This window comes from Danio aesculapii, chromosome 6, assembly GCF_903798145.1.
Source record: "Danio aesculapii chromosome 6, fDanAes4.1, whole genome shotgun sequence".
NCBI classification, from domain to species: Eukaryota; Metazoa; Chordata; class Actinopteri; order Cypriniformes; family Danionidae; genus Danio; species Danio aesculapii.
This window is the reverse complement of record NC_079440.1, coordinates 41,644,447-41,708,845: the sequence shown is the minus strand read 5'-3', so window position 1 is coordinate 41,708,845 and position 64,399 is coordinate 41,644,447. Positions and strand designations below refer to the sequence as shown.

At 36.1% G+C, this 64,399-nt stretch overlaps 4 protein-coding genes across 4 annotated transcripts; 2 read left to right on the top strand and 2 right to left on the bottom strand.

Annotated features, from left to right (window-relative positions):
• Nucleotides 1–3,739: 3,739 nt before the first annotated feature.
• zgc:158846 (uncharacterized protein LOC100009654 homolog) lies at nt 3,740–10,620 on the top strand. Its single transcript, XM_056460201.1, has 9 exons — nt 3,740–4,093; nt 6,157–6,365; nt 6,460–6,520; nt 6,630–6,725; nt 6,906–7,070; nt 7,171–7,296; nt 7,509–7,729; nt 9,871–9,914; nt 10,122–10,620. Exons 1-9 carry the CDS (start codon nt 3,815–3,817, stop codon nt 10,379–10,381), a joined length of 1,461 nt encoding a protein of 486 aa, XP_056316176.1. The 5' UTR covers nt 3,740–3,814; the 3' UTR covers nt 10,382–10,620.
• Nucleotides 10,621–35,987: 25,367 nt separating this feature from the next.
• krt4 (keratin 4) lies at nt 35,988–40,562 on the top strand. The gene is made up of 9 exons (XM_056460200.1): nt 35,988–36,522; nt 37,989–38,197; nt 38,281–38,341; nt 38,434–38,529; nt 38,610–38,774; nt 38,858–38,983; nt 39,067–39,287; nt 39,381–39,445; nt 39,544–40,562. The coding sequence occupies exons 1-9, from the start codon at nt 36,109–36,111 to the stop codon at nt 39,681–39,683; spliced, it is 1,497 nt and encodes a 498-aa protein (XP_056316175.1). The 5' UTR covers nt 35,988–36,108; the 3' UTR covers nt 39,684–40,562.
• Nucleotides 40,563–41,720: 1,158 nt separating this feature from the next.
• On the bottom strand, nt 41,721–52,217 carry si:dkey-195m11.11 (uncharacterized). The gene is made up of 8 exons (XM_056460199.1): nt 52,148–52,217; nt 51,642–51,692; nt 50,230–50,547; nt 48,108–48,416; nt 45,807–46,142; nt 44,615–44,742; nt 44,360–44,537; nt 41,721–42,624 (listed from the first exon to the last, which is right to left on the bottom strand). Exons 1-8 carry the CDS (start codon nt 52,167–52,169, stop codon nt 42,431–42,433), a joined length of 1,536 nt encoding a protein of 511 aa, XP_056316174.1. The 5' UTR covers nt 52,170–52,217; the 3' UTR covers nt 41,721–42,430.
• A 5,150-nt stretch (nt 52,218–57,367) lies between these two features.
• Nucleotides 57,368–63,248, bottom strand: ankrd33ab (ankyrin repeat domain 33Ab). Its single transcript, XM_056459113.1, has 4 exons — nt 62,976–63,248; nt 60,532–60,661; nt 60,165–60,305; nt 57,368–58,212 (listed from the first exon to the last, which is right to left on the bottom strand). Exons 1-4 carry the CDS (start codon nt 63,246–63,248, stop codon nt 57,368–57,370), a joined length of 1,389 nt encoding a protein of 462 aa, XP_056315088.1.
• Between the last annotated feature and the right edge of the window lie 1,151 nt (nt 63,249–64,399).

Sequence of the window (64,399 nt, the reverse complement as noted above, 5' to 3'; positions counted from 1 at the left end):
AGAACAAACCATTGTAAATTGACTAATACAATGACTTGCCTAAATACCCTAACTTGCCTAATTAACCATATTAACTTAGTAAAGCCTTTAAATGTCACCTTTAGCTGAATAATAGTACTGTATCTTAAAAATATCTAGTATAATATTATGTACATTTCTGACTGCAACTGTATCTGTATGTTGCAGGCCAGTTTTATTATATATATATATATATATATATATATATATATATATATATATATATATATATATATATATATATATATATATATATATATATATATATATATATATATATATATAATGTATGTATAATATAAAGAGACCATGGTTTGTCCTGTAAAATCGAATATTTATTAACGAATTTTTCATTTGTATTTTATATGTCTAGACTGTCACATCTTATCTTGTACAGAATGTATGCAGGATGTTTGTTGAGTTCAGCTTGAGTTCCTCTTAACAGTCTGTCTGACCAGAAGAGAGAACCTTCATGCTATGTTTAGAAAAATAACTGAAGAAATGGTCATGTCAGTGGTTATATCTTACAAATAATCATCATCAGTGGTGTAGTCCTTGCTATACGCAAGTATACTCAGTATGCCTACTTTTTTACCATGAGCTGTTTGGGTATTACGACTTCTGAGGATCATACTCTCGGTATACTCACTTGTTTTGGTGATTAAACTTGCCTAATTTTTGTGTATTGAGTATTTGAATTTTTCGAAGATCACAACAAATCAGCTGAATGAAGTCTCGCTGAAACGTTCAAGTAAAATTGTAAAACAGCATGGGCGTCGCTTTAGCCCTCCTATATTTCCATTCAGCCCCCCCTAACACTTTTGCGATTACCTGTACACTACTAAATGACCGCCTCAGTCCCCTTTAAATTTGAAAAACAGCGGCAGAATCCCGCTCCTGAACTCGTTTTTTAGTTATTCAGCAAACCACAACTGTGTAGTGTGTGTGTGTATATATATATATATATATAAATCAAATGAATCAAAGATAAATTGACTTTCTTGTTTCTTTGCCTACTTTTAAAATTTGGATTGGGTGGCTAATAGTACACCACCTATTTTTCTAGGACTACACCACTGATCATCATGTCGGCAACTGTTTGTCTACATCGCAAGTGTTCGTTTTTAACAGCTTTCTCGTGTCACAACAAACCACCCATATTGACTGTATTATTATTTCCACAGCAAGAAGTAAAACACAGGAGGATTAAAAAAAGAACATTTATTTTGGATAACCTGCATTAGCACAGGAGAACTGAAATGTGTCCTCTCAGAGCAGTGACTGAAAAAGAGGAACAAAAGATGCCAGTTTGTTTTTATGATAGAGGTAAGCCTATAAATTACACAATGCAATAAAACGAACACCGACATGTTGACCAAATGTTGTCTAAAGGGATAGTTTAGTCAAAAATGAAAATTACCTCATAATTTATTCTCCTCATGTGGTTTCTTCTGTTGAATACAGACAAAATATATATTTTGAAGAATGCTGGTTGCTGCACCCATTGACTTCCATATTAGTAAAAAAATTACCATGGAAGTCAATAGGTCACAGCTATTAGCATTTTTCAAAATATCTCATTTGTGATCAACCGAAGAAAGAAACTTAAACAGGTTTTGAACAAGTGACGGGTGAGCAAATGATGACAGAATTATTATTTTTGGTTGAATATCCCTTTTAATATGTTTGAAATAACTTTGTATAGCAACACGGTGGCTCAGTGGTTAGCACTGTTGCCTCACAGCAAGAAAATTGCTGGTTCGAGACACGGCTGGGCCAGTTGGCATTTCTGCGTGGAGTTTGCATGTTCTCCTCGTGTTTGTGTGGGTTTCCTCCGAGAGCTCCGGTTTCCTCCACAGTCCAAAAACATGCGGTACAGGTGAATTAAATCAACTAAATTGGCGTGTGTGCATGTGACAGTGTATGGGTATTTCCCAGTACTAGTTTCAATAATGTTGGTGAACATTCCTGTGATCTTTGAGTTTCTGTATATTTTTCCAAACAGTGGAAGTAAATAGGAACCAAAATACTTTGGCAACCAAAATGTTCTCTTCAAATAAATAGACTGAACATTATGAAATTTTGAAATTAATACAATTATTATAAAATAAAATAAAAATGTCTTATGAACAGCATAGTCAAGAACTGATGACTGACAAAGAACTAATGATAATTTTGCAATGGCTTCCTAATTTTGTTCCAGAGCTGTATAAAATTGGTTCCCAAGATTTGGTTATGGCATTGCATTCAATAGTCACTATTATTGAAATATAATGTCTATCAACATTATGAAGCATATATGTATTTCCTGCTGATTCACAGTTTAAAGGTCATCTTGTAAAAAAACACCTTGTGAATATGTTAGGTTTAGGGTTTAGAGTTTTAGAAATGGAGTATGCTGTTCAATTTGGCATTGATGATGAATTTGTATGGGACAACAAGGTTTTTAAATAATGTTAGTTCAACTACTTTTCAAGAGTTCATACTTGGCTGATAATTGGTTATAAACCTTGCTTGGCATGCTGTCCCGGGAGAGAGCCCTGAGCTCATAAGATCCTCGAGTCCGGGGATCCCTCCCATTTGCAGGGCAAGAGAAGAGTTTGAGCTCAGGTAGTCTTGAGAAGTCCTCTGCTATTTATGGCTAATGACAAATTAGAGATTGCTACGGAGATATATAATACTGATTAAGAAATTGTCTATGGTGCTAATTTGATTTGGTCAATGTCGCAAAATTTTGTTGCACAGTTGTTTGGACAGTGGGAGGAAATCGGAGAACCCGAGGGAAACCCATGTGAACACGGGGAGAACATGTATACTCCACAGAGAAATATCGACTGACCTGTTAGAGACTTGAACCAGTGACATTCTTGCTGTGAGGCAACAGTGGTTAGCAGGACTAGTTGTGGTCAATCATAAGCACGCACTCCTCTTGAACATAGTTTATGAATAAACTGAGCTAAATGAACATGGCATATTTGGAAATGTGATATATTGTGTAGTACATTATGGCACAGAAGTCGTATTGAAGGGCTGGATTGTAGAAGGACTGAAACGCACCCAGCTGTAGAAATTCTTCAACTGTTATCTTTACAACAACGTAAAAGTTGAACAGATCAGCCCATGATGCATTTTGTCTCCGGAAATAAAGTACAACCTACAGCCAGCCAATGGAAGATTTGTACAAGATGGAGGAGGCTACGAGGGGAAATCAGGCTTCGTTTAATGAGTTTAAAGGGTAATTGGTTTTAGATAGTGGGACAAGTTCTAGTCAGCAATAAAACTTGGGTGTAGCACTGAAGTAAAACAACATGTATATTGGTTAAGCACCCTCATGAAATGTTATACAGTATTTATTTTGTGCAATTACACATTCTTGATTATTAATAATTTGCGTCATAATGGACTTGGATATTTGTTTTCTCTGGCTGATTCCGGATCTACTGTTTCAGTGCTGTCATTTCATTTAAGGATCCAATGCTTTTCTTCATGATGTCTGAACATATTCATATTTGACCATTTCATCAGCTAATTATCTAAGTTTCAGAGTATTCTAAGCATTTCCCCTTTGCACAGGGATCGAAGGGAATCGGTTAATGTATAACAGTATGATAGTCCTCTCGCCGTTCAACCCCATTACACTTTATACATATCTTGAAAATTGTTTCTTGACCAATAAGCTGGCCTTGAGCCACTCCCTGCACTCGATATAAGAGTTTGAAGGAACGTCTGTCGTCCCACCACTTTTGAGTTTCCATCCCCTCAACTCTTGGTCCTCTGGCAGCTGTGTTGTCCAGAGATGATGAGCTCGAAAAAAACTGTGAAGACTTTCAGCAGTCACTCCTCTGTTGGAGTGAGCAGCAACAGACGGACACCCCTGTCCCGTTCAGGGATGGTTTCGAGAGAAGGTTGGGGCTCCAGTCCAGTCCTTTACCCTTCGATTACAGCTGTAAAGGTCAATGAAAGTCTTCTGGCACCTCTAAATCTGGACATCGACCCGAGCATCCAGGCCATCAAGACTCAGGAGAAAGAACAGATCAAGACACTCAACAACCGATTTGCTTCATTCATTGACAAAGTAAGTTACCTCATGTTTGTATGACACTTTTGTGTGGTACCTTTATTTGAATGCTTGTGTGTGGTTTTATGAGGAAGTGATGGAATTGTGATGACGCTAATAATAGTAGGCCCAATCCTATCAGTGCCATATTTTATCAGGAGACCATTTGTCTCATGTACATGATGGAGCAATGTCCACACTGTCATAAACACACCTTTGTCATTTTTTGGGGCAATATCAGTTTACTATCAGACCGCTCCTTTGTACATGCCTTTATAGAAACACACACCTATCAGAACACACACAACTATCTTCGAACTTACATAATCTGTTTAATAAAGATTTGTCCATGCTAAGCTGTTTTTAAAAATCCACTGCTGGACAACTGAAGTGAACAAAGAAAAAAGAAATTCTGACTAACTACACATGACCTTCAAAATAAAATCATGAAATGTTCAGATTAAGAACTGTTCAGATTTATCATTTATGCAACCTTTTAATTTCACAAAAGCTTATTTAGGTTCTTTTGTGGAATATAAAGTTATATGGATATTAAGGGTTTTATATAGAGCCATTGATGCCAGTAAATATAACTTATAATAAGGCATCTGTGGCATTGCTGTGAAATCTTTTGGAAACTTTATTTTCTGAAATTGATCTTTGTATTAATAAACGTTCTTTGAAGAATCCTTCATTGCAAGGTTTTCGTGGAACCCAAAATACTCATTCTCTGTTAAATATCAGTTATGTTAGGTATTTACCTTATTCTTCAATGTGGAAGTGCGCTCGTTTATGTGATTGTTTTAGAACTTCCGGTTCAGTTGCCTATGGGAGAAATGACTAGGAATAATTAACATCAGAAAACGATCAAACTACTTGCTCTACAAGCAGGTGTTTGCATAATATAATAAGAAAATATAAGTTTGCAGCATCAAGCTGCATAATGAGCTGTTTTAACGTCTAAAAATGAATGGAAGAGAATGGGACCGGAAGCCTTGAGCCAAAACTATTTAAATGGCTGCGCCCACTTGTACGCAAAGGATAAGTTGAATAAAGTACAGTTAAGAATACAAGAGGGTTTTTGCAGTGATTTCAAAGAAAACATTTTGGGTACCCCAAAGAATCATTTAGTCAATGTTTGATCCATTTAAATGCACCATTTATTTATTTTTTGCCAAATATATTTATTACAATTTTGTGCCGATACAATATCATATACATACAAAAATACTGTTCTGCTTTTTCACACAACGAAAAACCAATGACCATTAAAAAATATAGTTATTAAATAACACAGTAAATGTAAAAAAAAAAAATAATAATAATAATAAATATAAAAATAACAAAAAAACTAACAAGAAAAGTAATAAATAAATAATATTAATAAAAAAAAAGCCTTATTCCTCTTCTGTTTCAAGATAAATAGTATCAGTATAATTCAACAATGGTTTCCATATTTTGTAAGAACATTTTAAAGACCCTCTTCACGAAAACCTAATTTTTTTCCAACTGGACCATATATTTTTGAGGGTGAAAAGCATTTTGTTGTGATATAAGGAACTCTTTCTACTTTAAAAGAACTTTTGTGTATGGAAAGGTCCATGGAAGCTAAAGGAAATATATGAAACCAATGAAAGATTATTTGAGGACCCAAAATTGTTGTTCAATGGCAGGGATGTCAAACTCAATTCCTGGAGGGCCGCAGCTCTGCACAGTTTTGCTCCAAGCTTATTCTAACACAGCTGATCCAAATAATCAAGGTGTCCCAGAGTAGTCTTGAACACCTTGATTAGTTTGATCAGTTGTGTTAGAATAGGGTTAAAGCTAAACTGTGCAGAGCTGCGGCCCTTCAGGAATTGAGTTTGACACCTGTGTTCTATGTGATCACCCTAAAAACCCCCATTTGGTCCCTTTATTTCTATGAGTACCCTATATTATATGTTATAATTGACTTTGATACCTACTGTATGTTCTATGGCATCACTCTCAAAACTCCCATTTGGTCTTTTTATTTCTAGGAGTACCCTCTGTTTTATTTAAGAAAAAGTCTTGTTTTTCACTATTTTCTTGACCTTTCATAGGTACGCTATCTAGAACAACAGAACAAGATGCTGGAAACTAAGTGGAGTGTCCTGCAGGAACAGACCAGCCGACAGTCCAACATTGATATGATGTTTGAGGGCTACATTTCTGGTCTGCGCAGACAGCTGGACAGTTTAGGTAATGAGAAGCAGCGTCTGGAGTCTGGCCTGCGGGACATGAACACACTGGTTGAAGACTTTAAGAGCAAGTGAGGGCATTACACACGTCTGCACACTGTCTTATTTCTGACAAGTTTGAATAATACAGTATTTTCTGAAAAAAATCTGTACATTCCTTCTCAGGTATGAAGATGAAATTAACAAACGAAGCGATTCTGACAACGAATTTGTGCTTCTTAAAAAGGTCTGCACACCCTCTAAATGTGCACATACATTGTAAAACAAGTACTTTTGAAAAAGGAATTATAATTATATTATTATGACCATTTTTGTACTGTGTTTGTCTCTGTTAGAATGCTGATGATTCATATCTGAGTAAAGTGGAGCTGGATTGTAAATTGGATGCCCTTTCAGAAGAGATCAACTTCCTTTGGCAGATTTATGAAGCGGTACCATTCACTCCTTTCACATTTCAAATAAATCTGTTCCCACAGTCATATACTCTAATTTACTGAGCTGATAGTAAAGCAGAACAGCTTACAGCTTACTTACTGTGTGCAAGCAAAGTAAATGTTCGAAAACAGTAGCACATGAAAGTGTGTGTTCAGTAATTCTTGTTTCACGTGCAGGAACTTCATGAGCTCCAGACTCAGATCAAGGACACTTCAGTTGTTGTAGAAATGGACAACAGCAGGAATCTGGACATGGAATCTATTGTGGCTGAAGTTCGTGCTCAGTATGAAGACATCGCCAGCCGCAGCCGTGCCGAAGCAGAGAGCTGGTACCAACAAAAGGTGAATCTCTGTGAAATATTCCTGCTAACGTAAATGAATTAGCCTGTGTTTTTGCATTTGTATTTGTACTTGAATGTTTATGTTTGCTACACAATGATAGTATGAAGAAATGCAGCTGACCGCAACCAAACATGGAGATGACCTGAAAAACTCCAAGGCAGAAATCTCAGAGTACAACAGAAGAATTGCACGTATTCATTCTGAGATGGAGCTCATTAAGGGACAGGTAGGAACTCTATTCAGAGTCAAATGATGAAAAACAATGCAAGATATAATAACAGCTTGATTCATATTGGTGACATTTGACAATAACAAAGCCAGGATTATTTTGGTAAATCCATGTAATTATATTTGAGATGATCTCAATTAATCCCAGTTAATTTCAATTATAGGTCAGAGTGTGGGAAGGATGTAATCTTTTGTATCCTCTCATTTTAGTTCTCAAACCATGAAGGGCAGATCAAAGAGGCAGAAGAGCGTGGTGAACTGGCTGTGAAAGATGCCAGGCTGCGTCTGCAGGAGCTGGAAGCTGCTCTTCTGAGGGCCAAACAGGACATGGCCCGACAGGTGCGCGAGTACCAGTCCCTGATGAACATCAAACTGGCTCTGGACATTGAGATCGCCACCTATAGGAAACTCCTGGAAGGGGAAGAGAGCAGGTGAGGGCTTGTTAACAACTGACAAACCTACTTTATAGGGGTCCCGTTATTTTTTTTTTTTTTTTTAACATTTCAGCATTCTTTAGTGCATAATGTTTCTATTTAAGCTTGAAAAAAGCACAAAGAAATATTTAATATCAGTAAACACTGTCTCTGAATCCCTCAGTTCTTTTGCAAAACACATGAAAACAATCACATTCATATTTGAAACCCAATTAGGCTTAACATACCATCGATTATTGTGGTCATGTAAGCATATTAAAGGTATAGTTTCTTAAAAAAAAAAGAAAATTTACACTGCCGCCAATAGCCTAATGGTTAAGTGTGCTGACATATAGCACCATGGTGCTCATAGTGAGCTGAGTTCGATTCCCAACTTGAGGTCCTTTGCTGACCCGTCCCCTCTCTCTGCTGCCAATACTTTCCTGTCTGTAACCTTCACTGTCCTAACCGAATTAAAGGTGAAAATCCCGTAAAAAATAATTATTAAAAAAGTGAAAATTTACTTCTACTCAAGTGATTCTAAACCACTTCCTTCTGTTGAACACTAAAGATGATATTTAGAAGAAAGCTGAAAACCTGTAACCCCTGACATGCATAGTAGGAAAAACAAATACCATGGACCACATCCATTCTGCAGATTTAAAAAGAAAGTTCACCCCCAAATTAAAATTTGCTCACCTTTTTCTCAGACTCAACTGGTTCTAAGACCCAATCCCAATTATATTTTAGACTACTTCGCCTCCCCCTACGCCTTCCCCTTGGCCCATAAAACAGTATGTAAGAGTATTGGAAATATTCCCATAAGATATGAAACACCGCTACTACTACACACATCATCATATGTCGTTACTAGCTTATAGGTCACACAAGATGTCAGTTGTAGTAGTCATTCAAGAAACACGTTTAACAGATTACTCGCTCACAAGTTGTTTTATGCTGTATTTGGAGGAATTTTATTTGTTATTTATCGTCCCTTCGTCTTATAAAGGACTATTGTTTGTGGAATTAAGCCATATTTTAAACATTTCTTTGAAGATCAGATCGTAACAAATTGACGCTGTTGTGAATGTAATAAATCAGATGCTGGTTTATGCTTGCTCACTTTTGCAGCCATGTTGCTGCTACTGCTGGTATATTCATGGATACACTCTACCTCTACGCCTTCAAGCTAAATAGAATTAAGACAATTAAGTGGAAGGGCTAAAGGTGTAGAATTAGGGTTGGGCCCAACTTGTATGATTATGTTATTTTTCTGTTGAACACAAAACAAGATATTCTGAGGGATGCACCAGTTCTTTGGAAATTCGTGCTTCAGCCTATATTTTTGTGAAACCACAAAAAGTACTTAAACATAAGTTTGACTGCAAAAGTGATTACAGTTCTAAGATTACAGTTCAAAGGAAAATGAATGAATGAATGAATAAATGAATGAAAACTATTGGTTGGGTTTAGAGAAGGGTTTACGTCAGTGATTTACTAGGTTATCTCTATATGACAAGCACTGGCTTCTCATGGATGGGCAGAAGAAAATATTTGTATCTGAAATGTACAACAAAAACTACCCTAAGTAATATTTTTCAGACTTGCGAAAATGTAGACAACGCCCTCTAGTGGATTTGTCATCAGAAACATGAAACAAAATCTATTTTACATTGGATGATGCACATAAAGCAGCCATTGACATCCATAGTAGGAACAAAATATAATCTGTAAGTTAATGGTGGCTTTTCCCAACATTAATCAGTATATCTTCCTTTGTGTTCAACAAAAAAAATTCACTCAAATAGGTTTGGAACAAGTAAAGGCTAAGTAAATAATGGCAGAATTTTGAATAATGGCAGTACATCCAGACAAAACAAGTGCAGTAAAGGAGAAAAAATTATTATACTGTAATCTCTGGTGCTTTTTATGACCCAAAGAATTATAAAAACATGTTCTAAACTTGTGTAGCAGATGCAATTGATGCAATTAAAAATGATGCTAATATAGGAGCTGATTTCTTTAACATTAAAGTCAACGTAATGAATTAAAAGCTTGAAGTAAGTGCTAAATTTTTAGCGATTTTTGCATGTATTTTCTTTTAAGAACACACAATCACAATGCATTCCTGTGAAATTCTTGTACGCTTTCCTCCACAGACTGTATACGTCATACCAGACACACTACATCACTAAACCAGGCTGTGAGTTTCTTTATGCACATCCTTTAACATATTCACATATTTAAAAGTGTTTGAGATCATCGCTCTCAAAAATAAAGGTACAAAAGTTATCACTGTGGTGGTGCCTTTTCAAAAGCATCTAAATTTGGTTTTAAAGGGTCCATATGGACATGTTAACATGCTTTACTTGAACAGCATTTGTGACAGTTTAATATTACTTTTTTTTAGCACTCAACTATGATCTTGAAAGCAGCCTTATAGGAGTATCATCCCAAAATGCCACGAAGGATATTCATAACACAGGCCTGGTTAAGCAGGAAGTGGTGGTTAATAAGGGTGGCAGTTCTAGCAGCCTCACCACCGTCACCAAAAGCACAAAGACCACCGTCGTCACCAGTGAGATGGGGAAGAAGCTTGTGTCTACAGGGGGAAGTGTGCAGGTGATGGATAAATCTGCACTTAAACAACTGGAGGATGTTTTTGACTGATGGAAGGAAAGATAAGAGTGTATTGCACAGGATCCAATTTTTATAGGTTGTCCACCTCCTCCCACTCAACAGTGAGCATGTCCAGTTTAGTATCTGTTGTTAAGGCATGGAAGATAAAACTGTATAACAAGATTGACTAAAGATGTAGTATATTTTTCAAGAATCTCTAACGTTTGCTTGTTCCCTATGATTAATGATAACTAAACATCTGTTAATGTGAACAGTCAAAGAGTAAGACACCCTTTTCTGACTATTGAGGACCGTATTCAAATAAACTGAGTGCTGCAAATTGGGTTTTGATGTTTATTGTTTTATATTCTCTAAAAGGCATCATGTAATTAGCAGTAAAATGAGGATGTAATATGTGACTATAATGAAGAGGTTAAAAATTTTGAAGTTGGCTGTTTGAATGTGAACCTTCACTATGATATCATATTTAAAATTTTAGTTGATGTGTAATGTTGCTGTGTAACATAAACAACATCTCTGAATATAATACACTCAAAGTTCAAGGCAAAGGGAAACATTGGCTTTTACAGAGTTAGCTTAGCAAAGCTCACAGCAAAAGAAGTTTGGGGACTACAAAAAAGTACACCCGGGTTAATGAGGTCATAAACCCTTCAGGTTACACACATTCACCACACGCAGCAAAGGGGTGTGGCCAGAGGTGCTGTAATTTTATAGTAGAAAAGGCTAAAATGGCGTCCAAACGCTGCTATTTCCACAGAGCTTCTTCTGTTTTTCTATTTGGGCTTCCAAAGGACACGGCACAAAGAGAGAAGTGCTTACAATTTAATTTTAATTATGTCCCAGAGAATTATAAAAAAGATAGCACTAGCATTTGACAAAGGACACCTTCCAGAATCTCCCCCAGTTCAGTGGATTCGGCTAAAAACTCCTCAAAGAAGGAGCAGCTCCTACCTTAATAGAGGAAGTTAACTTAAAAGTATTTTTATTTGTTAAAATTGATGTATTACATGCATAGTGTATGTTGTATGTTGCAGCAAGGACGTAAACAAGGATGTAAACAACAGGAAATTTACAATTTAGCTACAAATTCATATTTGATGTGAAATTTGAGTTTGTACAAATGAAGCATGAACACACATTGCTTTGCACCTTATAAACACAACCAAGCCTTAAAAATACACTCTGGACCACCCCTTTAAGCAGAAAATCATAATAAAATCATAATTCAGGGATAGCTTTAAAGAGATTTACTCACCCTCATGTCATCAAGAATACGTGACTTTTTTCATTAATATTAATGCTGAAAATGTGTGCCTTAATGAATCATTAAATTCAAGTAAGTGACATTTTGAGCAGCAGTTTGCGAAAAGAATGAAACAAACTAAAATTTACTTCCTAGCCTTTGACTTTGTCAGATTCTTGCACAGACAGTTTGGCTTCAAAAAATTCACTTTATTTTGCCTGAATTTTTTTCAACTTTAATAGTGCTGGGTTGTTGTTGTTTTTTGCACCTATTATTAATACCAACTGTCTCAACATATGCAACTCTAAGACCATTTTCATATATGAATAAACAAAATTAAAACAAAAAAAATAATAAAACAAATAAACCAATACATGTCGCATAATATTAAGGTATAATCTTTGCAAATGAAGGCCAGTGATATATATCTGCATTTATGACAGCGTCACCTCCCCCTGCAACAAACACTGCCCTATAAGGACTGCAGTAGTAAGGGAATTTAGACTCCACACCTTAGAACTGGTGTAAAACTGCTCGGACCGGATTAGGTAAACTAATCCTTCGCAATCACTAGAACGCTATGTAAATGTTTTAGAAATAAGACTGCCACAAATCTCCATTCATTCTATGCATATATTCACCTATTTATAATAATCCTTGTTCTGATAGATTATTAGGATGTAATTTAATAAATTGGTGCACTGGAATTTCACAAGTCTTGCCACAACCTGCACAGATTCATTATTCTTGTTGACTCTCATTGACTCCAGCTGTGTAGCTGTGTATCACTGCGGCGAGATGAAAAGTAGTTACGGCAGTTATTGTCTTCTGTGGTTTCTACAACAGGTAGTATGAGCTGAAAGGTGAGGTAAGAAAAAAAAAGTAGTAAAGCTTTGTAAAGAATACCACACATAGCAAGCTTTAGTGGATGCGTGATTTTGGTGACAAATGTTGACACATGTTGGCCCCAGGTGTTTAACCCTGTTCTCCAGTACTACCACACCCTATACACACCCAGTTAACCAGTCCCCTAAGATTCATATCTTCTCTCCCCTCTTGCAACACGTACATCTTTATTCATTCTGCGATCTGCAACTGCAATCTGTTCTAGTTTCTCCTCGTTTGACCTTCCACCCCTCCCTGTAATTGATTTATTGTAGTCATTTTTGTATAATCTCCTGTCAGGGAGTTTTAAAAAGCCTCTCTCTTTCATTCACTCTCTCCGTGTCAGATTGTCTTTCTGCACAGGCCTCAACAGGTCCTCAGTTTATTGTGGATACTAACAGAAACTCAAGGGATTACAGGCTGGTCAAGCCTTTCCATAAGCTTTCTACCTCTCCATTCATTCTCAAAAAAAATCTTGCTTTTGAGTTTGTTTTGTATGGAGAATTTAATGAACATATTACAAGATTTTAAGGTGTTGAGTTACATTATACAAGCATTGACTGTCTATTGAGTAAATATGCTTTGCAAATGATATGTGTATATACATATGAAGATTAAACTATTTATTTGCAATAGCTGCAGCATACTTACCATACTATAAATGTGCCTGTATATCCATTTTAGCATAACAAAGCTTAAATCAAGGGTTTTGCACATTTAATAATGGCAAATAAGTCCTTTTTAAGTAAAGGAGATTAAAGGGAAACTTATATAAAACAGAGGTAATTTTTAGGGTAACTTTCAGATCTGTAAAAAGGTTTTTACATCATATTTAGTGGTGATTTTGTGTTGTTTGCCAGTTCAAATGTCCAAAGGTTCTCAAAACGAGAATTATGAGATAAGAAGTCTTTTTTCTGTGAAACTGATCAAAATTTGTTGCGTTAATGATTAAAACAAGAACAATGGGCTGTGAATAATCAAGAATAAGTTACCGAGAAAACCAGAATCAAACATATTTTCACAACTTTTCACTTATTTTTCATTTTGCATCTCAAATTTGATATTAGTTCTGCAATACAAAAATAATGAAGAAATATACAGTACAAAATATTTTTATTTTATGCCACTTCAATGAATTAAAGACTTATTTTAAGGTCTTAAATTGTTAAAGCATGTATGATCATTTTTTAAGACAGTAATATTACACAATAGTAATTTATGCATTCAAAGCACATTGAGTTCTATGCTAATATTTTCATCACATTACCAAATAAGCCTTTTCAGACATAGCAAAAGTTAGTTCATCTTTTTGTATGGCACTAAAGTTGCAACAGAGCACTCTGGAAGACTACAGTTCTCAAGAGAAATGAGTCACAATTACTTGTAGACTCGTAAATGCAAACTAAATGGCATGACTGCTTCAGCAAGTGATTTTTCTCCTCAAAATTGCTTTTGTTCATTCTATAAGTTTAGTGGTACCTTATTTATAACGGTTACTTCTGAACTGCCACAACACAACTGTTGCTAGATTACTGTTTATTTCAACATTGTTTAATACAATTCAGCAAACATATCACATTGAAAGTGCTGCAAGATGTGCAAGAAGCAACTTAATCAGTATTTCTTTGGTATTTGCATGTTCATGTATCTAAGCCAATCACACTGCAGAATATTTCTGGCTGCATATTTCCTCATTCCTTTGACAACCCTTGAGGTCTCCTTCCCTCTCCACAACTAATAGCCAGAATTACACTATAAATTAAAGGTAAAGATTACCTTTAATTTATAGTGTAATTCTGGCTACTATTTTCCATCCTTTCAAAACACTTTTTTTATAGAATTAGTTCTATAATTAATTAATCCTAGATTTACATCTAATATTTCAAAAAGTACATGTGCAATTACTCTACCTGCAGTTCAATGTCTCTGTGTGCACACTATACAACATCTGACTTTATAATTGAAGACTTGAATACATGATGCACATCATTTGTGTCTATGAAAGAATGTACACAATGCCAAGACCAACTACAGAATGACTGACATGTATGTTTTACAAAGCAAGGCAATTATTGTATGATCCTGTTGCCTAAATTTGCAATGTTGGGACCTTTTTTCTTTTCCCTGCAAAGAGCAATCCAAACCTGCATTCTTACTCATAATCTATCCCTTTGGTGCATCTGTGAAACATACAACCACAAACTATAGGGCAAGTGTGGAACAAAATAAACCGGGGAAAGCCCACTTATAGCCTTCTTTTGAAAATGATTATTTATCTTTTCTGTTGTTACATAATGCTATTCACTCTGTACTGTAAGTGCTTAACAGTGTAAACACGTGGGTGAACTATGCTATGTTTCCAGAGCGTTCTGTAGAAAGTAGTGTGTGTGTGTGTGCGTGCGTGCGTGCGTGCGTGCGTGCGTGTGTGTGTGTGTGTGTGTGTGTGTGTTTGTGTGTGTTTGAGTTTGAGACAGATCAAGGAGGAGTGTTTAACACCAGGGGCCCTCGTCAGCTTTGACAGAACCTGTTGTTCACAAACATCTGCCCCTTGTTGAAAGACGAAACATGCTTTTTCTTTACATAATGTATTTGCACAATGCTTACTGACTAATTCAGGAATTTCCTTTACCCTTGCAAATTATAAAGATTAAACAGAATTCCATAAAACATTTTTCTTAGTAAAATGCTGTCACTTTAGTTTAAGTATTCTTACTATCAACTACTGGATTATTACCCGCCCATTACTAGTATGTTAATTAAGTGGCTGTTTATTATATGATCTTAGGGCGACAAGGTGGCTCAGTGGTTAGCACTGTCACCTCACAGCAAGAAGGTCGCTGGTTTTAGCTCCTGTTTCCTCCAAAGTCCAAAGACATGCAGTATAGGTGAATTAAACTAAATTGGCTGTAGTGTATGTGCGTGAATGAGTGTGTATGGATGTTTCCCAGTACTGGGTTGCAGCTGGAAGGGCATCCACTGTGTAAGATATATGCTGGATAAGTTGGTGGTTCATTCCGCTATGGTGACCCCTGATGAATAAAAGGACTTAGCCGAAGGAGAATGAATGAATGGATGATCTTATTCTACAACCCTTATCCCAATAGTAAATTAGTACTTCATAGAGCTATAAAGTTTGTTATTTAGTGAGAATTGTAGCTTAATATAAAGTGTAACTAGTAAATATTGTATATACTGGACTGTACGCATTTATAGAGACAAGTCATTTTTAAAATATGTTTCAATGCCTTTTTAAAAGGCACTGTGCCTAAAGTCTTAAGTCCCAAATTCCTGTATCGAGAAATAGGCAATGCTTAAAAATTCCCAAGTATTCACAAAATCTGCTGAGGTGTATCTGCAAAACAGCTTTTAAATACACACACATATTTGGGTTTTTAAAAAATGCCATTGTAAAATGTATTCTTTTGTTTATAATCTCCCAGCAGAGAAACTTAATATATATGAATCAATAGGATTCTGCACACAGTCTTTGTCATGTTAAAGGGTCGTGAATAACAGGTTTGCTGTGCATGCATTCTTGCAGGGACACATCAAGCACACCTCTATACTCTCTGTCTCTTTATTTGCATAGCTGTTGGATATTTCTGACAGGTGTGTCTCATTCTTAAACTGTGAAAGTAGCTATTTCAGCTATTCTGCTTCACTTCTCACAATCAATTGCTCTTTAGGTGTAAATGTATTCTCGATACTGGGATGAAACTCGAGAAACCAGCAAACCCAGAGCTTAAAGGTCTGGTTCTAAGATTTGGATGTAAAACAATTACATTTCAATTTAAATTTCAATTGTATTACGTTCTACTTTTGCCTAATTATTTGCATCGAAGAGGTGTGTTGAGCATGAGGGGTCCTTGTCAAATTTTTGACAGAACTTGTTGTTCAATGTTCACATAACTCTGCCCGACACCTTCTTGGAAGGCAAAACATACATTTTCTTTACGTAATGAACTTGCATAATGCTCACTGACAGCCTGGGGTTTTATTCACTTGTCCATACAAGTACAGGTGACCGATTGATAAAATGCAAATGCATTTATTGCTTAAAATATTTTCATGATTTTAAGACAGTTTCAATTGTATTTTGTCCACTGAATGTTCATATCCATTTCTGTAATAATGCACTGCATTTATTATTTGTACTGCAAGTCATAATGCATAAACATCTTGTCTCTACAACATCCATGTAAATCTTAAAACAAGAGTACAGCTTTTTTTTATCCCTTTCACTGCCTGCTCTACCAAATGTTTGACCATATTTTAACTGTTTTAAATAATGCTTAACATACACAGCATTGTTGGTTTACAAAACAATCAAACAAATATAATCCTGTTGCACTATTACACTTGTTTGTTTGTTTGTTTGTTTGTTTGTTTGTTTGTTTTTACAATAAAATCAAAATCAAGAAAACCTGTTAAATGAGAATCTGAAATATTTTATGGCATACTTAAAAATAAAGATGATTTAGTATTCAGAAATGTTTTATTTTGAATATATTTTTAAATAAATTGGTCTTACACTTCATATTTTCAGATTTCTCATAATATATGTATTCATTCAGGTACTTTTACCATAAACCAACATATCAACCATTTGGTGTAGAGGTTGATGTTTTAGAAAATACATTGAGTGTGTTAACGAGCAAAATTAGGAGTTAAGAAATGCAATGCATTTTTTTTACTTGGTGTGGTAGTTAAAGGCTTATCTTCATTTAAACAAAGCTGTACTCACTAATAAAATTAAGTGCAGTTAACTTATTATGTATAAGTTTGTTCACCTTACAATATTTAAACAAGTAATCCCAACTTTTTAGCACATTAAGTTATTTAACTAAATATATTCAAGTAATCTTGACTTACAATAATATATATTTACAACTTTTGAGTGGTCGTGTGTGAAAACCATGTTACTGACAGAGAATGGTGATGAGGGAACTGAGGAAACAGGTGGAACAATTAAAACTTAGGCATAATCAGACATAAGCACAATAAATCTGACAACTTTTTCAATTCTTTGATGTTCAAAATTTATAAATATATCAAGAGTTCACACTTAGATATTGTTTGACAACTGTTAGCAGGTGTGAGCATGTGAGCGGAGTACAAGATCAGGTTGTTCTCGAGAGCTTCCCGAGGAGAAGGGGGGGTGGGGGGTTTCTTCAGAAAAACGTTCGCCTCACAGCAAGAAGGTTGCTGGTTCGAGCCTCGGCTGGGTCAGTTGGCATTTCTGTGTGCATGTTCTCCCCGTGTTGGCGTGGGTTTCCTCCGGGTGCTCCGGTTTCCCCCACAAGTCCAAAGACAAGTGGTCCAGGTGAATTGAGTAAGCTAAAATTGTTCGTAGTGTATGTGTGTGTATGAGTGTGTATGGATGTTTCACAGAGATTGGTTGCGGCTGGAAGGGCATCCGCTGCGTAAAGCATATGCTGGATAAGTTGGCGGTTCATTCCGTTGTGGCAACCCCAGATTAATAAAGGGACTGTCGAAAAGAAAATGAATGAATGAAATGAATATTATTATTATATATATTATTATTGTTATTATTATATATATTATTATATATATAGTGTATTTATTGGTTTTTAGGGTGACACGGTGGTGCAGTGGGTAGTGCTGTTGCCTCACAGCAAGAAGGTCGCTGGTTTGAGCCCCGGCTGGGTCAGTTGGCATTTCTGTGTGGAGTTTGCATGTTCTCCCGGTGTTGGTGTGGGTTTCCTCCAGGGGCTCCGGTTTCCCCCACAGTCCAAAGACATGCGCAATAGGTGAATTGTATGTCCTGGTCCTCCAGGTAGGGGGTTGAGTATTGGGCTAACAACCCTCCTCGTACAAATTAGATGTTACAAAACACCAACATGGTGTGACTAAATATCAACTTCCATATAAACAGCCCTGGAAGTGAGAAAGTAAGTAAGGTATTGGGTTTGTCTGTACTTAAATGTTTTAGTCCAGCTTACATGATAATTTTAATGCAACCGGTTTCCTAATATTTTTCTAGTAATATGAGCACTAATAAGAAGTTAACACGACTAATTACTTTGAGTCAATTGGACTGAAGTATACTTTATTAAGAAGTTGTAAATGCAAACTGTTTTAAGTTATGCTCACTTAAAATTAATACACTACTTTACTTAGAAATCTTAAGGCAATCGTTTTCCTCAATTTTTCTAGGTAAAGTAAACTTATTACATTTTACAGTAAAAACTGAAGCCATGATGATACAAATCTGTGCTGATCTGCATTGTTTCTGGGCTACTAATCAAATATAGGCAAATTAACGACACGACCATGTCAGGTCGATTGTTCTTTTTTTTTTTAAATACCTATGAGCTTTTCCATTCTTCTGTCACATAGGAAATTGCACGTTTTATAAGCTATCAATTTTAAATGAAAATGCATTATATAAAGTAAGCATGGAGGCACACTAATGCCAAAGTGATGTGAAAACATGAAAATGAGCTCAAATTACCCACTAATTCACCCAAACATATAATACTAGTAAGTAATGGACATTCTGGTTAACGTGAATATCCAGCATCATATTTGTTAAACATGAATATGACTGGAGGTTGTAAGATAAACCAAACATTCCTTTGAACCTACATATGTTTATGAGGTCAGTGTGTTTTCAACAAAAGACTGCTGAAAGCCTGCCAGAGCTGTGTGTGTGTTTGTGTATGTGTAGGTGTACATAGAGGTGTGTGTTGGCACCTGTGCAGTCTGAGTGTTCGGTAGATCAAGGTGCACAGACACTCCCAACATAATCAATATTACTGTCATATGACTTTATTGCGTTTTTGTTCCCATGGGAGAGTGTGAAGGATCTTGTAAGGGATTGGGATTTGACTTGTTGTTTTGCTGTATTTCTAGAAGACATTTACTATTTTAAATTTACAGCCTCTATGACCTGAGATGACAATATCTTTTCCTCTTCTTCTCCTCTTCAGTTTTAAAATAACACTGTCACACTTTAAGAGATTCACAATCTCAGTATTTGCAGTGGCGCATGTACAAGTGTACTTAAATTCACTGTTTTGTCAAAGCTAAACTGTGAAGGAGCTTATGTAGTTACATTTCCCTCTGTCAAATGCGGTAAATCCTACTCAAACTTGTCTATCTTTGACACAGTGGGTCTTTGTTCTTGGCCTGTCATCTAGTCAAACTTGTGAGTTTAAAAAGGCAAGTGTAACCTGTATGGGCGTAGATGTGTGAGGAGGGAGTGTCCACTTGTCCAAACACATACCCTATTCTTAGGAGTGATGGTCTCCTTTTTTGGGAGTTAAATCTTTGATTATGTTACAGCAGTGGCACATATTTCAGTTATTGTTGTATTGATATATTATTAAAGGAGCACTGCACTTTTTTTGGAAATAGGTCTTTGAATGTTTCCAAAACAGTTAAACAGTTGAGTTTTACCATTTTTTATCCATTCAGTCACTATCTGGGAGCACTTTTAGCTTAGCTTAGTTAAGCATAGATCATTGAATTGGATTAGAGCATTAGCATAAAATAATATGTTAATTCGGTCAAAAAATATTTTTGCTTCTTGTTCAAACTACTTATTTAAAATGAGCTGAAACTACGCTGTTCTTGCGATTTTGTCGGGACAACTTAATTGTTTTATGTTCAATCCATTAAAATTTGTAAAAACTATTAAGTTAACTTAATTTGTTTGTTGTCCCAACACAAAACGATTGTGTGGAACCCAGCCAGTGTTCTTCTGTTGAGCACAAAAGAAGACATTTTGAAGAATGCTGCTTGCTGCCACTCATCGACTTCCATAGTAGGAAAAAGATTACAGCAAATTACAGCATTCTTCAAAATATCTTCTTTGTGTTCAACAGAATAACAAAACTAAGAATTATGTAAATGATGGCAGAATTTTCATTTGGGGTGATCTATCCCTTTAATGTTATGCAAAAAAGAAAAAAAAACAGGCATTAGAAATAAAGTGATACATTGAAAAAAATTGGACCCTGTCTACGTTTTATGCTTTGGATGACTAGACTCATAAAGCGATAAGCTTGAGAAACGCCTAAGTTGATTTACACCCAAGGCCTTGGATTGAACATTCACTAACCTGTCTTTCTAGGTAAAAACTCTATGTCAATGTGTCATGCAGATTGGGAAAGCTGAATAAACACATGTAGCGATAACCCACTCAAACACTACAAATATGATTCAGTGGACCTAAATATATGAATCTCAAGAGATCAATGACTGGAAATGTGAACAACCTGAGATTTATATTCAAATACAAATTTTGGATGACCTACTTGTGTGGATAAGAAAACAATTATTTGATATGGATATGGACTATGGATTAGCTGATTATTTCAAGTACTGTTTCTTTGCCAATCAACTGTTCTACAGCATTCTTAGAATGCCACATTAAAGAGATGTTAGTTTACGGTATGTATAATCTAGTTTAATATACTGTTTTTTTCATTGTGAATATTAATTATACAACGTTTCTCATATATAATATATGCTTATATTACATATATAACTATATTTGCATAAAATATAGGGCTTTAAGAACCTTTTGGTTTTACTGGCAAAAAATGTCCTCCTCATATAAATTAGTACAGTTATATATATATATATATATATATATATATATATATATATATATATATATATATATATATATATATATATACACTACCTGAGAAAAGTCTTGTCATCAATCCTAGTTATAAGAGGAACAAATAATAACTTGACTTCTAGTTTCATTTGGAAAGTGAAAAAAAGAAGATTTTCCTGATGAATCATCTGTTGAACTGCATCCCAATCATCACAAATACTGCAGAAGACCTATTGGAGCCCGCATGGATCCAAGATTCTCACAGAAATCAGTCAAGTTTGGTGAAGGAACAATCATGGTTTGAGGTTACATTCAGTATGGGGACATGCAAGAGACATGCAGAGTGGATAGCAACATCAACAGACTGAGGTATCAAGACATTTGTGCTGCCCATTACATTACAAACAACAGGAGAGGGCATGTTCTTCAGTAGCATAGCGCTCCTTCTCATACTTCAGCCTCCACATCAAAGTTATTGAAAGCAAAGAAGGTCAAGGTGCTCCAGGATTGGCCAGCCCAATCACCAGACATAAACATTATTGTCATGAACCATGTCTGGGGTAAGATGGAAGAGGCATTGAAGATGAATCCAAAAAATCTTGAACACTGGGAGTCCTGCAAGAACACATTCTTTGCCATTTACACAATATTAATTATTTTTCCACTGCACCATGACTTTATATTCTATACTGTACATTATTTCTGTTAAGTGACAAGACTTTTATCTAAGCAAAGACAGACCTTATTGCCCTTAATAAATAATTAAGAATCAAGACATGATCATATTTTATTTTGGTAAAATAAGCATAATTTAGAGGTCTTTGCCTTTCATATAAGCCACTTCTGATACCAAATCATCAACTAGAAGTCAAGTTATTATTTCTTCACCTTGGAATTATAAGGTTCTATCTGCGTTCTGAATGATTTTGAGATATTGAGCTTCAGAGTTTTTGCATTCCATAGCAGACAGTTTTGACAAAAATGTCAGATAGAACCTTATAATTCTAAGGTGACGATATATTGTTCCTAAAACTTGCATAGGCGACGAGACTTTTGTCAGGTAGTGTATATTATAAAATCCCTTCAGTTGAATCAAAATCAGAAATAGATTTATTGCCAGATATGTTTACACATATGAGGAATTTGTTTTTGTGACAGAAGTGAGATGAATTATGTTTCAGGTACCAATTCCCACAATTAACTACTGACTTATTACCTACCTATTAGGACATTGACAGTTTATTAAGAAGTGCGGTCTTTTCTACATCCTTAATCCTATCTAAACACAACTCCTCCCTACTATTAATAAGCAGCAAATTAGTAGTTTATTGAGCTATCATCTTAGTTAATGTTTGCACCTTAATAAAGTGTGACCATAATATGCCATCTTTAATAGGTTTTTTTTTGCACCCGTTATTCATTCGTCTTCATTAGTCCAGAGTAATGAGTAAAGAGGATTTAAAAAATTCACAGTTTCTCACATTTGACAAAGCATTGTGGACAATAATATTTAGGATTCCGCTGTTGATTTTGACTGACAGATCCATTATGCACCAGATTAAAGCCTTCAACACATCAGTTATGAATAAACTGTGTTACTAAAGACTAAAATAATGAATGAAGGACATTGGGTACTAAAAGGAAAATGTGAATGCACAAATACAACTGCAACAGATAACAAACTGCAGATGGTTCAGGGGGACTAGCCAAGAAAAGCTAGCGTTTGTGTGTTCTGCTGTGAGATTGCTATGGTTACAGCTGGCATGTGTACCAGGGCAGAGTGTATGTGAATTGTGACTGAATGTTGCCATAGAAATGAGAGATGACTGTATTCAGTTATTTGACATAATCCCACATAAATCCTCCACACATTATGCACTAACTTTTGTGTCTCCAGAATGTGTCTGTAAAGTTTCAGCTCCCATCAGATTATTTATTGTATGTTTGGAATTTGCTGCTCTGAACACAATGTAGCTGTTTTTGTTGCCTGTGCCTTTAATGCTAGTTCTCCCTGCCCACTGTTCCCACGTGCCTGCCAGTGTGCCTCAATCTCTCCCTCGGCTACATCAGATAAACAGCACAGTGACAGACATGAAGGAAGCAGATCCCATGTAACGTTTGTGAGAAATACTACAGTAAGAACTTTATCAATGGTTATTTGATGTATTTGTTGTGGAGTTAATTCAAGCCTTTCTGCAATGATGAGTCACACACAATGTCGTTACAAAGTTCACACACAGACATATACACAGTGGACACAGACACACACAGCACATGTTTAACTTTGCACTGTTTTTGCATGGCAAATGTGACAGGATTCACGTTAATATCCACTGCTGTATGGATATCCGTTATGTTAATCTATAACATAAACCTGACTTAACGTCCAAAAACTGGGATTGAAGCTGACATGCAGCTGTGGTGATAAAGACGGTAAATCGCTGTAATTCATTACACACACGCACTGTTTTAAAAACATTTTAAACTTGTAAAACTCATTCTTGATCACATTTGATGATGACTGATGATCACAGAGAGCTGAACAGATCTTTAAATCTGCTTTGCGCACGTCCAGTCTTGTTGATATGATTATACGTGTTACTACAGAGACATGTTAATATGCGGCTGTCAATCAATTCGGTGGGTAGGGAAAACCACACTCCTACGTCACATTGCAGTCAGCCTCAAAATGGGAGGGATTTGGATCCTATTTTAAAAATTCTCTTTAAAAAAGAAACTTGTTGCGTTTCTTTTACTCCGTTCTGTCCAAACAGCTTACAAAAGATGATTTTCATCATAGGTGCCCTTTAAAGTTTATTGTAGACTTCTGTGCACTTAAAAAAATAAAGGCATCAATCAATCATTTCAGCAATCCTTTAATGGCATCAATGATTCTGTCTCAATGGTTAATTTAATGAATTTTAACATTCATTTAAAGCTTTTCATTACATGAAAGCTTCTTTAAACTGAAAAAAAAGGGTTATTTGGATTATTAAAATGATTGTCACACTGAAGGAAAAAAAAAGAAAAATGTAAAGACACTGCAGGTGAACAGCGTAAAAAAAGCAATAGTTTTCACTATATTTAGCGGTTATTTCATTAGATTAATATTTTTAAGTTTCTCTTATATTTTATCTTTAAATATGGAAATGCTTGATTATATCTTTAGTTATGCACAAATTTACATACATTTCTAGCAAAAAAAAACTTAATGTTGCATGAAGTCAGGTTCAAAAAACTTTTTTTTAAAGTAGGCTATTTACAGTACGGATTCATGAGAATCTCTTTTATTACTCCATTATCCCGACAATTCTGCAAACAGACATAAACAGACAAAAATTAAATGTCACACGTTTTTTAGAATACAATGTTGTTTATGAAAGTTTTATACATTTTGCCAATTACGGATAAACTTATCTAGCTGTAAATTTGTAGCCTATACCGTGTGTATAAGAGCTGCTGATTTATGTTTCAGTGCAGGAGAAATAACTCATTAAGAAAAAGCTTGTATGTAATATGTATTCATACATCTACAAATGTAATATACTATATCTGTCACTGTTGCTAGATTAAATGGGCATAAGTCTACCCTAGGCTGGGAAAATATGACTATGCTGATCATCATACAGTTAGTTGTCCACCACACAATCAAACATTATGTATTATAATAAAAATCTACAAAAACAATTTGATTAAGTGTTACAAAAGAAACATGTTAAAAGTGTATCTGGATGTTTTCTTCAGTCTAAACTGAATCCTAAAACTCTCAAACAACAGTGTTTTTGCCTGTAATCACTTTTAAAACTCCCTTCTAGAGCATTTATTTCTAAGAAGCGTAACAGGAATCCCACCTCCTTAACAGAAAAAGGTGGTGCTATAGAAAAACCCACAGGCTGGAGTTACATAACAATACTGCTCCAGTACTGCTACCTAATTGTCTCCATATGCCTAAAACAGTGACTCAAACAGGCTACATTCAAGATATTGCTCTGTACATCGAAACAAGAGTTATAGTAATGTCTCTAAAGTACAGCAGTAGATTCGCTGCAGTTTTCAGTGTTATGACTGAAGTGTGTATGACGTGAATCTAAGCTCAGTGTGTACTGTGGACGGGAAGTGCTCGTCATAAATGCGGTGGTTGCTAAGCACTGAAAACAACAACAGCAACAATAGTAAATGCTACAGGAATATCCTTTTGGACTGCTGAGACATGTCTGACTGAAGATATTTGATCCTTTGTAAACAAATGGGCTCTTACAGCTTAATGTTAACAACTGAAAATACGTATCCAAAACTTATTTTAGAATTGAGTTTTTCCATGGGAAGAACATTCTGTGGTTGTGTCACTGTTAGCTGCTAGATTATATGGGCATTACCATAGACTGGGAAAATGTGACTGTGCTGATCATCATACAGTTAGTTGTACTACACAATCAAGTCCTCGGATTAAATTTAAAGATATATTTTTCTGGATAGTTTAAGTTAATTGGTAAACAGATTAGTTGTTTTATTGTCATATATTACACACATCTATGTCATAGATTTTCTTTGAAGTTAAAATTTAATAAAGGTTTAATAAAAGAACTATTATAGTGAATACATTCGCTAAATGTAACTGTGGTTTCAAAAAACATGTTTACACATAAAATAACACAAACACAATGCATATTTCAAAATCTTCATTATATGTACATATTTGCAGCATATTAACAACAAGTACATCCAATTTCAAAAATATGAAATAGTTTGAACCCTTAGCCCACTGTTGGGGATGTTTTCATCCACTCTGGGTGATTTTGCGTCTTAATTTGGCCATGACTTTTTCTGTGTTTCAGCTATTAGAATAATTTTTGGTGACAAATCTTATTTTGACACATATTTTGAGAAAATGCTTTGAATTATTAAAAAAAAACCTCAAGAATACACTCTGGACAAGTTTACAATCCTTTTGTTATGTTCGGGATGAAAACATTACCGCTGTAAAAATGCATCAGATAAATATTTTTCATTTTTTTCCATAAAATTGTTAATCAACCTCAGTCATGATCAAAACTACTAAATTCTTTAGGAAATTACAGGATTTTAACTCTTTTATTGCCAAATTCATAAATGATGTCACTGATTTGGTGAAAAAAAAAACACACAAAATGACGTTTATTCAAAATAAAAAGTAATTGTTGACTGGATTTTTAAAAATCTTTTTTTCAAAGTCTTGAACATGTGAAACAACACTGCCTTTGATGCATTGCTTTTGATTTTTTCTCTCTCCCCAATTTACTGTTGGTGGCTGATTTTGTCATATTGACTTACATTATAACCACATTGTTTATTGCAAAAACATGACACCATATAATCATGAATTTTTGATGGTTTCAAGGTTTTTTTTCTTCACTTCCGCCTTTAGTGAAGTTTTTTTTCCCTCTCCGCTGTCGCCACTGGCTTGCATGGTTCGGGATCTGTAGAGCTGCGCATCGTTGGATTTGCTCTTCAGTATTTGGACTCTCAGTAGTGATTATTAAACCACACTGAACTGAACTAAACTGCACTGAACTCAACACTATAAACTGAACTACACTGTTCCTATTTACTGTGACCTTTTATGTGAAGCTGCTTTGACACAATCTACATTGTATAAGCGCTATACAAATAAAGGTGAATTGAATTGAATTGAATTGATTGTTAAATGTGTTATAAAATGAAGTGGAAGTGGTAAAATTTGTATTTTTTACCGTTGATCATCAGTTTTCACCATTAACCCATTAGATAAACCTGTCCAAAAAGGTTTAGATTCTGGATTTTATATGGCGTATAACAGCAAATTAAAGTGTGTGTATGTGTGTCTGCAAGTGTGTGAGAGTGTGAAAGTGACCTTTACGCATTTACCTTGATGTGTCTGAGAAAATCAAAATATGCACCTCACCTCTCAGAACTACATAGAGTAAACATGACACATCAAATGTGGTTATGATGGAAGTCAGTGGGTAAAAACAGCCACCAACAGTAAATTAGAGAGAAAAAAAAGAAAATCTAGCAATGCATCAAAGTCAATTGTTCACTAATCATTCACATGTCCACGACACACTTACTTTTTATTTTGAAAATACGTCATTTTGTGTGTTTTTTTCACCAAATCAGTAACATCATTTGTGAACCTGGCAATTGAAGAGTTAAAATCCTGTAATTTTTTAAAAACATTTAGTATTTTTGATCAGGACTGAGGTTGATTAACAGATTTATGCAAAAAAAAAAAAAATCTGATGCATATTTACAGCAGTTTAATTCAGTGGATGTTTTCATCCCCAACATAACAAATGGTCAATAATTAGAAAGTGGTGTGAATATGTGTAAAAAAAAACATTAAATATTATAGTAGGACATTTACAATATTTTATACCATTTTATAGGCTACAAAAATATACATATTTTACATTATTTGCAAAAAAAAAAATGCTTTTTTTGTTGTTTGTTTAAAATCTCAAAAAATTATGGGGCATAAAGAAAGTATTAGTCAACTTTGGCCATCTAAAGTGAGCTGTTTATCTCTGCTTCACAGCAGTCAACCACGCCTGCTGTCAAATTTGCTTTAAGTGTTTTTAAGTGTTTGTATTATTATGTTATATTACTTAATTCAAATTGTGCCTGTGTATGCTAACATTTGTCTTGTCTACCCATCATAATACGAACAAATCAGAACTTGTTTTATTGAGAGAAAAAAGACCTGACTTTATGAATGAGTAATTGCTCAACATAATGTTGAACAAGTAGATAATTGCTGTCTGTAGTAATGATATCCAAGAGTGTAGTAAATGGCCATGAGCTACTGGCAATGAACTGCTGTCTCTGCCGCATTAAAGTAAATCCTTTCATTCATAAAGTCATAATGTCCTGCCTGGAGCTGCGCTATATTCAAACACCCATAAATCTACATCCCGCTCTTCTTGCTCCCGTTCTTTCGAGTGTCTATCTTGTGCATATTTATAGGGTGAATCACATATTAGGAAAAAGTGGATCTTGTAACGTCTTTTAGTCACATTTCATTGCCTAACCGTTCCAGATGTTTTAAATTTAGTGTCTTTTGAAATAGTGTATAAATGTCAGAAATGTTCAGAAAAGATGGGGGAAAGTCTGAAATTTTAAAGGGTAGTTTCTGTTGGTTTTTAGGCACCTAAAATCAAAAGACACAAAAAATTTCCTATTTATTCACAGTAACTAAGACAAAATATACAATTGATGCACAAAATTGCATAAAATACATGTATTTAATATGTTTTAGGGGTTAATAATTTCAAATTACAATTTTAATAAAAATAAATTATAGTGAATCAGTTGATTAAAGTAGCATAAACAAACAAACAGAATGAATGAATGAATGAATGAATGAATGAATGAATGAATGAATGAATGAATGAATGAATGAATGAATGAACGAAGGCTTAGTTAGTTAAATGTCATATTTAGGGTATCTGTATCTATCTCCAACCTGTTTGCTATATTTAATCTCTATTAAGTTTGATAGTAAGACTTTTAAGATTACGCATGTGCTTGAAACACACAATGCATCTTTCTTAACTAGCAGACATTAAAGTGTTATGATTATGGCTGTTTATATGAGCACTAGTGTTGTTTGCAGGTATTCTCTGTTGGTTCGTAACATTTCTAGAAGTGAGTTACTCTCTAACAGTGAGTAATCAGACACCCCAGATTAAGTTCTCCAAGCCAACACCCGTTCACTCTAGGAAGGCATGCTCAAGTGATGAGGGAGGAGAAATGAGGCAAGTAGAGACAGAACCGCTTATCCACTTCTTCCACTCCTCGGCCTTTGAAACAAAAACACTAATCTAGGAAGGAAAAAGTAAATACTGAGTAAATGCAAAAGTGTTTCGCTCAGTACTGAACATATAATCATAATGAATTAAGTCATTATTGTAGTTAATTTAATGACATGATTTGATAAAATGGTTTGGCAGACCCCTCATATAGACCCACCTATTTTTAATAATTATCCTAAAACTACTAGAATCATGTTATATATTTTGCTGTACTTACATTATACCAAATGTTCTGAAGAGGAGTGTTGGGTGTAACAAATTACAAGTAATGCGTAATAATATTGCTTTTCTAAGGAACAAGTACAGTAACGCATTACTTTTAAAGAAATAAGCATTAATATTTGAGTTACTTTTTTGCAAATGTAACATGAGCTACTTTTTAGCTTATTTAATTACCTTTTAAGAATTAAATTGCTGAATTAAAATTAAAGTAGTTACAATAAGTCACGGTCAATAAGACAATGTTCATTATTTTAAATGCATCAAAGAAAAGGGAAAGGGGATTATAGTCTCAATGGACTGTGATTTTACATAAGACAAGTAGTACAAAAGTAACAAACACATTGCTTTAAACTTTCAATAATCTGTATATACGGCATGTAGCACTGGGGTCAGAAAGTTCTCAGATAACATTATCATAAATTTTTTTGATGTGTTTTTTAAAGCTAAAGTTAAATGTAGGTGTAAGTTATACTGTGTGTTGTTAATTGCAGAGCTCCTCTGTTAAAAATAAAGAAAAGAAAAAAACAAGTTCTGAAAGAGACAAAGACTCAGCCAGGTAATAAAACGTAATGCATAACTTACCATAAAAAGTAGCCAGGTAACATAACTAGTTACTTCTTTGGTGAGTTACTCAGTTTTGTAATGCATTCTTTCAAAAGTAACATTCGCCAACACTGTTGAGAGAAGAAAGTGATAGAAGAAAGCATTTTTAATTAGTGACATGGACCTTGATAATGTTTTGAATATTTTGGCTCATCTATGAACATGATTTCTGCACGAGTCCTATAGGATGTAATAAATCTGATTACTCCCATGATTGCACACTCAGCATCATCAAAGCTGCAGCTTTGTTTGTTGTGAATACACTCCCTCTAGTGGCAAAAAGTGACATAAAAGCTGGCATATAAGTGCATATGCACTATAGGTGTCCCAAGTTCGAGTCCCAAACAAGAATTTCCACATTTACTCTCTACAACTAAGACAATGCATATACAGCTGATGTTAAAATGCTATAAATACATGTATTTTATATGTTTTATAGGCTAACAATTCTCCACAACTTTGCTTCCTGTCTGTATACTGTCCATTCACAATGAAAGCAAAAATGAACAAAAACACATTTTTGTAAAAAGAAGATGCCTTGGCTATATGTAGAATTCAGATATGGGGGCGTCACGGTGGTGCATGATTGCCTCACAGCAAGAAGGTTGCTGGTTTGAGCCCTGGCTGGGTCAGGTGGCATTTCTGTGTGGAGTTTGCATGTTCTCCCCGTGTTCGCGTTTTCACCGGGTGCTCCGGTTTACCCCACAGTCCAAAGACATGCGGGTATAGGTGAATTGGGTAAGCTAAACTGGCCATAGTGTGCGGATGTGAGAATGTATGGGTGTTTCCCAGTGTTGGGTTGCATCCGCTGTGTAAAACATATGCTGGATAAGTTGGCGGTTCATTCCGCTGTGGCAACCCCAGATTAATAAAGGGACTAAGCTGAAAAGAAAACGAATGATTGAATGAACTGTTATTAGTGACACTGGTGGCCATTAAGGGAACTGCAGTCAGCAACTTATTTCTCATGCCTCACTTCTGTGCAGGTAACATCCAAGAGACAGAATGTGATTTAGTGCCCCAGTATACTTACTTCTGTCATCTTTGATTAGAAGTAAAATGTTACATTTGCGCATATATATATGAATACTGACAATGAACATCAGATGCCCACAACATTGCTAAATTAATAAAATAATACATACAAACCAAAACAGTAGGTAAGACAACACTAAGTTCTTGAGAAAAAAAATAGTATACAGGCTATACAGACAACTTATGCTGTAAAAAAAAATACTGGGTTGCACCCAATCGATTTGTGTTGGGACAACATAAAGGAAATAAGATAACTTATTAGTTTTCACAAATTTAAGTAGGTTGAACATAAAACAATTAAGTTTTCTAAAAAACTCAGGAATTGTTGTTTCAGCTCATTTTAAATTAGTTTAAACAAGCAGCAATTCTTTTGAATGTAGGAAGTATTGAAAGTCTATTTATTTTTTTATTTTTTTATTTTTTTCAGTTCAAGCTGTGCACACTTTGGTTTAAATCGATGACAATTCTTACATACAGCACATTTTAATTCAAGCAACCTCAATCAGAAAATGTCCATCTAATTTTTATGTTGCATGAGCACTTTAAGGGTGTTTCTGGATCCACCTATTAGACTGATGGTTGTGATGAGTGTTGAAAATAAAAGGCTTGCCTGTGCACATACATTTATGGTGCACATTTGTAGAGGTTTTTTTAGGTCTCATTTTCTTTAACGTTATAGTTCGTGCATTAAATATTTGGTACAGTACATCATTGTAACCTTCAAAAGAAAAGGTATGACAATAGCAGCTTTGGGTGGAAGGAATGTCTGTAGGGTTTTTTTATTCATTGCTTGCTAAGAAGGCCAATCGTGCTGAACTGGGACGGGTGCAGTAGCTCATCACAGAAGTGGGATTCAGTCCATCTTGCGTAATCTGTAAATCCAGACCTGACTAGTTTCATTCATCTGAAATCTTAGAATAGAAACCAAGACATACCCTCTAAAAGATTTGAATAATGGCTTAACAATATAAACCTGCTGATTCTGGCCCGGTAGCTTTTAAGGTGGCTTTAAAGCACACACATACCACAGCAAAGTCCCTCAGGCGAGTCTCTAAAAAACACGTAAATCCTAGTGTGCAACATTTAGCAGTAGATTGTCTCAATGTGATCAGTTTCAAAGATTTAAAAAACCTTACTGCATTGTTTTAAATTACTTCTTGATGTCGCTGCAACCTAAAAATGCTTGACGTGAAAATTAAAATAATGAGTTCTTTTCAAAGTGTTTTGAAAAGGAAATATTGAGTACATCATCTATGAATACGACAATGGAAAGTAATAACAAACTAACACCCCATCCCCCGCACATTATTAAAAATTAAAGTTAATGAATGTGCTGCTCAGTTGTTTTTGTTTTGCTGACTTTTGTTTTGCATGCTTTTAAAAGCACACAGATGTTTTGTATGTTTATCTTATTAATCGCCTTTAGAGATACTAGTGTGGCTGGAGTTAAATGGGATTTAAAACAAGAATATGGCTGCTCTTTTATCAGATCTAGACCATTGGGAGCCATTAAAAAACATACCAGACGATGTCCTGTTCTTTACTGCCAATGTTTGATCTGCAAATACGATGCTCATCTGAAAATGATTCCACCCTCGTGACTGACAGGTGGCCTGTCCACATACCTCAGTCTGTTTGTGATGAATGTGAATATTTACATCTGAACTGCTCTTGTTGAAATAAAACTGCAGTGTGAGAAAAGTATTTAAGCGTTGATCCAACAGTGGTCCAGGAGGTTTGTAGTATTCCAAATCATAATTTTAAAGGTTTATCTTAATTTAATCATCCTAATAATGGGTGTGCCCACTTCTGTCACCAGTTCTTCAACTAGGAATGTGTCAGATGATCCAGATCTTTATCTCTCGTCATCCAACATGTCACTTAATGCATAGATCAATGCTATTTTATGTGCATATGCATACATGCTTTTCTGTTGTGTTAGTTATTATTTATGGAGCCAGATCGGTCTCAAAAATCATACAGTTACAAAATAACATTCATACATGCACAGCACAATTCACGTTTACAAAACCCAATTTGTAAACTCAAAACACAATCTATAAATACAACAAACAACTTTTGAATTCACAAGTAAATATTAGAAATATTTTAATCAAATTATTGGATTTGTGTGTTTATGAATCGTTTTTTGAGTTTACAAATTGGATTTGTGCATTTACGAATTGTGTTTTGAATTTACAAATTGCATTTGTGTATTTTTTAATCGTGTTTTGTATTTACAAACTGGATTTGTGTATTTTTGAATAATTTTTGGAATTTACGAATTGGATTTATGCATTTACGAATTGTGTTTTGAATTTACAAATTGCATTTGTGTATTTTTTAATCGTGTTTTGAATTTACAAACTGGATTTGTGTATTTTTGAATTGTGTTTTGAATTTACGAATTGCATTTGTGTATTTTTTTAATCTTGTTTGAATTTACTAGTTGCATTTGTGTATTTATGAATTGTGTTTATGGAATTTACAAATTGGATTTTTTTTTTTTTTTTATCGGTTATTAAATTTACGAATTAGATTTGTCTGTTTTTGCATCGTGTTTTCAATTTTCAAATTGGATTTGTGTATTTATGAATCATGTTTTGAATTAACGAATTGGAATTGTGTATTTTTTAATCGATTTTTGAAATAACGAATAGGATTTTTGTATTTGTGAATCATTTTTTGAATTTACTAATTGGATTTGTGCATTTTTGAATCGTGTTTTTAATTTACAAATTAGATTTGTTTATTTTTGAATTGTGTTTTGAACTTACAAATTTTATTTATCTGTTTTCGCATCATGTTTTTTTATTTTTTGAATTGGATTTGTGTATTTTTTAATCGTTTTTTGAATTTACGTATTGGATTTGTGTATTTTTAATCATTTTTTGAATGTACGAATTGAATTTGTGTATTTTTGAATTGTCTTTTCAATGTATGAATTGTGTTGTGGATGTATGAATCATATTTTGTGAATGTATGATTTTTGAGACTGATCTGGCTCCATATAATTTAGTAACATCTGCAGTCATCAACCTAGATATTCACATATTTGTTTCACAACATACAATAGCAATGCAAATGTGGGTGTTTAATGCATTACAAGAATGCCAAGCTGCCAAACCCTGCAATGTTACCTAGAGCAAATAGCACATTAGTGCATACACATTGGAAAATTTGCAAAATATACTTTAACTTCAAATCAGGTAAACTTAAAGTACATAAAACATGCATTTACTGCATGCTAACACATAAATAATGCCCCAGAAGTGTTGTGCACCTTCTTTCTGACTGGCCAAACCCCTGGCCAAGCCCTGTCTGATTAGTGTAATGGTTTGCTACACTAAAGCTCCACAATGTCCCGGAGATCCAGCCCGGACATGCATTTTCTTGCCTTTCCTTCCCTTCTACGTCTGACGTCCTTTTAGAAGCTTGTGCACAAAAGCATAGTTAGCGCTTATTACTCATCTCAAACACCCATACAAAGTGATGATTGCCGTACCATGATCTCACACCTTTCACACCTGGTTTATACTATGATAGTTGTAGACGATTGCGTAATGCTATTAAATGCCCATCAGTGCTAGCTGTGACACCCAACTGCTGCCATTTCATGTTGACTTGCACAAGAAATGAGAAATTGTCTGACTATGCAGGGTGTATTATGCGTGGGAACATTTATCAGGGGTCATTAAATACTATAGTTTACAGTTAGAGCAAAGTGTGCTGTATTTTTGTGTCAGCTTAGCTGCTGTTTTTCCACAGCCCTTCAGTCGTGTAAAGTAACAAATTACAAATACTCAAACTATTGTAAACGATTATTTTTTTCTCAGAAATTGTCATTTACTAAGTAGTTTTAAAAATGTGTATTTTTTTCTTTCCCTTGAGTAAATTTTTTGTGCAATATTGGTACTTTAATTCCACTACTTTCCATCAACCTGCAGTCTTAAACACCCAGCAGGCACAAGACGTGAACATGATTTTGGCTTGTCGTTGTACCCCAACATCTACCCCAATGTTGAGGGGATTTTACACTTTGTTTAGAAATGAAAATTAGGTTGACGTCAGAACTCACTGTCAGGTCGACATCAATGTCCAACATTCAACCTAAAATCAACCAAATATCAACATCTAATGATGTTACAGCTTGATGTTGTGTGGACGTTACCACTATGATGTCTATCAGATGTTTGGTTGCCAGTATTGTCAGTAAATGTCAGTATTTGACATCAATATGATGTTGGTTTAAGATGTTGGTTCAATGTTGGATTTTGATCGCTTTCCAACACAACCTAAAATCAACCAAATATTAATGTCATTTGATGTCGTTATTGGACGTCAAAATAACATTATCCTTAGATGTTGGCTAGACATTGAATTTTGGCCACCTGTAAATTACTTGTAAATGTATCAGCTTTTCACTGCGTAATACTCACTACTCTTGAGTACTTTTAAAAGGGTTTTTTTACTCATATTTTGAGTAATATTTACAACAGATACTTTTACTTTACTTGCACTACATTTTTAGGCAAGTAAGGGTACTTTTACTTAAGTATGATTTTTCAGTACTGTTTCCACCACTGCAGCCCTATCCATACATAATCATATGTACACTCATATGGTGGAGTTTAGAGCCATAAACTACATTAGCTTTGATAGCCGCTAGCACTACTGTGCAGAATTGTGTGTGTGCACATTTTCCAATATCAATACAGAAGGAAACTGTGTTCCCTGTTCCCTTGTAAATCTCAACAATGCAACTGTTCAGCTCAGGGGGGAAAAATGCCCTGCCAGATCCAAACGCTGGCAAAAGTGGATGGAAAAAAGCCTTTTATTAATGTGAAAGTTGCTGCGCGCCCCACCCAGATGAAAAGAGCAGAGGTTAACATGCTCTCTACGGCTGTCCAGCCAACCAGATACTGAGGCAGAAACACACCCGCTGGCAGATGGTGAGAGCTACACTGTCTTTTTCAGAGTTTCTACTGGAATGCCTGTCCTCAAGTCTCAAGCCTCTCCTTGCATTTTCTCATTCCACCTGGGGCAAAGCCCCGGGCTGGGTGTGACACCATTTATCTTACCACTTTCTCTCTGTACCTGTCTAACAGGTAGGGTGTGTGTGAGAGTGTGTATGTGTGCAAGTGTGTGTGCAAGTGTGTGTGTGAGTGTGTGTGTGAGAGAGCAAGCAGCTCCACCCCCTCAAGAGTGTGTATAAAATTGGTCAGCCAGCTGCAGAGAGACACGCAGAGGGACTTTGACTCTCCTTTGTGAGCAACCTCCTCCACTCACTCCTCTCTCAGAGAGCACTCTCGTACCTCCTTCTCAGCAACTCAAAGACACAGGCATCATGTCAACCAGGTCTATCAGCTTCACCAGCGGTGGCTCCATCAGGAAGGGCTACTCCACCCAGTCAGCCTATGCAGTACCTGCCGGCTCTAGCAGGATCAGCTCAGTGACCAATGTCAGGAGATCTGGTGTGGGTGCCAGCTCAGGCTTCGGTGCAGGTGCAGGCTTCGGTGCCGGTGGCAGCAGCTACAGCTTCAGCAGCAGCAGCATGGGTGGAGGCTATGGAAGTGGTCTTGGTGGAGGTCTCGGTGGAGGCATGGGCTTCGTTCCGGCTCCTATCACAGCTGTAACTGTCAACCAGAGCCTGTTGGCCCCCCTCAACCTGGAAATTGACCCCACAATTCAGGCTGTCCGCACTCAGGAGAAAGAGCAGATCAAGACCCTCAACAACCGTTTCGCTTCCTTCATCGACAAAGTAAGTATTCATGCATTTTGTGTCTCTGTTTTTTTTAAATGCAAATTTCTGGAATGATATTGTGGAGCACAGTGAGTGTAGGGCATTCAAATGCAGAACTCATTTTATTACTAAGTGTGACCTTTGAACAAGTGACTCTTAAAGCTGGATGCCTTAGGTATTACAACACACCATAATAGCTTGCAGCTGTAAAAAAATGACTGTGAGAGTGATTTCCCTTTTATAACAGCATTCTGTAAGCACATCTACAAGCTAGGCTTTTTCTTAGAGTTAGGCTAAGTTTCATTTCATGTCAATGTGGTACTAGTATATCAGTAGTGAATAGCTAATCAGCTAATGTAAATTTAACAGATGTTAAACCATTTGCACTAGATCTCTCTTTCATGGGTTTAGCCTTGGAAAAAAATCCTCAAAATCCCATGACAAGCTGTCCAAATATGGGTGGAGTTTAGGTTAATAACCTAGCAACCATGTTAGTCATAGATACACAAGTACATTAGAGAGCGCTACAAGAAACCGGTGTGTGTGTAGTCCAAAGTCAAGACTTTATTACCCCACTAAAATGTTGTACAGGTTATGAAATTTAAATAGTCTCTCTGATCCGATTAAGAAAAAAAAGCTTGTCTTTGATACACCTATATTTGGCTGCAAACAAACACTTCACAACTTTCTGAGCAAATGTGGACAGAAGACACACCCTAAAGGGCATTCAGTCTGCATACACACACACACACCTTTATTTTTTGGAGCCTGTGGGAGAATTTGCAGTAAGCTGTGTGTGACCAGGATGAGTCATCTGGACCATAGACGCTACCAACTTGTACTCTGCTTTAGAACTTGCTGGCAAGTTGCAGGGACAAAGACTATGCCAATAAAAATATGTGTTGAGGTTGAATATAACATGGAAATGTAATTCTTTGTTGCTGTAAAGGGTACATTCTTGCTGCAGATATAAAGAGAAAAGGTATAACTACCTCCAATTAAGTAGATCACTAGATAGACAGGTGCTGTCAAGTATGGATGATTTCCAAGGTCCACACACAAAACCTGCCTTGGGGTGTGGCAGGTATGTCTAGATTCTCAGATGTTGCTCCACTGTTTTATCTGTAAAGTAATGCAGGTTTTGGGTGAGGCCATTAGTGGAGGTTTTTTCCGTCTTGTAGCTTGTGTGCAGCACTGCCACACCCAGTCAGTCCACTTTCACCTTCCCCTCCCCTGTCCCTCACTCCACCCTGCAGAAAAATGCCTCCTGAAATGACTCATAGCGATTTGTATTGTGCTAAACAATGCTTCCCGAGAGCATATACAAAGAGACTAAAAGAATCAGGAATACAAATGAGTCATACAAGCCAAACAAAGCCATCTTTATTAATTCATTCATGACTTTTTTTCAGAATGCTTTACATTTTAACCCCCAAGGTGCCTAAAAAACAAAAACACAAATATCTTTGTTTTTCCCCACTCAGGTGCGCTTCCTGGAACAGCAGAACAAGATGCTGGAGACCAAATGGAGTCTTCTCCAAGAACAGACCACCACACGTTCCAACATCGATGCCATGTTTGAGGCATACATCTCTAACCTGCGCAGACAGCTTGATGGACTGGGAAATGAGAAGATGAAGCTGGAGGGAGAGCTGAAGAACATGCAGGGCCTGGTTGAGGACTTCAAGAACAAGTGAGTGAAGCTGTAATTATGCAGTTGAATAAATTGACCAATAAACAGCATTGACTCACTTGCATTGTCCCATCTTTTAACAGGTACGAGGATGAGATCAACAAGCGTGCTTCCGTAGAGAATGAGTTTGTCCTGCTCAAGAAGGTAAGGATCGTTTGCCTTTTCTGTTCTTGTATCCTTTTTGCACTACATTTTAATAGCAAGAAGGGTAATTATGTCCTCTCATTTTCTTTCAGGATGTTGATGCAGCCTACATGAACAAGGTTGAGCTTGAAGCTAAGGTTGATGCTCTTCAGGATGAGATCAACTTCCTCAGGGCAGTCTACGAGGCTGTAAGTTAAACTCTGTTGTGTTTTGGCACAGAGTTCTGCTGCTTTGTAAGGAAGGATAATTAATTGGCCTTCATTTGCAGGAACTCCGGGAGCTCCAGTCTCAGATCAAGGACACATCAGTTGTTGTAGAAATGGACAACAGCAGAAACCTGGATATGGACTCCATCGTGGCTGAAGTTCGTGCTCAGTATGAGGACATCGCCAACCGCAGCCGTGCCGAGGCAGAGAGCTGGTACAAACAGAAGGTGGGTCAAACTCTAAAAGTTTCAACTCTTTGATCCCATCTCATCTGTCCATGCAAGTACTTATTTGAGGCAATGTATTCCAGTTTGAGGAGATGCAGAGCACCGCTGGTCAGTACGGTGATGACCTCCGCTCAACAAAGGCTGAGATTGCTGAACTCAACCGCATGATCGCCCGCCTGCAGAACGAGATCGATGCTGTCAAGGCACAGGTAGAGTGGAGCAAGTGTTGATACATAAATAGTTTGCACACTGTTCATGAAAGACCCTAACTTTAATCGATATTGCTGTTTAGCGTGCCAACTTGGAGGCTCAGATTGCTGAGGCTGAGGAGCGTGGAGAGCTGGCAGTGAAGGATGCCAAGCTCCGCATCAGGGAGCTGGAGGAAGCTCTCCAGAGGGCCAAGCAAGACATGGCCCGCCAGGTCCGCGAGTACCAGGAGCTCATGAACGTCAAACTGGCTCTGGACATTGAGATCGCCACCTACAGGAAACTGTTGGAAGGAGAGGAGAGCAGGTAGGAAGTGTTGGACACTTCACTTACTGTCACAAAAAAAAGCCATGGTGCCGAAAAACATCACTAAGAAAATCTGTTGTCTTCTTTATTCAGACTGTCCAGCGGTGGAGCTCAAGCTACCATTCATGTTCAGCAGACCTCCGGAGGTGTTTCATCTGGTAAATATTCAGATATATCAATCTCTCTCTTGAAATCTTCTTGTAATCTCAGGTCATGTTAGATATGTGTCTGATTTATTATTATTTCTATTTTGCAGGTTATGGTGGTAGCAGCTCTGGTTTCGGCTACAGCAGTGGCTTCAGCAGTGGAGGGTCAGGATTCGGTTCTGGATCAGGGTATGGTGGAGGCTCCATCAGCAAAACCAGTGTCACCACCGTCAGCAGTAAACGCTATTAAGGAGAAGCCCCCCCAAACCCCCCAACCGACACAGTTTCCTACCTTCCTTACCTGCAACTAGATCCCTCTGAACCTTCTTACAACTCAAACCATCTATGGTGCTATATTTTAGCCAGACAGCTGTCCCCTGTTAATGAGGAGATGTGGACGATGATTTCTTAAACACAAAATAAGTTTTAGGTTGTTCTGTGTGTTGATGGTAGTTACCCATATCATGCATCTCCTGTCTGGTGGTGTCACTGCCATTTTAAATCATCAACCCAACTACACTAAAACGATACCAGGAAGAATCTGTGCTCCAAGCCACTGAATAGTCTTATTTCTGCACTGATATGTACAGGGAACGTGAGACACATAGAAACCACTGTAACCTACGTAGTACTATGGTTTCACTGAATCAGGGGTGTGCTATACAAGTTCCCGAATGTCTTGTTTGAATGTTTTGTGCTGTTACAAGCTCCCTGCTGTAGTTTTGCTGACTAATCTGACTTTTGTTATTTTGCTATGGCTGTCAGGGTCGGTTTACCTATTTTCTATAAAACGTATAAGACAGTCAGCCAATAACTGATGACAGTCGATTGTGGGCTACCAATGTCCAGTTACCTCACATTCAAGGGAGATCTGTTACAGCAAAAAACAGGCACAATGGGATTTTTGTGGACCATCCCTCCTTAACCTTGTGTACTTTCCAGGTTGGAAGTGGTGACTGTAGTACCTTACACATTCCCCTGTATTCAACTGGCTTCCAGAGCATATTTTACATCCCCGGTTATAAATGGAAAATGCAAGAAAACTGAAACAATGTTCAACCAGATTTATTTGGTATTGATTGACTTGACACCAACTTGAAATTTGAATACAATAAATCTGTGACCACAAGTTTTGCATTGCTTTGTCTTTCATTGCTTTTACCTTGAAATGTTTTTACAAAGAATAGTCAGCATAAAAAGTACACATGGCTCAAAATTCGAAAAGTATAGATAGACAAAAAAAAACTCAATACTATTTTACAAAAACAATTTTCAACACTTAAAAATGTAAAGTAAATTAGATTAATTTTAAGTTCACCATATAATGATACTTGTTATCCCTCTTATTAATATCATTCATTGTGTTGTGTTGTATTCAGAATTGTATTGTGAAATTAATCAAATTAGCACGATTACAGCAAATTACTGTAAAAGGCTATATCTTTTGCATGTTAGTTATAGGAATTCCAACTCTTTTTATTTCATTTAACATAGACAATAATACAAATGAACTTTTATGGTAGTATTGGCAATTTTCATATTTAGAAATAACAGAATCTTGCAGCCCCATAAACAAAAATAACTTGAAACACTGAAAAAAAATTATGTCTGCAAAATTGTTGAAAATAATTAATTTGTGTTGAATTTAAACAAACAAATTATATTTAGTAATGTTCAACTAAATTTTTTTGCTTAAATTCCGCCCAAATAAATTGTTTAGAACAACTTAACTTAAAATGTAATAAATCCAAGGAATCATCTTTGATTAATTTTCTCAGTGAAGAAAATCATCCAGTTTTGAAACTACATAAATGTCATAGTAAATTTTCAGTTTTGGGCGCACTGGACCTTTATTTAATTTTATACAGTTAACATGGAAATATGATAATATTTATAATAATAATTTTTAATGAACATAACTTTGTGCTTAGCCAAAAACATAAACTGGAACAAAAGTAATTGATTCATAAAACCAAACACTATTAAACACCCAAAATGATTTCAAATTCAGGGTAAATGTCAGAATGACTAGCCGAGGAAAACCTGCTTTACAGTAAAATATAGCTAATTCTACAAGATAATACTGTGAAATCACAGAAATGTAGTTAACTATTTATGGGGAAGTTTCACTATATGGCTGTAATTTCACAGTACTTTAATGTAACAAAATCACAGTAAATTCCTGTGAGCTACCTCACAGTAATTTGCTGTGAATTTACAGTATTTTACTGTGAAAAAATATTATTATTATTATTATACAGTAATTTAATGTGAATTTAAGGTCAATTTTTATAAGAATTCTTAGTCACACTTTACAATACAATCTTTCATTAGTTAATGTATTTACCAACATTGTCTAACAATGAACAGTATTTGTACAGCATATATTAATTAATTTTTTCACATTTATTAATGCATTATTAAAATTCAAAGTTGTGTTTGTTATTGCAGTGTGATTTAACAAAAACTAACAATGAACAATTTACAATGAACAATACTGGACCTGGTCCAAAATGCATTATCCATTGCGTGTTCATGTTAGTAAATGTTAATTTTAACTAACATTAACTAATACAACCATAATGTAAAGTGTGACTCTGTCATTTAATAGCAACACTAAAAATGCAAAACAGACAAAAATAAAGATAAAAATCAGTTTTTATTTTATTTTATCTTGCCTTTCCCATGCTTGAATTAAACTATATGCTTAAGTATCCATACCTCATTCATATTTCAATTTACTTGAAGTCAAACCATGATCCTTTTCAGTGGTTAAAAAAACACACCAGCAGAGCAATCACTACATAGTTAGGTTTATCTGAATCAAACATATGACGTGTGTACACACCCACACAATTATTTTCTTCTAATTAATCTTTCCTGAAAACCTTTGCAAAATACTAATCTCTTAACATTCTTTCAGCATTATTCAAGTATCATATTTCATGGTCAAGAGAGTATTTAAATATATTTTGTTATACATTTTTTTCTTTTGTCCTACATTTGCTGTGGTAAGTAGTTGCCATTGTTTTGTGGATTTTCACTGATCTGTGCTGTCTCTGGGTCCTGGGGATGTGCTGGTACCTCTTTTTTTGCAGTTCTGCATACACACATGTACACCAGAATTGCTGTCCCAATTAAAGTTGTAAGAACACCTGCAACAATTGGCATTACACCCGGTGGATTGTAAACTGCAAAAGACAAATAGCGTGAACATCAGCAATGCATTGCAATAAAATAATATATTATAATATACTGTATTTATTAAAAATGGTCAGGATGAAATTTTGGTGCACATGTGAAGTTAAGTTATTAAACTGATAAAGCTTTCATGCTTCAGAAGCTGCATATATTGATTTACAAGGGTAAATGCAATAGTCTAGTCTTGTGATCAGATCTTAAGATATAACCTGTTACCTGATACATGTAAAGTAAAACAGCTACTAATATGACTGAGGCACTGACAGAAAGTACTATTCATTATTTGAGACAAATTGTGCACTCATGTGTGCTAGCTTCGTTTACAAGGCTTAAAAGTAGCTTAGCACTGCCCTCTGGTGTTTGAAATTCTCTAACGTTCAAAATTCTGAACTAGACACTTAAAATAGGAGGAAAAGACTGGAAAAGAACATTCTCAGAACATTCCGTAGCGCACATTACAAGGTGAGTAAACGTAAACACGTAGCTGTATAAAAGAAATAATTTTATGGAACATTAATAACGTTGATAGAAAAACAGTCTTAGAACATTATCTTACTTTTGGCCTATACAGTACATTTGCTGTGGAAAGTAGTTGGCATCGTTTTATATTAATAATGTTAATGTCCTAACGTTCTAAATATGAATGTAAATGGAATGTTAAAAAATCATTTAAATAACGTTCTAAGATCATTAATACAACTGAAACGTTTATTTGTTAATTTTCCTTCGGTTTAGTCCCTTTATTCATCAGGGACAATGAGTCAACAGCAGAAAGAACCGCCAACTTTCCAGCATATGTTTTACACAGCGGATGCCCTTTCAGCTGCAACCCAGTACTGGAAAACATCCACACACAATCATACACTATGGCCAATTTAGTTTATTCAATTCACCTATAGCGCATGTCTTTGGACTGTGGGGGAAACCGGGGAGAACATGCAAATTCCACACAGAAATGCCAACTGACCCAGGTGGAACTTGAAACAGCGACCAGCTTGCTGTGAGGCGACAGTGCTAACCACTGAGCCAAATTATTTGCTTTTTAAAAAGACAATAAATACAGAATCAGTAAATAGACATTAAAAATATTATTACATGATTGAAAAACAAGTTATTTAGAAAAAAATCAGGAAAAGATAAGCTTTCCCCATAACATTTCATATCTTTCCATTCAAACTACAAATATTATAACCCTCAACATTGTCCATAAATATATAATAATTCAATCATTCAAGTGTATTCTAGCTCTTATTATGCATTTAAAAAACAATAGATCACCAATCATAGGTGTCAAACTCAATTCCTGAAGGGCCGCAGCTTTGCTCCAATCCTAATCAAACACAGCTGATCCAGCTAATAAATGCGTTCATGATTCTTTTGAACACCTCGATTATTTAAATCAGCTGTGTTAGATAAGGTTGGAGCAAAACTGTGCAGAGCTGCGGCCCTCCAGGAATTGAGTTTGAGACCTATGATATCTAGATCAAAATTCTGTTCCATTTTCCTCTTTCTTGTTTTGAATAAGGTTCTTATTATAACCAAAAAAGTATCTTAATATCTTGTCTAAAAATACTGGAAGTTTTGAACTTTCTAAGAACATTCAAACATAATGTTGTTTAATTTAATAGGAATGATAAAGGAACATTTTTACAACCTAAAATTGCAAGCTGGGAAGATGTTAAAATGTGGTGAAATGAGCAAAGTTGTCAGTTTGTAGGCACTTACTGTAAATGAAGACAGCATTGCTGGGTTGAGACACTTGTTTGCTTTTTGAAGAATCAAGCTGGAATGCACATTCATACTCTCCTTCTACTGGGGCAGACAGTGTGACAGACTTTAAGTATTGTGGTTGGGTGTAGATTTCCCTAAAGAATTTACCATTCTTTCTAAATATGTAGTACCCCTAAACAAGAAGGAAAGGCTGTTATTATTTTAATGTAATTACAGAACAATTAGTTGTAATTGTTTTAGGTGACCTACATAGTCTTGTGTTTTTAAAAGAGTAGAGTTGATGGAGCAGACGAGTTCCACATCTTGTTTTTCTGTGACATACAGTTTGGAGACAGGACCATGCGAAAACACAGACAGTTTTGGACGGGGCATTGCATCTGGCAGAAAAGTGGACAATTCAGAGAAGACATTTATTTAAAGGTAAAAATCATGAAGAAAGATCTCAGACCATTGAGACCACATCATTTTTATTATTTGGCTTTAATATAATAGATTCACTTCCACAAACAAATTACTGTAAATTCAAGTAAAAAAAATAGTCATTAATGGCTTCTTGAGTTGAATTTTTGACTGAAACGCTTAATTTTTCACTATATTTATATATTGTTCCATACACTACCTGACAAAAGTTATGTCGCCTATCTAAGTTTTAGAAACAACAAATAATAACTTGACTTTTAGTTGATCATTTGGTATCAGAAGTGACTTATATGAAAGGCAAAGACCTCTAGATTACACTTATTTTACCAAAATAAAATATGATCAACTTATTAATAAAGTCATCTGAAATGGCAAAGAAAGTGCTCTTGCAGGACTACCAGAGTTCTTCAAGATTCTTTGGATTCATCTTCAATGCCTCCTGCTTCATCTTACCCCAGACATGCTCAATAATGTTCATGTCTGGTGACTGGGCTGGCCAATCCTGGAGCACCTTGGCCTTCTTTGCTCTCAGGAACTTTGATGTGGAGGCTGAAGTATGAGAAGGAGCACTATCCTGCTGAAGAATTTGCCCTCTCCTGGGGTTTGTAATATAATGGGCAGCACAAATATCTTGATACCTCAGGCTGTTGATGTTGCCATCCACTCAGCAGATATCTTGCACGCCGCCATACTAAATGTAACCCCAAACTATGACTTTTCCTTCACCAAACTTGACTGTTCACTGTGAGAGTCTTCTACAGTATTTGTGATGATTGGGATGCAGTTCAACAGATGATTCATCTGTAAAATCTACCTTCTGCCACTTTTCCAAATGATCAACTAGAAGTCAAGTTATTATTTGTTGCTCTTACAACTGGGATTAATGACTTTTGTCAGGTAAAGTATATAGGCCGGCTAAATAGAACAAATGTGCACTTTAAATCATGTTTTCAAATATTTACATTTTCAACACTATGACTTTATAATATAATTCTGAAGACTTAATCTCAGTCTGTCTCACCTGAGCAAACGATAAAGAGAGTGCCTTGCTCCTTGCATGATTCTGTAACATTTAATGAACAGTCTTTGATCTTATTTTCTTTTCCACTGCATTTGATGTCCCCAATTGTGTTCGTGAACAGCCGTGTGCTATCTGAAAGCCTTTGCCAATTCAGCACATGCCCACATCCCAGATCCCTGCACACCACTGAAGCTGTGGCGGCAGCAGCCTGAGAAACAGCTTCAGTTTCCAATGGCTTCTGACAAACAGGTCTCCACTGGAACTTCAGCATTATATTCAGATATCCCATACAGGTCCCTCCACGCCCCTGCTCCCACAGCTGAACTGGAAGGCTTTCTAATGCATTGCAAAAAAAGTAAATCAACAAATCAATAATTGACAAATCGACAAATCAATTAACAATGTCAAATGATACTCAGATTTGTCAAGATATTAAACTCAAATAGCTACCGTAAACATAGACTCAAAACCCTTTAAGCTAATATAGCAATGCATTTACACAATACATAAACAATATATACAATTTTAACATTTTTGGCTCTATGCACCAACACAATTGATTTGAAATGACACAAACAAGATGTGCTTTAACTGCAGACTGTCAGCTTTAATTTGAGGGTATTTATATCCAAATCAGTTTGCATATATACCTCCCACTTGTTAAGGGACCAAAAGAAATTGGACAGAATAATAATCATAAATCAAACTTTCACTTTTTAATACTTGATTGCAAACTCTTTGCAGTCAATTACAGCCTGAAGTCTGGAACGCATAAACATTACCAGACACTGAGTTTCATCACTGGTGGTGCTCTGCCAGGCCTCTTCAGCAACTGTCTTCAGTTCCTGCTTGTTCTTGGGTAATTTTCCTTTCAGTTTTGTCTTCAGCAAGTGAAATGCAAACTCAATCAGATTCAGGTCAGGTGATTGACTTGGCCATTATAAAGCATTCCACTTCTTTCCCTTCAAAGACTCTTTGGTTGCTTTTGCAGTATGTTTTGGGTCATTCTCCATCTGCACCGTGAAGTGCCGTCCAATGAGTTCTAAAGCATTTGGCTAAATATGAGCTGATAATATTGCCTGAAACACTTCAGAATTCACCCTTCTGCTTTTGTCAGCAGTCACATCATCAATAAACACAAGAGAACCAGTTCCATTGACAGCCATACATGCCTACGTCATGTCACTACTACTACCATGCTTCACTGCTTAGGATCATGACCAGTTCCTTTCCTTCTCCATACTATTTTCTTCCCATTACTCTGGTACAAGTTAATCTTAATCTCATCTGTTTATAGGATGTTGTTCCAGCACTGTGAAGGCTTTTTAAGAACTCTAATCTGGCCTTCCTGTTCCTAAGGCTCACCAATGGTTTACATCTTGTGGTGAACCCTTCATATTCAATCTGGTGAAGTCTTCTCTTGATTGTTGACCTTGACACACATACACCTACCTCCTGGAGAGTGTTCTTGATCTGGCCAACTTTTGTGAAAGGTGTTTTCTTCACCAGTGAATAAATTCTTTTGCTGCTTTCTTTCTTTTTAAGAATGTTCCAAACAGCTGTTTTGGCCATGCCTAATGTTTTTGCAATCTCTCTGATGGGTTTGTTTGTTTTTTTAGCCTAATGATGGCTTGCTTGACTGATAGTGACATCTATTTGGATCTCATCTTGAGAGTTGACAGTAACATATTTTAAATGTAAATAACACACTTGAACTGAACTCTGGACCTTTTATCTGCTCATTGTAATTGGGATAATGAGGGAATTACACACACCTGGCCATGGGACAGCATAGAAGCCAATTGTCCAATTACTTTTGGACCCTTAACAAGTGGGAGGCACATATACAAACTGTTGTATTTCCTACATTGTTCACCTGAGTTGGACGTAAATACCTTCAAATTAAAGCTGAATTTGAAGTCTGCAGTTTAAACACAGTCTGCAGTTATAACACATCTAGTTTGTTTAATTTCAAATCGATTGTGTTGGTGTATAAAGCCAAAAATGTTAAAATTGTCTCGATGCTTTCAACAATGTTTTCAATAAAATGATCATTTATTTTATTGTGTAAACTTCTGATAAATAACGTTCAAACAAATTTTAAATAAAATATTATCATTTACAGATATATAGCTATGAAAAAAATAATACACCCCTTAAAAATGATCTGCCTCTCTGGATACACACAATGTAAATTAAAAGAAAGTGCAAATTGTACAGTGTTTTTTTTATCTTGATTTTTTTCATAGCTGCATATATGTGTGTAAAATATGTAATATTCCTGGGATGTAATATATTTACCTGGGATAGCTTGTTTAGTTGCCAGGGGTGAGTGTAAGACTTTTCCATTGTACACCATTTCCATAGAGCAGCCGTACTCTACTGGGACAAATATATTTTTCTGACTTGAATAAGTACTACTGATGTCTGTGAGAAACGCAGAACCAAGCAATGTCCAGTTGGTTGCAGAGGTGAAGGGGAGGAAGCGGTAAAACTGGCTCATTGTGAAATTTGTCAATGTGTTTGGGGTTATATTACAGGACACAGTGTAATTGCCACCCTCAAGAAAGAAATCGGGGTTCACGGTGATGTTAGGAGGAGAGAGGGTAGCTGGTGAAAGAAAGAGATGAGAAACACCCTCATAGAAATCTGATGTATGGCAATACATGCAAATTACATAGTTGACGTACAAGTTCAAATTTGGATTTCACATTTAGAAATAAAATGTCAAGTATGCAACATATATTTAGAAATTTCATTTCATTTCTTTTTCAACCAATGGAATTACAAATAAATACATGTGTTCAAATATATTAGCTTTAATTTTAGGGTGTACTCACACTAGACACAGTTGCATTGAATTGTGCTTGGGCGAGATTGTCCCTTTAGCTATATTGTTTTGTATTATTTTAGTTTATATCAGATCCAGCACTTTTGACGCACATAAACTTTCGTAAAAGTCATCGTGCTGCAGGTATTAGTAGGTTTTCTGAAGGTGCAGCTGTCGTGCAGTGAGGGGTTTGTGTCTGTAATAAACTATGACAGTTCACGTGCATTGAAAAGTAAGAATAATTAATAAATCCATATGAAACAGTCCCTTAAAAGCGACGTCTTCAGTTTCGCACTCATGTGCGCTTTGCATTCACACTACAAGCATACCGCGCCAAAGCCCATCCAAACTGCACTCTGGCAAACCTCTTCCAACAATTTCGCAATTCGAAGCACTCACACTCAAACAAATCAGAAAATGTGCCTGGGCACAATTTGGATAGGCTAGTGTGAGTACACCCTTAGTGGCCATATATAAACACATTTGTAATTCAATGGTTGGCTTTTCTATTATAGTTTGCTTTTGAAAACTCGAGGGAGAGGATGGGTCAGTCGATATCACGCTGATATTTTATGCACGATGGCTAGCAAACTGGCTGCTCTCATGAACGTGTGTAATGCTGCGTTCACACCAGACGCGCAAGAAGCATCAAGCGCGAGTGATTTACATGTTAAGTTAATGCAAAGATTTGCGTCATCCTGCGGCAAATCGCTCAAGTTGGAAAAGCTGAACTTCAGCGGACATTCGCGCAGTGTTAACAAATTAGGAGTTTTCTTTTTTAGGGGCATGATTATAGCACCTGTTGTTGGTGTCCTGGAGGAAAATCCTCCTGCCGACACTGGTCAACAGTTAATCAAACTGGGTTCGGCTCAGTCGGAAGCACCACTGAAAACTTCCATCATCCAGGTATAGTTTCTGGAGGAGTTTATGAGCTCACAGAGGTGCATCTCAGAATGGATCTAGTGAACTCAGGCACGGCTCCAATTGAATCAACGATGTTTTTTTAGCACATAAACACAGCTATTCTCTTAATAAAATCTATGTTAGCCATTTAGTAACGAAGCTAGAGTCACTGGGCAGACAGTAGTCCCGCCCATGAAGCGAATCCACGTCTATTGTAAAGTGAATTAGAGGTGCAAATGAAGCGAATTGACAAGCGAATGAAGTGAGTAAACTCAAAATGTTCATGCATCTATTTACATGCGAATATTGTGATTTATCCCTGCGTACCGCATCTGCTGTGAATACAGCATAAGAAAGACATTGAGGCTTCCAGAAATGGCAGGGATGAGAAAATTTGCTCAGTAACATATTTGAGATTGTCACAAATAAACATGGCGCCCTCTAGTGGAACCTCTTGTGTGAAAACAAAAGCTGCAAGAAGACAGTTCTTAAAAATGTAGCCCCGGGCACATATTTATAATGAAGCTTGGTTGCAAAATATAATTACAATAAAAGAAATCTATGTTGCATATATGACATATATATGTAAAACTCAAATACTTGTATGTCATAAATATTATATGTGTTTCTTTATGGGCAGAGTTCAAAACAAAACTCCTGAATGTTCAGAATATGCATCATCAAACTTACATACGATGAAGTCAACAGGGTTGCTGAATTCAGAATATGGGTTCTTCAGTGAAGTCTTGGTGGATTTGTACCAGCAGACTAACTTGCCTTCATATTGACTGACCGCAGGAATTGTGAAGTACATTATTCCTGAATGTATGACCTCCGAGGTCAACCAGGATACTGTGCTCTCTGGTGTCTGTGAGGAGTTTTCCAGTTTGCCAATAGACACAGTCATGGGATACGGGGAATATCTCAGAATGTCACAACTAAACTGTACTAGAGTGTTCAGAGCAATTTTATTTGGATTCACGCTGTATGAAAACTTCAGTGTAGGAGCTGGAACAGAAAAAATGCAGACTGATGCTTATTTCTGTGAACAATGGCAAATACAATCAATATTCAGCAATTCCTAAGCAAAAAAAAAATAAAATTTTAATAAAATATCTGCTCTTTATGTGATTTTCTGAGGGTACCCATACGATTAAAATCCTTTTTAAGGCACAAAGAAACGTAAAATACTGCATACACAGCATATATTTTAATAAAATGCATTTAAATGTTTGTATATTATGTGAAATTAAATTTAATATAAATGCTTTTAAATGTAAAATATTTTCCCCAAAATAATGTATTAAAATGGCCAAAATTAAGTATCTGTATAAAATATATTTATGTAAATAAACATTTTAACAGATTTTATACATTGTCTGGCCATTACTGTATGTCACAGGGATTTGCATTAGACCAGTGTTTCTCAACCACGTTCCTGGATGACCACCGTTCTGCACATTTTCCATGTCTCCTTAACCAAACGCACCTGATTCAGATCATCAGCTCATTAGCAGAGACCAAAAAAGCTGTAATGGGTGTGACAGACAAAGGAGACATCCTAAACATGCAGTGCTGGTGGTCCTCCAGGAATGTGGTTGAGAATCACTGCAGTAGACTGACCAGAGAATTTGGTTTCACAAAATGTCACAAAAGTATATTTTTAGGTAATAATTTCTGGCTCAAAACATACTGTTTAAAATTTTATGTTAAGATTTTTAAAACAATTAAATGAATATTTTTATTGAACAAGTGACATTCATTCATAATGTTTACAAATTAATTATGTTATTTTTTACTTTCTTTTCATAATCGAAAAACATCCTCAAAAAAAAATTTTCACAAAAATAATCAACAGCAAAACATTTTTAAAGTTAACGACAATAAAAGGATTCTTAATCCTGATATTACAAAGACTTTGACAGATTATACAGCACTGAAGATGCATAACTGAAGATGCAGTAAACATTCAACTTTTCCACTACAGAAAATAAATTACACTTTAAAATACATAAATACAAGTTAGTTAGAAGATCATACATTATATATACTGACTGTAAAACATTTGCTTGTGTTTATGTACAGAAGTAAGTTATTCTTACCCTGAGACACAGTGCTTCTCACACACATTATCCAGCACACCACAGTTAACACTATGGAGAAAGAGTGATTGCAATATACTGTGAAAAACAGCATTTCCCAAATTAAAGTACATGAAACGTAAACTGTCATTACATCAAAAATAAACATGCAGGCCATTATTTAAATCCAGGTTCTTTATGGTGGGAAAAAATCTTTATAGGTTATTAAAATTTAGATTTTTTTAAATTTTCATTAAAATGTTTGAGAACCCAAAAATGGTGCTTCAATTACTTTAATCTGAAACTTTGTCTTAATTAATCTGGAACCTTTATCAAAACATATGCACCTTCTAATAAATACAATTGGTTGTAGTTTATTCAAAATGTAATTTGCTTAACTATGGTTAATTGTAAATTAGAGCAATATGAAATATATATTTAATAAAAATGTTCCTCTATTAGACAATGTATTCCAATGAGCTAAAATTTAACTTTCAAAACATCAGGAAAACAAAATAAACACTTACCTCTTATGTTGTTGAGAGTCATCCTGACAAGACACAGTAAATGAAACTGTAGCACAGTAAGAAAGTTGAACTGGTGAAATCCACAACAAGAAGAGCTGAAATACCCAACTGATGAAATACTTAAGTAACTTTAGCAGGAAGCTCACTGACCCAAAAAGAGGATGTATTGTTTATTATTATTCTCCAGTAAAAACACATTATTCCACCTTATTGTAAATAATTGCAACACTTTAAAATAATGTAAATTTTTGTAATGTTTACATTTTGTTAGTTTTAATGATTTCTTTATACTCAATGTTAAATATTTTTGCATTATACTTTTTTATTTTTGTATTAGGCTGATAAAGGCTTAATTAAAAAAATATTATGATAACAAAATAAAAAAACTGTTATTAACACACACTACCTGTGTCTCCATACATTGGACAATTGTTTTTCAAGAGTTCCTACTAGCTGATGATTAATAATAAAGCGTATTTCACATGCTGTCCCAGGAAAGAGCCCTGAGCTGAGAAGATCCTCGAGCCCGGGGCTCCATCCCGTTTCATTGTGAGAGAGGGGAGCTTGAGTTCAGGTAGGTCTCGAGAGCTCCCCTGAATTCGTTTGTTCTGCCTATTTCTTGATTATTAGGGGTTGCCATGGCGGAATGAGCCACCAACTATACCAGAATGTGTTTATGCAGTGAATGCCCAGTACTAAGTACTTCACTTAAACATTACCTGACAAAAGCCTTGTCGTTGATCCCAGTTGTAAGAGCAACAAATAACTTGACTTGCAGTTGATCATTTGGAATAGTGTCAGAAGGTAGATTTTTCAGATGAATCATCTATTGAACTGCATCCCAATCATCACAAATACTGCAGAAGACCTACTGGAACCTGCATGGAACCAAGAATCTCACAGTGATCAGTCAAGTTTGGTGAAGGAAAAATCATGGTTTGGGGTTACATTCAGGATGGGGGCATATGAGAGATCTGCAGAGTGGATGGCAACATTAACAACCTGAGGTATCAAGACATTTGTGCTGCCCATTATGTTACAAACCCCAGGAGAGGGCAAATTCTTCAGCAGGATAGTGCTGCTTCTCATACTTCAGCCTCCACATCAAAGTTCCTGAAAGCAAAGAAGGTCAAGGTGCTGCAAGATTGGCCAGCCCAGTCACCAGACATGAACATTGTTGAGCATATCTGGGGTAAGATGAAGCAGGAGGCATTGAAGATGAATCTAAAGAATCTTGATGAACTCTGGTAGTCCTGCAAGAACGCTTTCTTTGCCATTCCAGATGACTTTATTAATGAGTTATTTGAGTCGTTGCAGAGATGTATAGATGCAGTCGTCCAAGCTCATGGGATTCATACACAATATTAATTCTTTTTCCACTGCACCATGACTTTATATTCTATACTGTACTTTATTTCTGTTAAGTGACAAGACTTTTGTCTCAGCAAAGTCAGACCTTACTTCCCTAATTAAATCATTAAAAATCAAGGCATGATCATATTTCATTTTGGTAAAATAAACGTAATCTAGAGGCCTTTGCCTTTAATATAAGCCACTTCTAATACCAAATGATCAACTAGAAGTCAAGTTATTATTTGTTGCTCTTAAAACTGGGATCAACGAAAAGACTTTTGTCAGGCAGTGTACTACATGTCTTTGGACTGTGGGGTGAGCACAGGGAGAACATGTAAACTCCACACAGAAATGCCAATTGGCCCAGCCGGGATTTGTACCAGCGACCTTCTTGCTGTGAGGCAACAGTGCTAGCCACCGTGCTATCCAAGCTCTATCCTGGATTAGTCTAGAAAGAGGGGAAGGAGTAGGGGTTAATGGGGGAATTCTTCAAGACAAAAATGACTAAGGTAAGAAAATCTGGTTATTTATGTACGTTTGAAATCGTCTGATAGGTAAATCATATGATAGCTAATGCAGGACCAGCCGTGGTCAATTATAAGCCTGTGATCCTCTCGAAATTAGTCTATAAAAAACTTCACTTAAATTTCTGACCGTATGTGACCACAATTTGTGAATTTTTTCTTTGTAAAAACAAACATATACCCCTGCACATTCCTGTATTCTGTTATGGCCAATCAGATCCAGACCTTTGGTTTTGTAAACACTGATGCTGATCTTATCACTAAAAAAGTGACTCCAGCTTTAAAAGCCATGCCTCATGATCCCAAACTTAGCCAGAGGCGTCTGCTTGTCCTGGGCGACCTGACTAGCTCTCTAATCCTGCACGGCTTTAGTGCTGCTCTCTGCGCATTACATAACTGTGAAAGAGCAGATTACTGAATGTTTGGCCTCGCATTTGGCCATGTGCGTCTCTCAGAGATGCTACAGGTGCAAGAAAGTGTGAGAAAAACCTATAAGAGGATCTTTGTTTACTAGAGGATACAATATTTATTCAAATATATTTACAGTATCTTACAACGAATCACACATATTTACAAGCATTATCATTTTTTTAGCCTTCACACTGCCAAAAATGTTCATTTTATTAGCAACTGAATCACATCAAATGTCTCTTTTGTGATAAAATATTTTTGCAAACCAGGAATCTACAGTATTAAAAGTAGGGTAACTGTTGTTCATTTTGCTTTGTCTTTTTTATTACTGTTAAATTATATGTTCATGCTGGATAGTGCAAGCTAAAATATTTATAGCTGAGGATAATTCAGTTTTGGTATTATCATTTAAATGTAGGACTCATTCTGCGATTGTTTGTTCATGCCATTAAATCACAGAAGATTTACATAAGCCTGTATGAGACTGAAAAAAATGTAAAAAATAGATGTTTTAATTATATTGAATGTGCATTTTTGGATATCGTATAAAACAAACGCTGGATGGAATCGACGAGATGCACATTAAATCCTAAAATGCACTCAATTCATGCTGTTATTTTTTTTTATGAGAAAATGTTTATAAACTACAATAGAAAGAAATAATGTACTGAAAAAAATCGTCAATATGTAAATAAATAAAAATTAAAACAGTAATGTGACTGCCTTAACAGATCTTGTGACTGGATGACTGAACTAACCAGTCCACCAATCTCAAAATCACCATCAGAAATTATGTTTTGTTTAATTTATGTGCAAATCAGATATCCTATCAGTTTATTATTAATACTTAACACTTAATACCTAACACCAGTTTCCCAGGAAGTGACAACTTAGTTCACGGTACTGAAAAAGAGTTTCAATTGCTAAATGTTTTCGCAATGTTCTAATTAGCAGCATATGTTACATTCATTACTTTGGATGGGAAATTTGCTAAACTGGCCCCTTGAACTGGCAATATTGGTAGGAAGTGATTTTGTGAGCCAGGAATGCACCACTGAGGTTTCAAAATGCGCTTCTTCTTTTCAGCGTTCTTTATAGCATTGCTTCACTGGTCCTGTGTTACCCCACATGCAACTACAATGAAGGATGTTTTAAAGAACACAGAAAGCCAACCTTTAGACCCAGTCACCTGGATTTAAGATATGGAAAATTTAGACCTCACATATTGTTTGCAGAAACAAAACATGTAATACATTCAGTATGTAGAGAGATGCAATCTTATTACACTTAATTGCAATCATGCAGTTTTAATCACTGCATTTTTAAAATACAGTTAAGAGGTCAATAAGAGGTTGTGGTGTATCAGTCTACTATTGGTCACATGACTTCAGAACTTTGGAACACAGCAAAAAACGTAACTACTACACGTTCCCATATACATCCTGCGTTTGCAATGCGAAGACTATACAATACATAAGACATGTCACTTGTGTAGCTTTGAATGGGGGAAAGTGTAATGATCTACAGTATATGGCAGAAGAAAACCCTGCCTTCTAGTGAAGGAGCCAATTCAGTTAAATTCAAGCTTATTTGTATAGTGCTTTTCACAATAATTATTGTTCCAATCAACGGTCGTTATAGACTAATGATTCTCTGGGGGGCTCCATCCAAACTTGTGTTTTTATGACAGTTTCTGCAGCTTCATTGTTATGAACCTGCTCTGGGGTCAGCAAATGTGTTCAATCTCAGTGAATACCTTACAAATAAAAAATATATATACAAAAATATATCTACATAAAACTTACTACAAAACCAATTACATTTGAAAACAAATGTTCTCTGATTTTGTAATCTGTTTGAACAATATAGGCACATTCTGAAAACGTAGCCCAATATACATTTCTGGAGATTGAGAATTATGTAGCCAGTAATACTTATTGGCTGCATTTCTTCTTTAAAATGAACGCTACAGGGCGGTCTGATACTGTTCCTTTTCTCGCTTTCCAGCTGACCGCTTACCTGCATGTGGACGGCTTTCCCGCTGTTACCAGTTTGTCCAGTTAGCTCGCCATGTACATCGATGGACTTGAGACAGAGAGAGGAGCTGACTACAACAACGGGGTTCGAGTCTGGTGAAGAACAGTTCCAGAAAGCGGGTAAGAAAAAAACAAAAGCCAAAAAATAAAATAAACAAGTAAATAACAGGGTGAAAATGTGGTAAAATCTGAAAACGTGGTAAAAATCAGGCGAGGGCTTTCCTTTTTCTGGATTGCTTTTGAAAACTGTCGGTTGGGTTTAGGGAAGTGGGTGGGCGGGTCAAAATGTAGCTCCTGGGACGTATTCGGTGCTCTCCAGAAATGTATATAGCGGTACGTTTTCAGAATGAGCCTGGGTTGTGTTTGAAACAAACGTGAGGGACAGTCTGTCTCGTCTGCCCTCATGAATTCCTGCCTTCACCATTCAAACACAAATGCTAACACAACCAAATCAGTCGGTGTCGATTGGGAAGCAGATTTGCCATCAAGAATAAGTTACTTCAGAAGACCAGCGTGATTGGACATGCACAAGCTTGGGCTACCTGAATTTGTGTGTGTGTGTGTGTATATTTGTGTGTGTGTGTGTGTGTGTGTGGGTGTGTGATTCGAACTTTTAGAAACTAAAAGTTCTTAAGAGACTGTAAGGTTCCATTTTATCAGCCCAATGATGAAATCTGATTAATGAACTACAATTTTAAGTGATCTTTAAATTTAGACTGTGATTCTAATTCATCTTACATATTTAGCTCCATGAGGAAATCAGGAGGTCAAGAAATTAAAATTATCTTACGAGACCGTTAGCGTTAAATTTTAATGTTGACTCCAACTTTGCCTTATGCCTTAAAGGGACTTTAATATGAATGAAGGGAAGACATCGGAATCAAAGTGCATCACCTTCAGTCAGCATGCTTTTTCTTTTTTCTTTTCTCCTTGTCTTTGCTTTTTTTCTCTTTGTCCTTCTCCTCCTTTTCCTTTTCCTTCAAGGCTTTCTTCTCTTTCTTCTTCTCTTCCTTGGCCTCCTTATACTTCCACTTTGGAGGCTCCAGGTACCCCTTATCTTTTTTGTTCTTCTTTTCTTTCTTCGGAGTCGGCTCGGAGGATTTGGTGACTTTGATCTGTGGGATGCAGCCTGAGGGGAAAATACTGTTGCGCCTCGACGCTACGCTACGAGGTATGAATGTGCGCATACCAATGGACAGCACACTGCCCCGTCTATCAGTATCGGGACAGCAGGTCACAGAGACGAACTCGGCTGAGTGGAATGATGGAGACACAGAGGAGATGGAGCTGTTTCGGTGGCACAGTGAACTCTCTTCCAGCAGTTTCTCAGAGTGCTTCTGCATCAGCTCGGCCACAGCCAGCCGCCGTTTACCCATCTGTGGAGGGCTGCTTGGGCACAGTGGCCGTGTAGCTGTAGCTATGAGTGGGCTACGCAGACTGGTGGTCATTCGCACCATGTGATCCATGACCCCGTTTTCCACTGGGTCACGCGGGAAGCTGAAACCGAACCTACTCTTGAGATGATGGGTCAGCTTCTGGCCTGCACTCCTGTTGGCTGTTGCTTTGCTGACCAGCACCTTGAGGTTGGGCCACTCGGGAACGTAGGTGTCACAGAACTGCTCTGCTGTGGGATGGAGTGCAAGGTGGCGCAGTCGATTCAGTGTGTCAAAGCGGCCAGTCTTCAGCGCCCAGTCACGTGCACATTTACCACGGTTGGAGTCTACAGCATTTACATCAGCACCTAAGACAGAATCATTTAGCAAGCTGAAAAACAGCAACTCTTGACAAGATACAGTAAAATGCATACACAAAAAAAATGTGGACAATATAAAATGATGCACAATTATTTAAAAAAATAGTGTTTGAACAAACGTTTAATAAAACAAAAAACAAGGACGAAAAGGTGGCTCAGTGGTTAGCACTGTCACCTCACAGAAAGAAGGTCTCTGTTTCGCGTCCCGACTGGGTCAGTTGGCGTTTCTGTCTGGAGTTTGCATGTTCTCCTCGTGTTTGTGTGGGTTTCCTCCGGGTGCTCTGGTTTCCCTCACAGTCCAAAGACATGTGGTATTGGTAAACTGGATGAACTAAAGTGAGTGTGCATGTGAGTGCAGCTAGAAGGGCATCCGCTGTGTAAAACATATGCAGGATAAGTTGGCACTTCATTCCGCTGTGGCAACCCCTTATGAATAAAGGGACTAAACCAAAGAAAAATGAATGAATGAATTCTGGGAAACAGGGTGGATATATGTCATTATGGCCTAGTTACACTGTAAAAAAATGTGTTGTTTCAACTTTAAAAAGTAAGTGTTCATGCTGCTTTAAAATTTTAAGTTTACTTCACTTAACTAGGGAAGTTGTCTTAACTCAGGTTAAAGTTGACAGGTCTTGACAGTATAAGTGTAATGGATGTGGTCTAAGCTTAGTAGCTTAGTAGACTTAGATACGTTCTTATAATTAAGTTGATACAACTTTATAATTCAAGTGTTATGTACATGAATTATGTTTAGTGAACCTGACTAAGTAAATCTCATTCACACACACAATATGGCCAATTTAGTTTATTTAATTTACTTATACTGCATGTCTTCGCGAAAAACTGGAGCACCCAGGGGAAACCCACACAAACAACCTGCAAACTCCACAAAGAAACGCCTATTGGCCCAGCCAGGACTCAAACCAATGACCATCCTGCTATGAGGCAACAATCCTACTGAACCAAGTTGTTGTAATAAAAATATATAAATAAAATGACAAAATGCATACAAATACAATTTTTAAGTGGATTTATTTCATTAAAATGTATTCATTTTATTTAGCACATATTTGTACTAAAGTTCAACCTAGTAGAACTTTGATATATATATCTACATATAGGTTGTCAACACATTCATTCCAGAAGTTAACATAACTACAAATAACTACATACTGGTTTTCCCCACAATTAATTATTTTAGTTGATTTCACTTTGTTTTTTATTTATTTCTTCTTGTTTTAGTTAGTTTTTTCTTTTTTTTCTTCCCTTTTATTTGTTTAGAAAAATATTTCTTCTCGTATCCCTTAAAAAGTCAAAATTGTTTGCCCACCCCAATACACTAGACACATTGTCACAGACAGACACACACGCACACACAATAACAAATAAAACATATCTAAATGTTGATTGTTGGCAGTCAGTTTGTTATGTTATGTTTGGTTGTATGTATGGCTTGGTTGTAAGTGGTTTGTATAAATTGCCAAAACCCCTATCAGCTCAAGAAACAAACAATCAAAGCAATTAACAAACAAATAAATAAACAAACAAAAACAAACAAATAAATAAATAAATAAATAAATAAATAAAGTGGCAGAAATCATCCTCTGCAAAATTGACCTTTTACTCAGCTGATTGATTCATTAATCTATGGGTTCTACTGAGGTGAAATGGACCAAAGCCACCACGCCATTCTTGATTGGCTGTGTTGGTCATTTGGGGATTTGGTGATGTCTTTTCCAAGAAATGTAAAGAATATAAGCAATGCTAAATTCTCCAGGATATCACTGTGTGTGTGTGTGTGTGTGTGTGTGTGTGCGTGCGTGCGTGCGTGCGTGTGTGTGTGTGTGTGTGTGTGTGTGTGTGTGTGTGTGTGTGTGTGTGTGTGTGTGTGTGTGTGTGTGTGTGTGTGTGTGTGTGTGTGTGTGTGTGTAACTACTAACCGTGCATTATAAGAGCAGCCACCACATCATTCCTGCCCTGTATGGCAGCTTTAATGAGGGCAGTGAATCCTCTGTTATCTCTGATCTCTGTGTCTGCTCCAGGGAAGTAATTCATGATGTAGTTACATATGGAGACATGACCTGTGTGCAAAAAGGTTTCAGGCTTGTTTTTCACATTGCATATTGCACAATATATAAACAAATTAGATGAATTCCCTAAAGAATTTACAAATATATCTCAAATTGCATATAACATGAAACTTATTCTGTTTATATATAAAATTCAATTATTCCATGTAAATTAGACTTTCAGTATGTCCACAGAACTCAATACTACTAATAGCAATTAATAGCTGTAACAACTGACCAGCTTGAGCAGCGATCATAAGGGCAGTGTTGCCGTCATTGTCTTGGTGGTTAATGTCCAAATGTGGGCAGCCATGCAGCTCATAAACTATTTGAAGAAATCCTTTGTATGCAGCCACCATCAGTCCATTCTGCATAAAAAGTAAAAGAGACATGTATAATTTATACTGAAGTACATAACATTCCATATCAGAAGGTAATAATTTCATAATCAAACAAAATATATGATAATAACCAGGATCAGACAGAACCTGCAGGCTTTTTTGCTATTTCTGCTGAGAATTTTGTAATAATAGTAACAATCTGGCGAAATGGTTTTGGAAATGTACTGCATTACTAAAAGCTTTAAACATTTAATAAAACATATTTGATTTAATTAATACTTTATTTAAGATTTACAATGCAAATCCAATTAGATTCACTTATTTGGTATAAAAAAAAACAAGTTTCTTGTATAAATATCTACTTAAAAGACTTAAAAATATTACTTTACAAACTATATTGAAAATATATCACATAAACATCTGCATATTAGTCAATAATATTACTGTAATATAAAAACTGAATAAATATTCATTCATTTTCCTGTTATTTATCAGGGGTCACCACAGCAGAATGAACCACCAACTATTCTGGCATATGTTTTACGTAGCGGATGACTTTCCCACCGCAACCCATTACTGGAAAACTCTCACATTCAGACTAACTCATACACTATGGCCAATTTAGTTCATCCAATTCACTTATAGCGCATGTCTTTGGACTGCTGGGAAAATGGCCACGCGTACAAGGGGAGAACATGCAAATTCCACAAAGAAATGCCAACTGACTCAGCCAGGACTCGAACCAGCGCCCTTCTTGCTGTAAGGCTAACCACTGAGCCACAGTGCTGCCCATTTACACTCATTTATAAAAGTAAATAATACAATGTTGTCAAAATACTGCCCATTTGCACAGATGACAACAAAAACTTAAAACACATAGTTGGCCATATCACTTCATATGCACATAGTTGGCCATATCACTTTATATTGCATGCATGAAGTTCACCAGTGTCCACCATTGTTGTTTTGTTAGTGAAGTACCGATGCATGTCTATAAACTGAACGCAATACAAACGCACACAACCTTTCACAAAATCACATTTTTAGACCTACACAAGTTTGTGTTAAGGTAAGTCAAAGTATTCTATTTTAAATGTATTACATTGTAAATGTACCCTATGTTTGAATTTTGGGATACATTTTTTATTGATTTTACATACTAGAGGCCATGAACATTCTTCCAAATGTCATTATAATAGAACAAAAAAAAATTTAAGGGCACCTATTTTACACCTTTTTTAAATATTTAAGTTAAGTCTTTTGTGTCTCCAGAATGTGTCTGTAAAGTTCAAACTCAAAACACCCAACAGATTATTTATTATACCTTTCAGAATATTGGATTTTCTGCTGTGGACACTTTAGCTGTTTTTGTTGCCGGGCCTTTAATGCTAGTTCTCCCTGCCCACCGTTCCCATGTGCCTGTCAGAGTGTGCCTCAATCTTCACCTCGGCTGCGTCAGATAAACAGCTCAGTGACAGACATGAAGGAACAGATCTTACATAGCGTTTGTGAGAAATACTACAGTATACTTTTTCAAAAACTATTTGATATATTTGTTGTGGAGTTGCAACGATAAGTCACACACAATATTGTTACAAAGTTGGTGCACACATACACACACATACTGCGCATGCGTTTAACATTGCACTGTTATTGTACTGCAAAAGTGACAGGATACACGTTAATATCCACTGCTGTATGGATATCCGTTATGTTAATGTACAAAATAAACCTGATTTAACATCCACAAACCAGGATTGAAGGGTCTCCTTTATAATTGTACTGACATGGGGCTGTGGTGATAAAGTAAAGATGGTAAAATCGCTGTAATTCATTAAAAAACATGCACTGTTTCAAAAAGGTTTAAAACTTGTAAAACATAATCGTGATCACATTCGATGAGGATTGATGATCACAGAGTGCCGAACAGATCTTTTAACCTGCTTTGCTCACGTCCTGTCTTGTTGATATGATTATTCACGTTACTACAGGGACATGTTAATACGTGGCAGTCAATCAATTCGTGGGCGGGGAAACCACACTCCTACATCATGTTGTGGTGGGTCTCAAAATGGGAGGGATTTGGATCCTACACACAGTTCTGTCCAAACAGCTTACAAATGATGATTTTCATCATTGGTGCCCTTTAAAATACACACACCCCAGTAGTGCCATAGGTCTGTGCCATCTTACAAATAACATTACATTTGAATTTTGTAATCTAAAATTTGACATAAAGAGTACATTTGAAATTTCTATTATAATGACATCACTTATTTTTCCTGCTCTATGATTGGCCAGTCAGTCTTATGCTCTCTACTACTAATCAGCAGCGTCTTACCCAGCCATTAATATCAACTTCCATGACCTCATCACAGGTCAAACCACGTTCCAAAATCCTCTTCAGCGCTTCTGGGTCATTCTGAACACAGGCCTCATGCAGAGTGTTGGCAGTTCCCTTTTTCCCATCTTCTAGTTCATAATCAGGGAGCACAGAATCTTCAGACAGCACACTTCCAGAGTCTGTGTCTTCATCCAAAAGTGAGATTTCATCCCCATCTGGGCATGACCCCAGGTGTGGGTCCTCAAAGCCAGAGCTCTGAACTGCTGCCATGCCTCAACAGATCAATCTTGTCTACACCATCTTTGCTGGCATCTGAGGAAAGTGTCTCAACATGGATGCAGCAGGTCAGCAACCCGGGGTGAAGGAATGCTCTCCAAGTGTTTATGACCCCTGTTTAGAGGTAAACAGACCAACAGAGATAAACCTCAAGACTTTCTGATCAAGCAATTGAAGATTTAAGAAAAACTCACTGACACTAATAGAAGCTAGCACTGTTCAACTGACACAAACGCTTCTGATGCAAGAAAATTGGGAGTTTTAATAGCTCCGGATTTAGCCTGGGAGAGCTGTGCTTTAATTGTCAGTGCTAAATCTGGCCTGATCAGGCTTAAAATACACAGAGACCTGTAAACAGGCTTACATGCTGTATACTCTAAAAACATGTTACCTCAGTGAACTGTATTATAAATAGACACAAAACAATTTATAATTGTGAATTCATTCATTATAGTTACAAAAATTTTTTATTAATTTAAATTTTACTTCTGAAACAGCAATAAATTAAACAATTCTCATGTGCATTAAACACACCTGAAACTTGCCTATAGCACTTATTCACTGTTGCTCTTATAGTTGTGTGAATTGCTTCCTTGTCCTCATTTGTAAGTCACTTTGGATAAAAGCGTCTGCTAAATGACTAAATGTAAATGTAAATGTAAACCTAACAAAATACTAACTAACGATGACTTCAATAAAGCTAAAAAATAAACACATCTCTTCAATTAACTAATAATATAATTAGATGCTCTTAAAAGCTAACAGTGTGACACAAAGATGTCGAATAAATATATAAATATAGAGAGTAACTCACCTGTGTCCACATTTCAGAAGAAGAGGGTATCCTGGTATACCATTAATCAACTTTTACACCGTTAACATCAGAATCCTCAGATCAGCTTCCAGAAAACACAGCCATCAGCATCACGTCTACATAGTGTGTGTGTAGTATGTGATCATAGATGGGCGTATACATGCTCCGTCAGTACACCTCAGGTCATTAGACCGACTAATGCCTTTCAGGATCAGAAAGGATCCAACGTAGACATTCGCAGTGTAATCACCTTTCACATACAGACACACTCACACTCAAAATGGTATTTGATGCTTTCTGTAAGTGTCATACTGACAATTAAACACAAACC

Excerpts from the sequence above, each read along its gene's own strand:
- krt4 (XM_056460200.1), top strand. The coding sequence starts at position 36,109 with ATGTCAACCAGGTCTATCAGCTTCACCAGCGGTGGCTCCATCAGGAAG. Across the intron at positions 38,775-38,857 it reads AGAGCTGGTACAAACAGAAG|TTTGAGGAGATGCAGAGCAC; the intron begins GTGGGTCAAACT and ends AATGTATTCCAG. Across the intron at positions 39,446-39,543 it reads CTCCGGAGGTGTTTCATCTG|GTTATGGTGGTAGCAGCTCT; the intron begins GTAAATATTCAG and ends TCTATTTTGCAG.
- si:dkey-195m11.11 (XM_056460199.1), bottom strand. The coding sequence starts at position 52,169 with ATGACTCTCAACAACATAAGAG. Across the intron at positions 50,548-51,641 it reads GAGAAGCACTGTGTCTCAGG|CTCCTACACTGAAGTTTTCA; the intron begins GTAAGAATAACT and ends TTTCTGTTCCAG. Across the intron at positions 44,538-44,614 it reads TTTTAAAAACACAAGACTAT|GGGTACTACATATTTAGAAA; the intron begins GTAGGTCACCTA and ends CTTCTTGTTTAG.
- zgc:158846 (XM_056460201.1), top strand. The coding sequence starts at position 3,815 with ATGATGAGCTCGAAAAAAACTGTGAAGACTTTCAGCAGTCACTCCTCT. Across the intron at positions 7,071-7,170 it reads AGAGCTGGTACCAACAAAAG|TATGAAGAAATGCAGCTGAC; the intron begins GTGAATCTCTGT and ends ACACAATGATAG. Across the intron at positions 7,297-7,508 it reads TGGAGCTCATTAAGGGACAG|TTCTCAAACCATGAAGGGCA; the intron begins GTAGGAACTCTA and ends CTCTCATTTTAG.
- ankrd33ab (XM_056459113.1), bottom strand. The coding sequence starts at position 63,248 with ATGGCAGCAGTTCAGAGCTCTGGCTTTGAGGACCCACACCTGGGGTCA. Across the intron at positions 60,662-62,975 it reads AAGTTGATATTAATGGCTGG|AATGGACTGATGGTGGCTGC; the intron begins GTAAGACGCTGC and ends CTTTTTATGCAG. Across the intron at positions 60,306-60,531 it reads TATGATCGCTGCTCAAGCTG|GTCATGTCTCCATATGTAAC; the intron begins GTCAGTTGTTAC and ends TTTTGCACACAG.